General features: G+C 42.5%; 1 protein-coding gene across 1 annotated transcript; it reads left to right on the top strand.

Annotated features, from left to right (window-relative positions):
• The first annotated feature begins 18,167 nt into the window (after positions 1 to 18,167).
• On the top strand, positions 18,168 to 58,658 carry LOC147904967 (uncharacterized). Its single transcript, XM_087393072.1, has 5 exons — positions 18,168 to 18,357; positions 18,457 to 18,657; positions 21,443 to 21,642; positions 56,308 to 56,347; positions 58,596 to 58,658. The coding sequence occupies exons 1-5, from the start codon at positions 18,316 to 18,318 to the stop codon at positions 58,656 to 58,658; spliced, it is 546 nt and encodes a 181-aa protein (XP_087249198.1). The 5' UTR covers positions 18,168 to 18,315.
• Positions 58,659 to 72,089: the final 13,431 nt, after the last annotated feature.

Raw genomic sequence — 72,089 nt, 5'->3', positions numbered from 1 at the left:
CTACAAACAAAAGTAAAAATTGGTGCACAAAATCCATTGTATGTACAATGACCACAACCTAACCATCATGTTGCCCTCTTAAGTTGTGATTGGTTACAAAACCGTACTTATGCGAAGAGAAGTGGTATTTTGGTGAAGATGTCAGCAACTTATTAAACTTCTTCTTTGTGGAGAGACCATGAACAAAATATCACAATAATCCTTGTGGTTGAAAATTGATAGAGTTGAGACGTGTTTTCACTTTGTATGTGGAGTTTTAACAATAGATTGGTATTATGCTCTTGGATCCAATGTTAAAAGCATTGGGTGACTTCTTCTAAATTGGAGTTTGAATGTTTTTGGGACTTGAAGATGGAACTGCATCCATAAAAGGTCTATTGACTTCACTGAGCTAATGGCATATGACACTAATGTGAGCTGATCACATACAAGTCTAAATTGGAGTTCGAATGTTTTTGGGACTTAAAGATGGAACTGCATCCATGAGAAGTCTATTCACTTCACTGAGCTAGAGAGAAATGTGAGTTGATCACATATAAGTGTGTCTGGATAGAGATATAGTACACAAATTGGAGGATTATCCCCAAAGAGTGCTTGATACACAACAAGACAAAGCACCCACAGACGCACACATAGACGTGTTTCTTTAACTTTAAAAAAAACTTACGAGCATGTCTATTCGTGCGTCTACAGACCCGCATCTATAGGCACATCTATATAATAGAAAGACGCACCTATAGAAGTGCCTATAGATGTGCTTTTAGATGCTCTATAGAAATTTAAAAAAAAAACAGAAAGACGCGTACATAGACGTGCTACATAATTTTTTTTAAAATAAAAGCAGAATTTTGTGTGGTTGAACAAAATGCTGTGTGTATTTTGTATGCTATGTAGTTACAAGAATCCCATTTCCACATTGTACAATTCAATTCTTACGGCCAGCCGCATTTTAATTAGCACGATTGCAAGCATGTCTATAGCCGACGATTACAATTCCGAATAAAACATTACAACTCCAAAACATTTAGTTCACAAGGCATTCATTGATAGAACATTGCACAAGGAAATTGAAAGCCAAAAAAATAAAAGGAGTGTATATCAATTCATGCTCAAAAAGTGCTTGTATGTACATATATAGCACGAAGCCAAGCCACGTCCTGTGGCTTCAAGTACAAAAAATAAGAGGAGTGTATATACAAGAGAGGCACCACGCCAAGCCCATGGCTTCAAGTACAAAAAAGAGTAGCTAGCACTACTTCTACAACTAATATAAGTTCTCCGCGTCCTCGCTCCCTTCTTTGCTCCCTTCTTCCTCATCTTCTTCCTCCTGATTAGCTCTAGGGCCCTGTAAACGAGGGACAACATGTTTCAATGTATGAAAAATCAGATTTTTATATACAATATTGACATTATTTAATTACTTTTAAATACCTGGGGGGGCGCTCCAGGAGCCCAGATATACTGCTCCTCAGTAATCAACCCATCATCATAGAAGTGCCTCCATGTATCTTCTCTACGATGGTGGCAGTGGTAGGCTATCTCAACAGGAGTAGGGTACTTGCCCACGATATCAAGCTACAAGATGACACAATTTGCGGAGGGGTTAGTACAAAGAAACAACCTCCTAATAAACCACATAAACAATATAATTTGAGATCAATACTTACAAATTGGGCCTCCCATGATTCAACACCCCCTGCTCCAAAATGCACGTTTCCATATTGCTCCATTTGGATCCTTCGTGATGGTGATTCTCATAGATGACCTTATTCAATGCGTCTGCCAATGAGGCGACTAGCGAAGGACCACAAATAGGACATGCATGGTAACCCAATATAGTGAGACCTAAACAATAGATGCAATTAAGAGTTGAAGCTGGGTTTAGGGTGCCACATCGATTGCCTACTCATAATTAAAAGTTCAATGCTTACCTGAACACTCGCCATAGCCTGGGAAGTCATGCATCATCCACATCAAGACTACTTTGTAGTTGAAGTCTCGTGACGAGGGAGGCCTGCTCACATCATGCACCTCGATACCTCTCCAAAGTATCTCTAGCTCATCAATCAAAGGCTCCAAATAAACATCATGATTTTTTTACTTTATGTTTCCCTAGAATTAGAAGGGATAATATAACATGTCCTTTCTTAATCTCGCCATAGAGGGTGGAAGATTATAGTTCACCAATATCACTGGCCATACACTGTAAGAGGTGCTTTTGAGACCAAATGGGTTCACACCGTCCATACCTAATCCAAGTCTCAAGCTCCTAGGTTCTTCCTTGAAGCTTGGCCATGTGTCTTCAATATGCTTCCATGCAGGAGTATTTGTGGGAGTTCTCCACTTGCCATCAATTAATCGATGGGAGGAATGCCATGACATGAGCTCTGCAATGGATTTGCTTGAACATATGTTGGATGCGAGGGATTATGGAAAAATGTCGTAGAACCTTACGAGGCACATCCAAAGTTTTGAGATATGCTCTATATCTTGCCTCTCCACAAGTAGGACACTTTCTTGCATCCTTATGTGGTCCATGAAACAGAATGCAATCGTTGACGCATGCATGGATGCGCTTGTAATCTAATCCTTCAAGAGAGGTCACATGTTGCCTTGCCATATCTCTTGAGGTTGGTAATTTATTCTCCCTTGGAAGCATTTTACATAATAGCCTGCACATGAATACCATAAATGAGAAAAATCATTCGAGTAATTGACCCACTAGCATAATTCACCATGTTTGCAAAATAGACTTTAAAGATTACTTGAGTAATGCATTCAAATAGTGGAGTAATGCACGTAGAATAGAGAATGTGCACCCCTCAAATAGTGGAGTCAATGCTGTGGTAAAAAGACTGTCCTGCTCCATGCTATCATCCGTACCTGAGGATTGATAGACATATAAATCCCACACCATATCATCAAACACCTCCTCCTCCATGACCTCATGAGGTAACGGTAGAGGGCTACTATCACCATCACTCCATGCATCCGTAAGTCCCTCCTGAAGATCCCATCTCATATCGCCGACGCTTCGCCTCCTCACGATGAGCATAGGGCAACATATTCGGGTGTGGCACTGCATCCTGTATCAAATTAAAATGGGATCATAACTCAAACACATGAACACCCATAGGTATCTCAATCAATCTTAACTCTTTAACACTTACCATATTTACGGTCACATCCCATTCTCCATACTTTGAGATGTGATTGAGTGTAATTCTGCATGACGATACATGTTTCCTCGAAGTCAATCACATATACATTTGCCATAGCTGCCTCCACCTCACTATGGGTTGCCCCTAGTTAATTGATATGACCAATCCAATTGGTTACTCAAGTTCTATGATCTATTATCACTTTGATTTGAAGTTTTTCTACTATTTAACCTCCCACGATTGGTCAACCACTTCAGGATGCGTCAATTTTACGAGCAAAAACCTATGAGCAGGTTTATCCGAGCGTGTTTTTCAAGAGATTTTTAAAAATGTTTTTCTTTAGGAAACATGGTTTTTACACTTTTATTTTCACTAGAACTAGATCCCTTTATCATAAAAATATACAGACTAGTCACTCATTCATTTTTACACAACATAATTTTCTTATTTAGAGACATCCCTTTGTACCCCTGTTATTACCTTAAAAAAGTGTTGATTCCTTTAAGAAACATTCCTCATAATCACTCTCAATGTAATAATACTATGCATATATAATTACTTATTAACACATTTATATCATATGGCAATATCTTTTTAGTGTTTTTATAGCATATTTATGGACATGTTTCTAAAGAAGTTTAAATTAATATAAATAAGTATTAACTTGGGCTTATATATCACTCTCATAAAATACATGTAATATTTAATACTATATATGGAAGATTTTCCAAAATATAACTTCATAGATGTGCTCAAATGGGGTGTTCCGATCAATTTGAGTGGTTGAATGACTATATATTGGACATTGGATATGAAAGTTATGTCACTTTTAAAAGTGCTGTCTAAGGTAGTTTCGCCAGTGAAACTACCTTGGGAGACCAAGGCTTCAAAGGGGTTTCACTGGCGAAACTACCTGGATGGCTTGCTTCAATGAGTTTTCTTTGAAGAAACTCTTTCATGAAGATAGGTTGAGAGAGGGTTTTCAATGTCACCCCCTATTAAGTAAAAGTTGTAAGAAGGATCATAAGGGAATTTTCATAGAGAAGTCTACTCTACATGTGGGTTTCTTCAAAAGCCATCCCATTATGCTCTCACCATTCCTACAGATTCACCTAAAGATTTTTGTATAAAATAGGCATTGCTATAATACTTTGCATATTTCTAAGTGAAACTATGTTTTCTTCTGATCGATTTTTGCCATATTTATGCATAGTTGGAAGCTTTTTTTTTCCTTCGCTCGGACGCTCGGAAGATTTCGCTCAGAAAATGCTCATCCCCACTGCTCCAAATGATTAGGGTGACCCACTATATGAGCCCGAACCATCCACCCCTTAAAACCACTCCAAGATGTTTGGAACCGAATGTATCCTCCCCTAGAATCTATTTGACTCCTTGCAATTTAGGGGCCCTACAGCAAGGTCTAGAAGGATGATATCATGCAAGCACATTGTCAAGGTTACCCAGACTTCCCCTCTAATTCTTGATTGCATTCAATGACTTCAACTTAATTTCAATGACTCTAGTCCTTCATTAGCAACATGGTCCAAAAATGAAATGGTTTTCATTACCATTAGGAGTGCTAGGTGTTAGTTAGGTCAGAGTAGAAATTTAGTGACTAGTGGCCAATTTAACCTTTGGTGCCACAATGATATTGCATTTGGCAGTGGAAGTGACACATTCTCGTAGTATACAAAGCCAACATCGTCTAATAGTTCATCAAGTAGCATAGCAATCTGGGAGTCAATGTGTTAACCCTATGGTCGCCTATCATACCCTAATGAGTCCATTAACTAAGTGTATCCATTGTAGATTCTATAATGCAAGGCATCCAGATAAATAAAGATGTCTAATACTTTTTAAAGCGGTTAGCTAATTGTTGCTGATGATCAATTGTTTTAGTGGTTGTTCATATTGGAACTTGTAATACATGAGTAGACTCATCCCCAAACATCTTCCTTCGATTGTCTATGTGCATTGTACTTTCTAACTCTATCATTGCACATGACCAACTCATAGGCAACCGACTAAAGTGCACTTTCCTTCCATCATCTAAGTCTATACTATCACACAATGCAGTGGAGCTTGGCATTTCGCAAGTAAGTTTTTGCTAGTTGTGCGAGTTTTTATTGAATTTTTTCCATAGCTCATGGCATGCCATTAAAGATCGTATAGTGTAGAACTCTTACAACCACCTTGATCTCTAGCTACATGGATTGATTTAACTCAAGTATAATGTTTTTTGAATTGGAAAATTTAAGCAGAACTATGCATTTAGCATTGGGGGAAATTTAAAAAAATGTTATATGCACTTCTTGTATTCTTACATGTAGAGGACCTAATACAAAGAATCACATCTCCCACAAAACTAAAAAATACTGATGTTCAAATACTCTACTCCATTGGTACAAATTCTTTGGAATAAAACAAAACTTGAACTACGTTGCCAGAGGGGTATAAATTCCTTGGAACAAAACAAAACTTTTGATACATGCACAATTTGACTCTTTGACACCAAATATAAGCTCAAAAGGCCCCAAAACCTTGAAAATGACTGCAAACATGGGTACGTGTAGATGATACCCCATAATGCCATCTGAGAAAATAGTTTTTGGCACCTTATCATTGTAGCTTACCGGCGAGCTATTGTTTCAAGCTATTTATGCTTGGCTCAATGAATGCACAAATGCAAGGATGCTTGGCTAATGCTTGCTTGTGTTTGTAGCTTAACAATGAGCTATTGATTCAAGTTATTTATGACGAGATCTTGTCCTCTAATAGAATTAGCTCTGTGGTTTCCATTGAGTGTTTTCTATGTTTAAGAAATATATTGCATAGTTTTATTATTATTTATACTTACATGGTGATATGCATGAATTATAACTAGCCACTAGCTATAAAATTCACACATAGAAATATTTGAAAAAAACTCACAAACTTGCAAAAAAATTCTCTCTCAAAATGTCAAAACCGCAATGCAATCAATTGACACTAGAGTCTATCTCTGCAAGCTAACAATAATGATGAGGTTGACAGTATTTCTTCAGAAATTGATGTTTTGTCTTTCCCTTTTTTGTCTAAGGGGGAGTTTTAGAATATCTCTCATGGAGGGGTGTGTATTTGGTGATGGGTCCTTAAAGTGACCTGAATGGTTAATGAAAGTCTGGATGAAGTTGAGACGTTGCACATGGTGAATCCCATGCGATGTCAATTTTGGTGGACTAATGTGAAAGACCTATCTGGAGTATGAGACTTCTATAAATGAGGAAAGATGGTCATGTAGTAGGTCTTTACAACCCTATAGGGCTGGCTTGAATGGCATACCACCATCTTGGATCTATACTTTTTGGATGAAATATCATTATATCAATAGAAAAAATAGCATTATTAATGATCGATTTGAACCCTTGTTTTTAAATATTCACATTAACAAATAATATATGTATATTCAACTATTATATCAATAAAACCATGGAAAATGAAATGATACCTACTCACATTGTTTAGGAAGCACAAAAGTATCACTTCACATATCTTTGATATATAATCATATCCATATACATATATATGTATATGTATATGATTATATATCAATCAAATCATGGAACATGAAATGATGCCTACTCATATTGTTAGGGAAGCACAAAAGCATCACTTTGATTTGTTCGTATCTTTGAGGAGTCTATGCCGAAAAAGCCACAAGGCTCCTTCCTTACTGTTGCATTGGGACCACGATAGATAACCTTAAAGCATTTGACATCAAAAAAATATTAAAATTTCAAAATCCAAATTCCATTATGTCTTGTATAATAAGATTATTATCAAAAGTGCTTGCCTAGCTCGCTTGAAGAAAGTTTTCCAACACACCCCAATCACATGTGCTTCTATTATTATCAACATATTTCCAACAAAATTGTCATCCATGTGATCAAAGCACTATGTGTTTGTGTACTACAATACAACAAGAGATATGAGATTACATATGTTTACTTTTAAAAACAAAATATACAATCTCATGGGATTAAAAATATTATGAGAGTTAATGGATTGTAAGCTTACATGTAAATCACATCCATAAGAAAATTCCCATTCCTATTCAGTTACTTCTTCACCTCTAGATTCTACTTTTTAAAGGGCATCTTAACATGTCCTTTGGGAGAATGGCAAGCTCCTCTAGATATGGTTCACTCCTATGTGTCCTCCTAAATGTTCTTCTATGTGCATTTCTTTTGACTTGCTCATCCTCATATCTTTGATAACCACTTTTGTATATTCATGATATTAAGAATACAAAATGTGTTTGCTTTATGCCATAGAAACTCATTTACTTTTCTCTTGATACCTTTTCCTTGAGCAACTTCTCCAACAATATGCTCATCATGTTATCATCCCAAAGTTGTGGAATGGTAGGATCCATATGTGCAAGAAGTTCACTAATATATACTAATGACTCCTGCATCAACCAGCACTCTGCCGCCATACTTCCCTCGAGCCTTGTTCACGTACAAATACCTTTAATGTCTTCATAAATATCTCAAGAAAAAACATCCATTGACTATGTGTTATTCCTATAATAGCCACATCATCTAGTAAATGTACAAGTAATTGCATTTGAATGGTAAGCATTGATGTAGGAAACTGCTTCTTCATCAAGCACATAGTTTCAATGGAGTCTATTCCTGCCTTCTCAATGGAGTCCATAGAAATCTCCTTAGATGAGATAAATGTGGCACAATTAAAAAATACTCTTGAGAACAATCAAGATATACATATATATCTTGTAATCACAAATCAAATACATAAGGTATTTTAATAAAGTTGAGAGATATATAATCAGACTTTACAACTCCAATCATCTTATATATTGCACTTTGTCCATCCTCTGTTAAAAACCCTAGGGAAGAATAAAATATAAATATGCATTTAAAATTTACTAATAAAAGATCATTCTAATAAGAGTCATTGTAAACTAATTTGAAGATTTGAACACAATTATAAAAAAAGAGTACGTGTAAGAACTTATGCCAATCATGGACTTCAAACACTAAGCTTGTTGTCACTCGTGAATGCTCCTTTTAAAGAATGCATGTGTCTTGTCAGAGTGTAAAATGATGCAATCTCTCTTTTAACAATACTCTCTTCTTTGTTGCAAAGGATCATAGATGGAGCGGAGTGCCCTATGCTTAGGTGAGTCACCCTTGCTATGGATGGCCTTGAGGTCAAGTCGATGTTGCTTTGTTGAGCCTCTCCAATCCTCACTCACTCAGAAAAAAGAGCACTCAAGACTTGTTGTAGAGGTCGATCTTACAGCAATGGACGGAATTCTCAAACTACAATTCTCCCACAGAGATTAGCAACAATTCATGAAGGAATGAACACTCACACAATGCTCTCTTAGTCACAAATAAAAACATACCTATCTAAATCTCTCTTCCAAAACTCTCAATCTCTCTCACAAAGGAATCACTCATTAACTTCACACAAACTCTCAAAGGAGATGAACGGAAATCCTATGGATGGAAAATCTCTATCCCTCAATGGAAGTGAAAGGACACTCAATCGCTCTCGATCTCTCTCACACTCATACGAATCGCAATGCCTCAGTGGCGATGGCAAAAGGCAAGGAATCTTTGATACCATGAACAAATATGGAGAGAAAAGAGGAGAAGAGTGGATATGAGGAGAGAGGGAACAGTTAGAGAGCACACCACAAATCACTAACTATGTACTATATTAGTTAGGGCTTCTAAACCTTGTGCCTTTTTAGCACTCTATGTGTTAGAGCTACACACATATGAACTCATGATGTTGAGAGGAATCCTCAACACCATCTATTGGAAGGATGATTCTATTGAGAGGAATCCTCAACACCATCTTCCACCCTTCTATTGGAAGGATGATTCTCTCTCATACAAGTCATACCTGACTAAGAGAGTGCATAGGATATGTCCTAGCACATAGTTAGTCAGGCTAGAGTAGGAAACAAGTAGGTTGTAGAAAGAAACATCTATGTAGAGGTCACAACGGTGCTTACTGTAGCATGAAGGTTGTAGGAGGGCCTAGTAAACAGTCATAGAGTCTTAGTTTCTCTACTAATTGAGGAGAAGTGGTAACAATCCAACAAAGGGATGGAAAAATAAGAACTCATTTGTGTGTCATGTGATAGGGACAAAGGAAAGAAGAACAACACGATCGAAGAGGATAAAGAGGGCATGACACATGCAAGTGAGCTAAAATTTTGAGCTTGCCAAGCGAGAGGTTGTCTCTAAAATTTTTGCTTCTACTTTTGGACAATGAATGGGCATCCCTACTTGGTGACCCCCTGTGGAATGTGCCCTTAAATTGTCACATTTGTGGAAGAAAAGGATTCCCATTCTCTCTAACAAAGGTCCAATTGGAACAAAATTTTATCTACCCATCATATATACCCGCTACAATGTACATGTTTCCAAGAAAAGACAAGGGAGAATGGCTTATCTCAGCTTGTTTTCTGGCATAAACAAAGAAGAAGGTGGATAAGTAGCACTAAGTCTATAACATTTGAGTTGTAAACCTCTATTTTGAGATTACAAGGAGTCAAATTTTTGAAATTAGTAAAAGGAATAATGGAAGGAGAAAGAAATGCATAATAATGAACTTGTAACATTTCCCCCATTGCCATAAGAAGAGAGAAAGAACACCATGACCTCCTCCTGAAGAGGGTCCATTAGGTGAGGTGTATACACATCTTGATATGATAACCCACTGATAAAATTACCTTCCTCTTTCATACAAGAACCTTCTAATAGAGAGAGTTCTCCTTTGGAAATTAGAGGAGGAATGAGTCCACCCAAGAGCAACGTAAGGAGTTTACACCTTTAGCCCAAGATCCCACTCACATGGATTATAATCCAAATTCAATGAGAAGAGAGGAAGATAAGCTGATTAATCAAGGTTTCCAAAGAGGGAATTCAAGGAGTTGATCAGCCGTGTAGATAGAGATGCACGGTAGACTCTATCTTTATATGAGTAGATAGGTCAAGTGTTCTATTGGAGTCATTGAGCTAAATTGCAAGAACATAGAATCAAACATGAGGTAAACCTTTAAGATATGAAAAATAGAAAAAGCTAGAAAGAGAGAAATAAGTACCAAGAGTAATCAAGAGTTTGATGGTACCCAAGAGAAATTGAGGGTTTGATGGTACCCAAGAGCAATAAAGATTTCCACATTTGGAGGCCATGGTACCAAAAACAGTGTTATGTTGGCCAATCTACTTACATTCTTCAAGGAAATTACCAATTGTATCTTTGAGAGTACAATGGGAAAATACATTGTAAGGGATTGATGGTTGGACTTACCATTCAATTGTTAATCTATTTGAGTTAATTTGAAACCGAAGGCAATGTATTACTCAATGCATTGCTCTAAGATACGAAGAGGTATTCTAGCATCAAAGAGTAGTTCTAAGCTTGTCACTTGGGATTAGACCATTTGTTTATCATGGAGGAGTAGTTCTAATCTAGTCCCTTGGGACTAGACCATTTGTTTACGAAAGAAGAGTAGTCCCACGCATTGGTCACATGGGACTAGACCATTTGTTTATGAAAGAAGCGTAATTCTAAGCTGGTCACTTGGGACTGTAACATTCATTTATTTTGCAATTGCAGGATAAGTTTCATGAGGTGCATGAAAAAGATAACAGGGACAAATATATGACACTAATGAAGCTAAGCATTCTTCCCCTTCGTTTGATTATTATTTTAGGAAAGAATAATCTAGGAAACTTCCATCGACTATAATTGCATGTAGGCCCTAAACACCACCCATGATGGGATTTTAACCATGTTTAGTTATTATAGCTGAGGACAGCTAAGAAATTAAGCAAGAGGAAATGTCATGACATGAGCACCCAATATTTCCCCAAGTTGAATGCTAATCAATAGGATTAGTTAAGAGAAGAGCATGAGCTCATATGGATCTAAAATCAGACTCATGTTCAGTGAGCTACGGTTATGTTAAGCTATAGGTCATTGCCTAGGGGTTAAAAAGGGATTACAACAATTAAAGTGTAGGGAGAGGGCTCAAGGAACCTTAAAAATTCTAGTACCTAAGGTCTAAGGATTTTAACCTATGTTTTAGGAAGGAATTGAAATGGCACATCTAATGAGGTTTGGCCACTCATGTGGTGTTACCGCCAAAAAAAATTCCATTGTAAATGTAATAAGTAGAAGTGAATATATGTGTGTGGCATTAATAGAATATAATATGGAGTGGCAAGGGACCAAGGTTGAGGTGTTAGGGCATGTCCATGTGCCACCCTTCCAAGTAAGAGGACCCATAGGTGTGTTGTACATAGTCCATGGAACAAATAATATAGTATTTATTTATTTGCATGTAACAGTCATTTATTTTGCAGTTGGAAGATACGTTTGATTATTATTTTAGGAAAGAATAATCTAGGAAACTTCCATCGACTATAATTGCATGTAGCCCCCAAACACTACCCATAATGGGATTTTAACCATATTTAGTTATTAGAGCTGAGGACAGCTAAGGAATTAAGCAAGAGGAAATGTCGTGACATGAGCACCAAATATTTTCCTAAGTTGAATGTTAATCAATAGGATTAGTCAAGATAAGAGCATGGGTTCATATGGCTCTAAAATCAGAGTCATGTTCAGTGAGATACGGTTATGTTAAGCTATAGGTCATTGCCTAAGGGTTAAACAGGGATTAGAATAATTAAAGTGTAGGGAGATGGGTCAAGGAACCTTAGAAATTCTAGTACCTAAGGTCTAAGGATTAACCTATGTTTTAGGGAGAATTGAAAAGGCACATCTAATGAGGTTTGGCCACAAAAGTGGTGTTACCGCCAAAAAAATTTCCATTGTAAATGTAATAAGTAGAAGTGAATATATGTGTGTGGCATTAGTAGAATATAATATGGAGTGGCAAGGCCCCAAGGTTGAGGTGGCAAGGCATGTCCATGTGCCACCCTTCCAAGTAAGAGGACCCATAGGTTTGTTGTACATAGTCCATGGAACAAATAATATAGCATTTATTTATTTGCATGTAGTCTACCGATTGCCATGTCACTCCCACTAACTACCACGTGTCTGTTTGCTGTTTGTCATGTGTCATTCCTACCGACTGCCACGTGTTGGTTGCATCCTTATGATGTGGCATTGTTCAAGGCTTTGAGGGATTTGAACCCTTGACCTTGTTTTTAGCAAAAGGGACTAGTTACTACTAAGCTAAGTAACTTTTCATATAATAATTCGAAAAGATAGAAATATATTGTTATCTAGGGCAAGTTTAAAAGGGCTATAACTTTTAACTCAGGTGGAATTTGAACATGCTATTAAAAGGAAAAGTGTTAATCTTTCAGAGCTCTATAGGTCCGGATTGTCAAAACCAGGAAGTGCTACATGATCATTGCGACAACGATGTATCCTGCAGGCTTTGACAACCCATATCTTGTGAAGCATTCCTTAGTTTCTAGTGCTGTAAAAAGGAAAAGTGCTCAATTTTCTGAGCTCTACAAGCCTATCTGGTTAGAACATGAAATTGGGTTGATGGTGTAGTTCATTTTGAGGACAGTTAAAGTTTGAAGTGATTCATGAAGCAAGATTTAAGACGTCCCCAATGGAGACGAACTGCCCGCATGCGAGTCATATATTGTAATTATTGTGGGGCATGTGGCCACCGTGAAACAAATTATCCCAACTACATCATTTGGGTCCTTTGGCTTAAGGTCATCATTCAAAAAGTACTCCATCGACTTGCCCAGAAGAAGTTGCCATGCCAGACCGCATGTCGCTAGAAGAAATCTCCTGGAGATTGCAAGAGCTAGAGGAAGCTGAAGGTGATGTGCAGGATTTGCATCTTCTTGCCTTGGTGATGGCTCTCCTCTTCGCTCTAATGAACAATTTGATGCAACGCCGTGTACCCAGGCAATAAGCATCCTTGTATAAAATTTTCTTTCCCTTTGTTTTCAATCTCTCTCTTTTCAAGCTATGGCGGATATTCTTATGTTTTGCGGTCGGATGGATGAGAATCCAAAAGAATACCTGGTCTCTTTTAAACGTCGATGTGTGTCTTTGAACTTCCTTATAGAGGATCAATGGTTGTTGGTGCTTCCTACCTTCTTAGATGGTTTTGCAAAGGTGTGGTATGAAAAGCAGACTGATGTAGTTCGATAAAGGTGGCCACGTTTGACTGCAACACTGGTTGAGTATTTTGGCAAGAGTGAGGAGCCTGAGAATGTTCATCTATTAATAGCAACATTGAGGCAAGAAGAAAGAGAGATGATGTGTCGATATGTGGATCAAGTGGCCGGGCTCTTGGATTGCCTAGTTGCTATGCAACCAGATAACGAGGGGCTCATTGTTGGAATGACTCAAATTGTGTTGAGCCATATGGTGATTGGTGTAGCAAATGAGTTCCATCTGAAGTTGAAATTGAGGATTCCAACAACCATGGAGCATGCAAAGGTAATTGCAAAAAAGTTTAACAGGATGTCCAATGATCGAGTCATCATTCCCTCTTTCTTAAATGTCAAGGTGGTTCTACCTTGACAAAACCTCTTCTGCCGTCCTTGTCTTCTCTTCCTCCACAACAATCCTCGGTGGTTTTTTGCGACTGCAATCAAAAGTAGCACTACCACCCAGAGTATCCAAACATTCCTGAAGTGCATCTCATAGAGACTTCCAGTACAATAACCGGGGGGTCTGATCATGATGAGACTGAATATGGCAATGGTTGTGAATCACCTCTCCCTGAAAGTTGTAATGGGTTGACAGATAATGATGATGAGAAACATACTGCATTCACCCCTTCAGGTGCTCTTTCTCCTTCCTCATATATTTCTTATGACAAAGAGTTGAAAGGTCTTGATGGATTGTTTGATGATGAAGAAAGCATCGATGAGCTTGAAGTCTTGGTTTCGGGCATTGATGCGAATGAAATCCCTGTCCCTCCTTCTCCACTTGAGGTCATGAGTCCTTTGGAACCTAATGAGGTGGTCACTAATGTGTGATGATAGCCCACCAGAGTTGTTTGAAATGTTCTCTGAAGATGCTATGATAAACATCGAAGAAGAATGTAACCAATTATGGGCTGAGCTAGTTAATGATGAAGTCATTGTTCTAGACAAAGTATTGTGCACTCACCATGATGTTGAGGCCAAGAAGTTGATCAATGTGATTCATGGGATGATGTTTTCAAGGAAATGACAGATTCCCCTACATACGGGAGGGAGGATGATTTGGAGGTCTTTCCTCTTTGTCTGGGGGGAACGACCAGCTTTTGTACCTTTTGATGCAGCATCCAAGTTTTGTGGCCCTTTTGAGCAGTGAACGATTTGTAATGGATCAAGTGTGTGTGGATACGGCATCGACACCGTGCATTGTTTTTTATCGAGGTAAGAAGCCAGACTGTTGGGTCTGTTGAACCACATGGAAAGAAGGTGTTCAAAAAGCAACATCTCAAACCCTTCTTTGTGCGTGGTTGTCCCAGGCATGGGAATGCTGTGCATTCCATGCCTGGGGAGGGGAATCTGTTACCGCAAAAAAAAAAATCCATTGTAAATGTAATAAGTAGAAGTGAATATATGTGTGTGGCATTATTAGAATATAATATGGAGTGGCAAGGGCCCAAGGTTGAGGTGGCAAGGCATGTCCATGTGCCACCCTTCTAATTAAGAGCATCCATAGGTGTGTTGTACATAGTCCATGGAACAAATAATATAGTATGGTGAGATGGCATGGAATCTCCATGTGCCACCCCTCCACCTAGGCGGTCCCATGAAACATTAAGTGGTATATGGCCAAGGCCAAGGGTACATATTGTATTTAATTGGTAGAGGTGGCAAGGCATCTTAGACTTTCTCATCTATGTGGGCTAGACCCATGTGGAATAGTCCAAGGGATAATACTTTCATAAAGAAAAAGTAGATTGAGGTGGCAAGAGTCAATTGTGCCAACCCATCCATGTGAGTATTTAAATAAGAGGGAAAAATCAAGTGCATTCTGCACTAGAGATTTGGGGCTTGTAGTATGTGGAACATGCATCCCTCAATTTGTCGATTGCAAATTAAGGGTGTGCACCGCCTTCCACCCACATGGAAGATGCCCTCTCCACACCATGCATGTGGGAGGATTCATTAATGGGAGAGAGCCCCAGAGAGGAAATAAGAGAAGAGATAGGAGAAAAGAGGGGAAATAAGAAAGGGGAGAGAAGAGCAAGGAAAAGAGAGGAAATAAGAGAAGAGGAGAAGAGAGCAGAGAAGAGAGGGGAAGAGAAGAGATAGGAGAAAAGAGAGGAAATAAGAGAGGGGAGAGAAGAGGAAGGAAAAGAGAGGAAAAGAGAGGAAGAGAGAAGGAAAAGAGAGGAAAAGAGAGGAACAGAGAGGAGGAAAGAGAGAAGGAAAAGAGAGGAAATAAGAGAGGAACTAAGAAAAGAGCAGCCATCACCACACTTGGTGGTTGTTCCATGATTGTACGCTGCCACCATTCTACAAGGGAGCTATCACCATTGTGGAAATTTGCCACTACCATTTTTATGAATCAGTTACTATAACAATTGCTTCACCATTTTCATGAATTACCTACTATAGCAATTGCCTCACCATTCTAAGGGAGAATAGCTACAATCTTGGAGGATAATCATGCTTGCGAGCCAACCTGCTCTAACTGTTGCCAATCATCACCCCACTCACATAGACATGCATTGCTTTATCTTTGCTAGTTGCGATTGTAGGCCAACATTGGAATGCCACCATTGCCTATTCAGCTTAGCACGTCTTATGCATGCTAGTAGTGTTTTTTCTTTTTGAGAGCTCATCATTCTTCTCTTCATTTATCCATGCCGGAGGTCCTATACCTTTGCCACATCGTGGGAGTTTGTATTGTGATCCGCACCACAAGCACATCTTGTCTTTTTGCCCACTAGTCTTTGTCTGAAGACAAGTCTTTGCCCACTAGTCTTTGTCTGAAGACAGTCTCATGCCATGATAAGGAAATTTTCCACCCCTCTTGCACTAGTTGTGTATGTTGTTTGAGAGGGGGAGGAGCCATGGTAATACATGCTCACACTGCCTGCAGTTCAAGGATAAGCTCGATTTGCTTGTAGTTGAGTCTGACTTTTCAAGCACCCATTCTCCATAGTGTTTTCAACTTCAAAATTGCATAAATTTTTGGGTTTGGCCAATTTGAAAAATTAGCAATAATTGAAACCTTTGACAACACATTGAACTTGGTATAGCGCACAAAGCAGGGCAGCTCAATTTGGCTTTTGAAACTAGACATGAAAGACTCCAAACGTTAATTTGAGAGCCATGAGCTAAACACCCTACACAATGGCTACATTGAAATTTTTGTTCGGGAAATTCTTGCCAAATGCTTCATCGAAAATGTCATTGAAGAGCAAGAGTGTGCACACATGTGTAAAATAGCTATGCAAGGAGCAACTCTCAAATTTCTCTACATGTTTATGTGTTTTATGTCTGAGTGCGTTCTTTGCCCTTGCTTTGCATAAAATGAACAAAATTGTGTTTTGTTGCGGAGTGTCTTATGGGTTATTCTATAGACCTTGAATGTTGCATGGAGATTGAAGTTACTATCTATCCAATTGGTATCAATTCTCTTGGTGAGAATGTTCCTTAATATTATATTGGTTGATTGGGCTTCCTTTTTACACTTGTAATAGGTATTGGCTACTCAATGCATCAACATAGATTCTCAGGTTGATACCATAAGCATTTATTCATGAAACGCGTACCTTGGTTCACAAATTCAATAGAACTAGACTAGCAAAACTCACTATGGGTTAGATTTCATGAATGATCATATATATATTCATGAAATGAATGCATTGGTTCACAAACGCAATGGAATTGAATCCAGAAAGTGGGTAATTGTAGAGAATTCTAGGTGAGTAAATAGATTGTCAACAAATAGTTTGAATAGGCAGCTTGCCTGATGGTGGGCTTTTCTAAGCTTGCTTGTAATCTTGAAATTAGGCTCATTATTAGTAGCATCATCCACTTGACCTATCTCCCTTGTATTGTTGTTTCATTAATCAAGTCAGTGATCCATGCAGAACAAAAATGGATTCCCAAGCAAATAATGTCATTTTGCAAGCTATATACCATGCCTAAACTATCTTGCTCAATGGTTCTATAATTGCACTCGAATGATGATAATGTTGTTAGTGTAGTACATTGGGTAGTCCATTTGTCCTTTGGTCTACTAAAGTAGCTCCCATAAATTGAGTTTCCTTTCGAGTGAAGGCATATACTAGTTCAACAACTTGGGTAAAATCCCAAAGAAAGTGTTCACACAAGATGAAAAAATCTAATGAAAGACTTAAATTATTTGATGGTGATCCCCCTGAGTTGGTGTATCATGGCTTTGTGAGTACAAATTTGCAATAGCTTGATGAAACAACCATCCATTCCATTTTGAAGGGAGATACACACCAACACTCGAGAGAAAGGACAAGGAATGTGTGGTTACATACTAAGCACCCATGTATGGTGTGTGAAGGGCGCTTCCCCGTGCTACTGCTGGGGCTAAAAGCCTAGTAGTTGAATGCTAAGCTAGCATTGTAAAAAAAAGGTCCCCATTGAGGCTTAGATTGTGATTAATGAGGGCATGACAAGACTTTGAAGGTTGTTTCAACCAACCATAAAGAACATCGATATTTGTGGGCCAATCATTGCACTTTGGCATCGAAAAATTGGTTGGAATCCTCCAAAAATCATCAAGCTAGGTTGGTGTTGGAAACCGCCAAGAGATTTTCTGGTGATCAAGCTTTTCTCCTCCATGGGGCCTTGGCGTTGATAGAGCCCTACTTCTCTGAAGGAGATTCCAAATCATGGCTAGGTTCACTCCACCCACCATCGGCCATTCTCTTGGCCCAAGAGCCCGAGCACTAACACACAAAATTTGTGTCAAAGCAAAGAGGGACGCGCACTCCATGGCCAGGTACCTTGCCAGGACGCGCACTCCAACCGTGACACCAATCACAGGTGTGAACTACCACCTCCATGGGCAGGCAGGTGGTACACTAATGTAGCATTTGCAAGGTTCTCTTGTTTAAATACTTGGTTGAACTTAACGTGGGACAACAAAGCTCTCGAGTCGACTCGAGAGAGCAAGCGTGAACTTCGCCAGCATGCTTGGATCATTTAGACGCAGATTTCCTTCTTTGCACCAGGTAGACCAGCTGGTTTTTTACTCCTCTTTCACAACGAGCTTTCCCACAATGCAGGTTTTTGGGTCTTCACGTCGTTGAGTTGATGGGTCTATCTTGCAGAAGCTCTCCCGAGGCTACCTGACTCATCGACGAGCCCAGAAAGATGAGTGGTGGGCTGTCGATGGAGAGATTTTCAAAGCGGAGGAGTTCGATCCCAAGCGTGTGCTGGAGCCTTCGCCAAACACGCAAATGACCAATAAGAAAAGAAGGAAAGACAGAATGAAGCAATTGATGCTGACACGCCTGAAACTCAGAACCGACGTACGTTTGTCTTCCTTGTTTTTTGGATTCATATAAGTAGAGTAACTCGAAGAGTACGCCAATGCAAACTGATACTTAGCCGGAACGAATGTAATATTCTGTGTCTCTAAATACTGAGCAGAACTTTGACGATGATAACAATTTTACCGTTGTGGCACAACAAGGGACCTTAGAAGATGTGTGAGAGAGAGAGAGAGAGAGAGAGAGAGAGAGAGAGATCACTACAGAGAGAGAGAGAGAGAGAGAGAGAGAGAGAGAGAGAGATCACTAGAAACCCTGGTACATGCAACTAGGATAGTTACATATCCATCTCGCTGATATCACATAGCATACGTCTTATGATTATGTACACAATCTTATTAAAAACGTAGTCATTATATCTTGGATTTTCAGCTTTGGGTATGTTTAGGATCCCTTAGAATTATTGTAAAGTGGGAGCGTCAAAGCCCGCGCGCTCTCTCTCTCTCTCTCTCTAATTTGTTAGCACTGCCCTGCAGGCAGTGCTCTCCTTACACTTTTCTTAAAAAGTGTACTTCCTCACGTTTCACTTTCTATTCTCAGTGACATCTCTCTCTCTCTCTCTCTCTCTCTCTTTCCTCCCCCTTCCTAATTCAACTCGTCCCTCTTTCCCTCTCTGTCTCTCTCTCTTCCTCCCTTCCCAAATCAACTCGTGCCTCTAAGGGCAGTGCTCACGAGTACTTGCACTCGCTGGTTTATTTATTATAAATTTCCTCCAAATTTCTTATTTTATTTATTAATATTATTTCTAATCTAAAGTATACAAATAAAACAACAAACTAATCTAAAAATAATGATAATAATTATTTCCTCGTGTTTGCGTTGGTGTTTCATTTGTTTTCTTATATGTACGTTGGTTTATCTTTGCTCCCTTGTGTTAGCATTAGTTGTCGTATTTGTCCGCCCACTTAGGTTGTGTTAGCATTTTAATCTAATTTAAGTCTTTCTCTTTCTGTGTGTGTGTGGGTATGTGTGTGTGTGTGTGTCTGGCCAGGGTTGCAGGAAGTCTGCCAAAAAGCCAAAAATGTTTCCCAAAAGGAGAGTTAGGGAAACGAAGGCTTTTGATTTCCTGTTGAGGCTCTCTGCTTTTTTGAGACCCTCATGTAAATTTTGCTGATAATATAATCATGGATTTACCAAAAAAAAAAAAAAAGTGTGTGTGTCTGGCATTCCTATTCTTATTTTCTGCTTTGTTTCTTCCTTTTTGCTATCAAAGTTTTGGTTGTTTGGGTTGGGATTTAAAGCTGAGTGAGCACTGGGTCTACCCAAGAGATTCCAGAATGGCAGCTTATGCATGGGTACTGATGAGACGTAAGCGTGTCTTTGCTTACTAAGTTCTTTTATTTGTTATTTTTCTCATGTCCTCATAATGTTGTCTAAAGTTGCGTACAAATTCCCTTCTTTCCTTTGTTATTTCATTTTATTTGTTAAGATTGGATATATTAAAGCCTTATGGATTTATATATATAAATTCTTTGTGTGCTGATGATGTCGGTGGGGACGTCATAGTAGCTAGTCCCTGCTATGTGTGATGGAGTTTATGGTTTTCAATAGTATGAGGAATATCAGGAGATTGAAACTGCACACTGTGTTTTGTTTTTAGAGGATGAGTTGGGCATGTTCTGGGATTCGTCTAGATATATATTTTGTGGCTATCTTGGGATGGCCATAATGTTTACTCTTTAAGAAATGTAGGAGAGACAGCCTGAAGCAAGTCGAGTCTGGTGTTCTGGTGGGCATGGGATCACAGAACTTCCTGCACGACGGTGGCAGGCTCCTCATGGAAGTTCACTTTGCAAAGTGGTTCTGGCTGAATAGGAGATTGCATCAGTCTAGCACAATTTGTTGGTGCTTCTCTGTGATTTTGGTGTTGGCACCTTTTGCTTTATGGACATTTACTGGCAGGTTTAGTGTAGCTTCGAGGCTGGTTCCATCCCTCCTTGTGGTTTGCAGGGATTAGACTCAAGCAGACATGGTTTATTCCTATTATAGTTTCTTTTTTGCCTGTATGAAATTCGGTCCATTGCCTAAGGAAAAACACTTTCAAAAGTTAATTGTTATGTTTCTTGTACATCAGTTCTCCAAACTCTAATCTCGTGTCTGTCCTTGCCATTCAATATGAGAGAAGATATCCCAGGCCTTCTATCTGGTTTTGTAAAGTCATGGCATGAGAATCAAAAGACCTTAATGCTGTGTTCTTTAAAGCACGACTTGCCTTAGATGACACATATTAATGATGAAGCTTAGCAGAATCCCTAATTTCTATTTCTTTAGCGATGGGAATTAAGGTTGTTCCCCCTTGCAATGATTGGTATTTACGTTTTCTATTACCTAGGAATTTTCTTTTAACTTCAATTCCCTGGTATGAAGATGTACTTGATAAAAGGCATTTTTGCTTTGTCTCCCTCATTCGTGAATTTTCATGGGAGTAACTTACCAACAATCCTTTTGATTTTTTGCTAAATGCTACTATTTGATTTGAGTGACATCCTAAGATATAATGCAAGGTGGTTTGCTGTGAATGCTTTTATCAGACTTAGAGTTTTGTTGCACTGTATGTAGTTGCATATACTGCATGTTGTGAACCTACGTATCAAAATCGAGAGCTATTTTCACGAGGATCACTGGGTGGTCCTTTGTGAAGCTGATGTTGGATTTGAATATGCCCCCTAAGATGTAATGCAACTTGGTTTGCTGTGAAAATTATATGAGTTGTATTGAACTGTATATATTATGTAAGCTTGTTTGTTGTGGACCTGCATATCAGAATCAAGAGCCATATTGGACCTCATATATTCGAAGATATCAAATAATGAGAGATGAATGGGAGAAAATTGTCTGGGATCCAATACCTGTACCTCCACCAAAGACTCGCAACCCTTCTTTAGTACGGAAAGATGCTGAGAAATATGTCTGGCGAGACCCTCGTAGAGATTCTTATGGCTCTCAAGATCCTGGGTTTTCCAGGTTTGGCTCAATATGTTGTGGAGAAGGGGTAAAGAGTTTGAATTGCTGAAAAGTTTTGAAAAGTTTTTAAAATTTGGCTTTGTTCTCTTCAATTTTGTGATCTTGGCATGTCATCCTTAATGTATTCATTTAGTTTTCTGTTTAATGAGTATAAAAGCTATTAGATAACTGCTGCATTTCAGGAGTCAGAGGGTATCAAAGAGACATCAGATTACTGTTGTAAGCTACTCAGCGATCGTGATACTCTAATGGTTTGCAATGGTTGTGTCCAAAAATACATACGTTAAATAGACTAGCCAATCTTACAAATTGGGATAAACAAAGGGAAGGAAATAAAAAACAGAGAGAGAGAGAGAGAGGTTTTATAATGTTTGCAAAGGCCAAAGAGCCCTATGAGGCCAGGCCAGAATTACATCATGGGAAAAGACATGCTAGCACACCCCTAAGAATCTCATGTCTAATTGAAGTGAAACTGAAAGCAGAAATATAGAATTACTCCTGTCATGGTCATCCGTTAGTAATATAAGCTCCTCGCAGGCCCAACAAGGGTCCAAAATCTACTGCTGTCACCCTGCTTTTCTGTAGAAAGTAAAAAAGAGAGACTTGTTCAGGAAACAGTTCACACTACTAACATCCCAGATTCAACTCACAAATAACTCAAAATCAACAGAGTGTCCAGAACTGTAGATTTATTGAAATATTGAATCTGTGAACAAGGATCCACTGTTGTGTTCCAGCAGACTGAAGGAACTTATGGCTGCACCAGAACTCTGCTCCATGTGCCTGTAGGACCGCTTAGGTAGGCAGGATAGGCTGAAATACAATCGTAGGAGAGGCTGTGTGGGGGGACTGCACCATTTAGCACTGAATGGGGAGTGCATTTATAAAGGGAACTGTCCACCCCTGGACTGACTGACTTGGCAGTATGTGGCCGACCAACCTGGTTTCCTGGCTGACTTGAACAGCTTGCTGACCTGGCTGCTCCCCTACCTGGCCTATAAAAGGCTTCTTTGCTGGGCCTCTGTGGTCCAGATCCGGGTGTGCTCCGGGCAGCCCTAACACAAAAAGAATATCTTTCCTCCCTGGGCCTGCCCAGAATCTAGGGCATAATAGCACCTACAATAAAAACCCCGGGCAGCCTTAATGTCCTCGTAAGGGGCTCACAGGCAGGCATTGTGTCATGTGCACGGATTGTATCTGACATGTGCTTAGGCGCACAGGATTAGCTTTGATAGCCTGGAGAGGCTAGTGGCTAGGCAGGCGATTGTCAGGTTGGGTTGCAAGGGCAACGTACGAGTTAGGGTTCCAGCTATTTGGGCATAGGGGTTCAGTTTTCATTCACGCAAGTCAGAGCAGGTCTAGCTCTTCCTTGCTGGTCTGGATCCTGGATCGTGATGCGGACGTGCACCTGCTTTCTAGCGTAGCCCGGATTCTCAGCGCAGTCCTAAGGCCCTACGGGCGCCTTCAGGTGGTATGGGACGCCAGGAGGTTGTGGACTGGTTGGATGCAGATGTTTGTGCCAGCAGCCGAGCCTGTGGCTTGGGGGGATGATCGGATTCTACGGGTCCTAGACCTGTGACCATCATGGTTGGGTGGTGAGCAAGCTTGTGCCTCTCTTTGTGGTTCTGGATTTCCTGGAGCAATCGTGGTCGTGTCAGTTGGCTATCAGTCACTCGTGGATGGCGAATTTATGGAGGTGATTTAGATTCCTGTTTGGATCTCCCAGGTAAGGTGCGAATTCATGTTTTTGTACTGCTTGGCTAGAAATTGCATTGTTTCGTCAGCAGATAGGGAAGACGTGATTTCCCTAGGATTCATCTAGGTATATGCTGCTGCCGTATTAGTGGACATGCAAATTTCACCTTGTGAAGTTTTCGTCCAAGTTGTGGCTTGCTGGTATTGCGATAATTCTTTCTATCTTAAATGGTGCGTTGCCTATCAGCTAGATTTAGATTTAGATGCTCGTTTGGGAGAGACTAAAATGAAATCGTTTAGACTTCACAAGCAGTTGTAGCTTGAATGAAGAGATGTGGACTACTTTTTGATTAGCCTTCTCCTTTACTGCTAGCCTTCGTCATGGCTGAGTTTGCCCTTCACCTCCGGAGTGCCGACAGAAACTCAGGACGAAGACTTTGTATAAATGGATGCTCAAGTATGTGTGGGTGTGTGGATTTGTATGTGTGAGAGCATACTTTTATACTATGGTCTACACCCACTGTTGGGCGCTGATGACGTCAGTGGGGATGTCATAGTAGTAGTCCCTGCTATGCGTGATGGAGTTTATGGTTTTCAATCTTATGAGAGACTCTTGTGAGATTGAAACTGCACTATGTTGTGTTTTTAGAGGATGAGTTTGGGAATGTTCCTGGATTCATCTAGGTATATAAAGACGCGATTTCCATGTGAGGGAGGATGAGTTCTGGTTGGAGGTAGGATATCAATTCATGGGAGAGGAAGGAGCGAATTTGAGGAAAGATGGCATGCTTGTTTGTGATTGGAAGTCGTTTTGATTGGTAAGAGGTGCGTTTTGAGAGGGAGAAGAAGCTCAGGGTCGAGTTTTCAGTTGGAAAGCTCAGGGATGCACTTGTATGTAGGCATCGACCCTTAGAGATAGGGAAATCTTTGCTAGATTGAGGAGAGAAGGCAAAAAAGCAACTTTGCTTTTTCGCCAAGCAAACCCTAAAAGCAAGCATCTAGATTTGGCAGGTCATGCTTTTCAAAAGCTAGGGCACTAATCGGATTAAAAGCTCATGAATTCTGCATTAAAAGGGGCACCTTTATTCCGTTGGCAGCCAGCTCTTGATTCTCAACTGCTCCAGCGCCTTCTAGATCTGAATTCCAGCTTGCATTGTTCCTCCTTGCCACTTGCCACCCCTCCGCTCCTTCATCACCATCTTTCCCTTATGAATTGCCGTCTGGCTGTTGGTTTGGGAGCCGAGACAGCTCATAAGCTGGTTCGTCAACAGGGCCTCGGGATTTGCGCATTCATCTCAGCTCTGTTGCTAAGGATTCAAACAGCTTTGTGGTTGCTGAGCAGCCTGCCTTCAGTTCATGTGCCAGATAAGTCCTCCCCAATCGAAGTTTGTGCCTGTTGGAATGGTCACCTCCCCATCTGTAAGCCCCCATATGAGGAGAGCATGGGGGAGGTGGACCTAGGGATGTATAGATTGCCACATGGGCAGAGAATGGGGCTGCCACATGGGCAGCACATGAGCTGTCATGTGGACAGCACAAGAGACCTTGTGCAGGAGAGATGGCGGGGGGCATGAAGCCCTGGATATGACCTGGCAAGACGGAACTGCAGAGCAAGCGTATGGCCTGCAGCAGAGCCCTATGAAGGGCGTGATGACATCAGCAGGGTGTACGGATCCGTACGGCGCTGGAGAAGGGCCTGGCAGAGGCACAACATGGCGGGGGTTATCAGCAGCCTGGTCGGCCAGGTATAGGGCTGGCAGGGCTGGTTCCAGCCAGGCTACCATGCCTAGAAAATGGCAGGGCAGAAGGGGGCTGGACCCTGCATATATAAGAGGGCATCAGCCCTTGAAGTGAGGGCCAAAGCCCTAGTTTTGTGGGCCAGGGGCCCTGGTTATGAGAGCCCTTCTAGGGCGGTTTTGCAGCAGCCTGGTCGGCCTGATTGAGGCTGCTGGTTGGTTTTTGGGGCAGGCCTTGTGCCCTATAAAAGGAGAGGCCTTGGGCCTCATAAATCATCCCTTGGGCCTCACACTGGGGGTGAAGGAGAGTGGAAGGTGTGCTGCAGACTGAGTTCCCTAGAGGCTGGACCTTGGCTGTCTTCTAGGGCAGCAAGGTGTTGTGATCATATCATCTGGAGCAGCCTTCACTGTAAGAAATCCTAGATTTACTATATTTAGCAATGTGCTAAGGAACAGAAAGGAGACTGAAATAGCAGAGAAAAAGGAATATTTGTATTGCTTGAGTGTCTGTAGTGTCTCATCCATACAGTTGGGCCTCTCTTATATAGAGAGTGAAGAGTCACACATGAAAAGGTGTGTACTCCAAAGTGTATGTGCATGAAGAGGTGTGTACCCCTTGTGAAGGGTGTGACCCTTGATGAGAGGGTACATTACAATGGTAGTGTCGCTTCAATAGAATGTCTCTTGTGAAGGGTTGTGCCTCATAGGAAGTGTCCCGTTGAAAGGGCATACCCTTCGACAAGTGTCCATTAATCAAACCATCCATAAGTCTAAGGTATAGAGAAAGGATTACGTCACAGATCGTGACATCCCCTCCCACTCAAAATAAGACCCTGGTGGAGATAATGAATTGGTGTAGAAAATATCACAGTAAATTCTGAAAATACTGCTGTAAAATGTCAGGGTACTGCTGTAAGTCTTCATCAGATTGCCAAGTAGCGTCGGAGTTGTCCAAATCTCACCAAAGAACAAGGAATTCCGTGATAAGTCGATGTCGAGTCTCTCGCTGTCAATGGTCCAGGAATAAGGAGAACATAATCGTCTTCGATTTCTTGGACATAATCACCTGCAGGAGGAACTACTTCATTGCCTGGAATGTACGTCTTTAGCCAAGAAATATGAAATGTTGGATGAATTTTACCCCATGATGGTGGTAATTCCAATTTGTAACTTAAAGGTGAAATTTTCTTGACGATCCAGAAAGGTCCATAGTATCTCGGTCGCAACTTAGGAAACATAGACTTAACCGTCTTGTAGCGATGTGGGGCTACAAATAATAGCACCATGTAACCAGTTTCAAATTCCAGGTGACGTCTACGTTTGTTGGCGGAACGTTGATACCGCTCTTGCACTTTTCGCATATGATCCCTAACTGGGAGTAGAATGTCTTGCATTTCTTGAACCAGTTGATCAGCTAGGGCCACTCGATGGTCATGTGGTACACAGACGCGATCTTGATAATACAGAAGGTTGTCCGTATAAGAATAGGATGAGAAAATCTTATGTTCGGAAGTCGAAGGTTGATCTTTCGAAAGAACTTGTACTGCTGTGCCGAAGTCTTTATCATTTAGATACTTCCCTTTGAATGAATTCGGTACATTCACAGATAATGTAGAGATTACCATAGCTGATGCTAGAGTTACCCTGCTGAGAGCATTTGCAACTACATTGCGTAGTCCTGGAATGTACTCAATGGTCATGTGAAAGTTGGCCAGAAACTCAACCCAGCGTGCTTGTTGAGCGCTCATGACTTTCTAGAGAGGATAAGGTCATCAACATATGATGTAACGAGCAAGACAAGATCACCTTGTACACGTGTAGAGGTTGGTGTGCGATAGTGGTGAATCCTCATTGAAGAGGGCTTGTCTGAGTCTTACTAAAGGGCTATGCTGAGGGTAGGAGGCTATCCATGGCCGAGGCTGAGGCTGCTATGGCTGATCTGTCCCCTAGAAGGTAGGATCCTGTAGAGGCTATTGGGTCTGCTGCTGGAGAGGCTACTACGTTTGCTGCTGATGTAGACTGAGAGCTGCTGTGGCTGAGATCTACTGTTGATGCTGCTGAGATCTACTGTTTAGGTTACCGATGCTGAAGCTGCTGTAGGCTCTGCTGCTAGGGCTACTGATGACCTAACATGCTAATGGAGGTGGAGCAAACACTGGAGGGGCTGCTGCTGCTCCGGGGAAGGCTCAAGCTGGAGGAGGGATTCCTGGAGGGACTGCTGCTACACTGGGAGATGGAAGAATGAGGGAGTGCTTGTTTATATAGATAATAGGGCTGCTAATTGGCTGACCAATTCTGTGGCATTCCAGATGCCACTGTTACAGTAAATTCTTGTTTATGTAAAAGGGCATTATGGTACGGAAAGTTGTAACCCCTTCTTTGCTATGGAGTCTAGATGAAGAAGGGGAACTCCATAAGTTTCAGGATGTGACAGAAATTGAAGGAGTTTGAGAGAAGTTTTGTGTAGGTGATTGTGTCCTCACAGGGGTAGAGTGGTTACGAGGTTAAAAACTGAGGTGCAATGTAAATGGGAAATAGAGAAAGACTTAGTGGAACAAAGGACGGGGAAAATTCTAGAAAGGGAGGACACTGAAGGGAGGAAAAGGAGGATTGTACAGGGAGTCGAGGAGTTTTTGGTGGAAAAAGGAGAATGAAGTACAGTTTGGTCGTGATCTTCTCTCTCCTTCACCCTGGGCCCGATTGCTAATCTGTAAACATAATTATGCACTGCAAACAAAATCCTCTGTCATCATTTGGGGTGGTGAGCATGGTGTTGATGGGTCACAGGGAGGAGAGAGAGGGGAATTCATTGGAAGGTGCCTAGCATTGCTTGGGAGACTGAGCCGTCCCTTTTTTTTTTGGCAAAGAAAGGAACCTTCTATTAATGCTTGAAAAACTTCATACAAAGCAGCAGCCCCAAAGGTGCTGAGTATGGGAAAAAACCGGAGAAAAGGCTGAAAGAAAAACCGGCCTGTTCTAGAGAAACCCAGCTCATTACCTAGGGGATCTTTGGTACTGGGGGCTAACAGCTAGGTGGGGGGACTATACGACCAGCGAATCCCTCGCGGAGTGAAAATGTAAAAAACTCCTGCAGGCCAAGCCTTGCAGAATCAAGCACGCCTTGTGACAGTCGCCCTAGAGCTTGGGGTCCCACCCTCCCAGGTGGAGCGGATGGTGTAGATGATATCCTACCAGATGGCGACCAAGGTAGTCGAGGGTGGGACCGGATGCTCACCCATCACCAGACTGCAACGAGCAACCCATATGTTCCACGCAGTGATACTGGCTACTACCTCCCATATGCTGTCCTCCGGAGGAGTTTCCGGAGGAGGAAGAGGAGCTAGGCTATCAGGAGGGACCACCTCATGGAGCTCTATCCTTTGAATGCTTTGACCTTGTATCCGGTAAGCTGGGGAGATCTCATCAATCTGGAACACGTGTCCTCCCTCAGTCAATATTCATTCTCATGCTCTCACGACTCAGCTTGAACCATGGTTCCTTACATAAACAATATTCTTTTATTACAACTTTATTCGAATCGTGGACACAAGGCATCTCAATTCCCTGGAAGGTTCCATGCTATAATTAGCTGCTTTGCTAAGTCTTAACCCCTCACCATTCGTTACTGGTGTAGGTGGATTATCTGATTCATTAGAGGGGATGAGCTTTGAGGTTCATTTCGAGTCTGTGTGGGGCAGAAGAAATAGTTGCATGGGTGGTGATTGCTGGGTCTTTGTGCATGCTCAGGGTGAGCCTACAAGCCACCAAAGTGCTTGTGCCCACGAGTGGGCTTGAACACCTCAGGTTTGGAGCCTTGGTGTGATTTAACAGCAGTCTTTCTCCTCCTACCTAACCATGTTCTGTTGCAGGATGGTGCGGACGAGTTTTGCGCTGTTCAGGGTCAATTAGGACCTACTTTGCTGCCACGGGAATAGGCTGGTCCAGCATGGGGGGCCAACCAGGCCACCCCGTGGTCAGTAGACCCGACTTGGTTGGGGGACCAGGCCCCATTACCCAGTCTGTGGGTAGGGAGGGGTACGCCGACCTGGGGGTCCGCCCTTTTGACAGCCAAGTCGGCCTGTCTAGTGGACTGACTGGATGGGGGGCTGGGGCTATATATAGGCCCCTCCACCTCATTGTATTCATCACTCTCACAGTCCCATGTGGGCTGCCTGTAGCTTGCTCGTATTTGTTGTTAAATATATCCGCCAGCTTGGCAGCTTGCTCAATAGTTTGGGGCTTGTGAGACCTCACGTGGGAGGCTAGGGAGGGAGGCAAACCTTGAATAAAATGCAGCAACTTTCCCTTCTTAAATATGTCACGCACAAGAAGGGTAAATTTCCAAAATTGCTGCAAATACTCATGCATTGTGCCCGCTTGTGATAGTGCATAGAAGTCTGCTAACTACTGCTCTAGTACTAGTGGGGATACATATGTAGTGGCCATCAGCTTTGTAAACTGAGCCCACATGGTTGGCCTTTGCGGAAAGAAGAAAGAAAGAAAGTTGTATTAACGTTTGTAGAAGGCCTTATATGCCTATGAGACAAGATACACATCCAAAAAAGGAAACTGCTACATCTCCGTGGAGAGAGTGACTGCACAAGGCATCTCCTAAGAGTCCCTCGTGTACCGCTACCAAGTGTGAGCATAATCCTCTAAATGCATCTCTAAATGCATGGCGCTCCTCGTCATGTTTGGGATGGAAGCGGAAGCAATCTTCCAGCTTTGTGAGCCATTCCTCCAGCTCATTTGGAGTGCGTGTGCCACTTTTAAAATTGTGCACTATGAACTTATCCTTGACATCTTTCGCTGCCCAATTCTTGCTTTGGTCACCCCCAAATGTGCGGGCATCATGACACTTAACATTAGTTTGGTAGAAGGACAGAAAAATGTCCTATCACACTTTTATGTCCTGTTACTTAGCCACTTCCTAGAATTATTCTAAGGCATTGATAAGGTATTTTGGGGTTTTGATCATTGACCAAAATAGCTTATATGCTGAAAAACACTCGCAATTATTATTGATTGGAACTTACGCCTAAGAATTTGAGTTTTACCTAAAGTTTTAAGGTCGAGTTGTTTATCAAATTTCAAGCTGTTTTCTTAACCTTTTGATAAAATGGCCATACTTCTTGATTGGCCTTGGGGGGCTATAAAAGGCAGCCCTCTTGGCCTCACTTTAAATCTACATCAGGGCTATTCCAGGGTAGTCCCCTTAGCCAACATCATCGGATCAGCAGCAGGATTAGGTTGGGCAAAAAAGTAGCAATTGTGCTCCTCAGCCCGCGATCCCTACAGAGTTACGTACATGCGTGGTTCAGTCTGGACAGCAATAGTAGGGTCTGCATCAGAGCAGCCCTTAGTTTACAGCTCTACAACGAGGGAGTTCCATCCATGTAGTCCTCCTCCTTTCTTTTCTATAGCTAGGGATTTGTCCCTTTATAGAGTACCTAACAACCTTTGCACGTGTGAAATCACTTGCAGAGTATTCTCAAAATTTGGGGCTTTTGAGGGCTTTTGCTCTCCTTATCTTCCTTCTACTATTTGAAATCTTCTGAGGCCATTTCAACAGCTTGGAAAGCCTACATTTTGAGGTCCATACTTTGGGATAGGTGCACTTTTGCAGTCATTTTGTGGACAGCAAGTCCTAATTCTGCAGTTGCAAGCCTTGAGGCTATGGTTTTTTTGGGATTTGGTCTGCAATTTCTCTTTTGATTGCAATACATTGGGACAGATTGGAGAACATTGAGTCACATTTGCAGGACATTGAGTCAGATTTTCAGACATTGAGTCTTTTTTGCAGGCCATTGAGTCAGATTTGCATACATTGGGTCACATTTGCAAAAATTTCAGCAAAATTTGGGGCTTTTCTGCATTTGCCCTCTTTTTGGCCTATTTGCCCTCAATAAATTTGGGGCTTTTGCCAGATTTGCTATTTTTTGAAGTGAACATTGCCTGTCACAGTCACATTTGGGTCAAATTTGCATTTGCCCTTTCATTTGGGTCAGAAATTTGTAGATATTTGCTGTCATTTTTTGGACAGCTAGCTTTTTGCAGTGATAGCCTTGAGGCTTTTGGGTTTTTAGGTCTTTTTCAGGGTATCACATTTGCTATGGCTAGGAACAATCAAGATTTATTTGGAGTTCTTCGTGAAGATGATAAGTTGGATGGCATCAACTATCCGATGTGGTCTTATCTCATGAAACATATTCTTGTTGCAAAGCATTTGTGGAATATTGTTTCTGGGGCTGATCTGAGGCCAGCCAATGCTACAGTGGTTGCCTCTATAGCTGGTCCTTTTGCAGGGGGTACTCCTGATGCCTCTTCCTCTAGCACTTCTGCTACTGCTCTTCCAACTCAAGAACAGTCAAGATGGGATGCAAGAGATGCAAATGCGCATTCATGCATTGCTTTATCATGCAAGAGAATCATTATTCCACACATCCGGTCTTGCAGGACAGCAAAGGATGCTTGGGATAAATTGGCTTCTCTCTATCAGATTCGCAATGAAGCTCGTGTTGCATATTTGAGAAGGCGATTACAGGGAGGTTAGTATGAATGAAGGTGAGTCAATGGATGCATACTTGACAAAGGTTAAGGACCTCATGGAACAGCTTGCCAACATTGATGAGGTGGTGCCAAATTCACAGCTTGTTAGTACCACATTGAATGGACTACCAGATACATATCAAGGGTTTGCTACAACCCTTCGATTAGTGGCCATGGGTAATCCAGACCACTATTCTTTTGATCAGTTAGTTACTTTGCTTTTGCAGGAAGAGCAAAGTAGAGCTAATAGACAAGCCATTATTCCTGATCATACATTTGCTTCACAGCAGGCAGGAAGAGGCAAGGCTTCCAAGCCTATGGGCAAGCCAAAATCTGCGCATAGCAGCTGCAATTCCTCCCATGCATCTAAAAATACAGTAGATAAGGCAAAGAAGAAAAGATGCAACTATTGTCTCAAGCCTGGACATGACATTTCAAAATGCAGGAAGCGCATTGCTTCAAAGAAAAAGAAAGCAGGATTGACAGTTAATGCCTCTCATGCTATCGAATCCCATGAGCTAGAAGATGCTTCACATGCACATGCTCTTCAGGATGATTGGGCATGGGCTGTCCATTGCTCATTTGATCCATCCAAAGCTGATGCATTCTTTACTGCTAATGATGCTCAGTCCTGGTACTTTGATAGTGGTGCTTCCAAGCATGTCACATCTTGCAGACAGTTGTTTCATTCTTTAGCTGATGCACCTCGAGAGGGGACTGTTACATGTGCTAATAATGCTTCATATGTTGTAAAAGGAGTTGGAGATGTGCAGCTCACATCCATTTCAAGCCATCTTGTCACTCTGACAAATGTTCTTTTTGTGCCTGACATTGAAGTCAACTTGATTTCAATTTCAGCAATTGCTACTTCAGGTTTCAGAGTGATTTTTGATGGCTACAGATGTCTAGTTTATGATCTTTGTGATGACAATGCCATAGTTCTCACTGGCACTTTGCAAAAAGGGCTTTATCACCTTGATCATCATTCAGCTGCACTTTCTATTGAAGCATTGGCTATTTCAGATTCACAGCTTGCTGAAAGTCATCTTTGGCATGAGAGAATGGGCTCTTGCAAAGCTACATTCACAGCAGATGGCAAATGATTTACCTCAGAGTCACACAGTTTCCAAACATGTGTGTGAGGGTTGTCTTTTGGGTAAGATGCATCGATTTCCTTTTCAAAAGAATTGTCCAAAACTCTCAAAAAGGAAATTGCAGCTAGTATACAGTGATGCCTGTGGCCCAATGAGGACAAATGCCATTGGGGGGTATAAGTATTTCATGACTCTCATTGATGATTTCACAAGATATTGCTGGGTATATCCTTTAAAGGCCAAATTTGAAGTTTTCTTATGCTTTCAGAGATGGTTGAATATGGTTGAGAATGAATCAGGATGCAAGCTTGTCACCCTCAACAGAGATAGGGGGGGAGAGTATATGTCAAAGAAGTTTGATGCATTTCTGTCTTCACGGGGCATTATTCACTCATGCACTATTCCTTACACTCCTTAGCAGAATCCTGTTTCTAAAAGGAAAAACAGGTCCACAATGGAGATGGCCAGATGCATGCTTAAGGCCAAGTCTTTGCCCAATAAATTTTTGCTGATGCAGTAATGTGTGCCAACCATGTGCTGAATAGATCACCTACACGGGCATTGAAGACTATTACACCTTATGAAGCATGGAAAGGTAGGAAGCCTTCACTTTCACACATGAGAGTTTTTGTGTCTCTTGCATATGTTAGCTGAGACATGAGCTTGATGACAAGGCAATCAAATGCATATTTATTGGTTACAGCCAGGAGAGCAGAGGGTATCGGTTATATCAACCAAATACTGGGAAGATTATTGTCATTAGAGATGTAATCTTTGCTGAACATTCAGCTTCTCCTCTTGTGGACTGCAAAGCAAAGCAAGATGTTGACATGTTTGATGCCTTTGAATCTTGGTTACCTTTGCCATCATCAGAAGAGGATTTTGACCAGCAACATGAGCCTCCTGCAGGCCCTCCACTAAGCAATAATCAGCCACAACCTCATGCTGATTTGCAGGTTTCTCTTCCGGCACACAATGATCCCACTACTCATGATGTAGTCATTGAAGAAAGAGCTGTGAATAGACAGCAAAGGCAAGTTCCCAGATGGCTTCTTGATACATTGAGGGACAGCAAACAAGATCAGCCTTTTGCTGCCCGGACAAGATCAGGGAACAGACAGCATGGTCACTTTCTTGAGTTTGCACTCCTTGCTACAGCTTGCAATGAAGAGCCTGTGTGCCATAAAGATGCTTTTGACAGCAAAGAGTGGATGGATGCAATGAGAGCTGAGTTACAATCTATTGCCAAAAATGACAGCATAGATCGATACAAAGCTCGTCTTGTTGCAAAAGGGTATGCCCAACAACAAGGCATTGACTTTGAGGAGACATTTGCTCCCACATCCAGGATTACTACCATTAGATGTGTCATTGCCACATCAGCCCATCATCATTGGCAAGTGCACCAACTTGACATCAAGACTGCTTTTCTTCATGGGGATCTGCAGGAAGAAGTCTATGTTACACAACCTCCTGGCTTTGAGGTTGTTAATTCTGAAAATAAGGTATGCCGTCTTAGAAAAGCCCTTTATGGTTTGAAGCAGGCACCCAGGCCATGGTATGCTAAAATTCATGCACACTTACTATCCCTTGGTTTTTAGAATAGTGCCACAGAACCCACTCTTTATGTCCGTGGGAGTGGATCTAATTTTTTAGTGCTGATTTTATATGTGGATGATATGCTCATCACGGGCCCAGATACTCAGCTTTCAAGGCTGATTTGCAGCAGATTTTTGATATGTCAGACATGGGACGGCTCCATTATTATTTGGGCATTCAGTTTGCTCATGTTGAGGGGGATATCATGATGTCTCAGTCCAAGTATATTGGACAGCTCCTTGATCGTTTTCAGTTTGAGGATTGCAAGCCAATCTCTACTCCAGTGGACCTTGGCTTCAAATTCTCAGCTCATGATGGGAGCCCACCATGTGATATCACTCTTTATCAGCAGGCTGTTGGATGCCTTATTTATTTATGTCACACTAGACCTGACTTGCAATATGCAGTATCTCAGCTCAGCAGATTCATGCACATGCCCAGTTCACAGCATTGGCAGGCAGTGAAGAGAGTCTTCAGATATCTCAGAGGCACTCAGGATTTAGCCCTCTTCTATGGTGATCAGGGTTCACTTACCATGCATGCTTACACGGATAGTGACTGGGCAGGATGTTCCGACACCAAAGTGTCACATACTGGCAATTGTTTTTTGCTTGGCAATTTATATATCTCTTGGCTCAGCAAGAAGCAACCAACAGTTTCCACGTCTAGCTGTGAGGCTGAGTACAGGGCAGCTTTCACCGCTACAGTAGAGTGTGTTTGGCTTTGACAATTACTTACAGATCTTGGTATTTGCCAGACATCCTCCACTATTGTCTACACTGACAGCCAGAGTGCTTTGGCCATTGCGCGTAACCCAGTGTTTCATGCGCGTACTAAGCATATTGAAGTTCACTATCATTATGTTCGGGAGCGGTTGTCAGCAGGAGACATAGAGTTGTCCTATCTTCCCACAGAGGACAACATAGCAGATATGTTTACAAAGGCACTTCCTCGTCCCAAGTTCGAAGTCTTCCGACAGGCTTTACACTTGGTTCCCTTTGTTACATGATCTGACATCCCTTGTACATTCATAGGTGGCTATATCCTTTTGAATGAACATGTGCCACCATGACCAGAAAATGCCAGGTATTTTGAGACGTTTCTAGAGTACTTCAGCCCATCCCATGGAGGGGGGTTTGTAGGCCATCTTCTGGTGGTTCTAGTGATGCCCTATAGGCCATGGTATGTGCCTTGTAGGCATAAATGTAGGCACTTGTAGTGTTAGTGCCGTTTAGGCCACATAGGACACTTAGTCCTATGTGACACCTAGGACACTTAGTCCTAGGTCTAGGTTCAAGTACCTTGTACTTCTATTTTTCACTATCCTAGTTTTGACGGCTAAGACTCGTGCGACTCTTTGCTACTTGCACTCTCTCTCTCTTTCATTCGATCCTACAGAGCCTTTTTGCATGCATGCTTCAGCTCCAAGAGATGCGGAGGCGAAAGAAGAGCGCGATCGCGAGGCTCAACAAGCCAAGGAGCTCAAAGAGCGCATAGCTCGAGAGGCGATGGAAGAATGGGATCATCATTTTCTCATTTCTCTACTCCGCCCACAAGGAGACAAAGAAGGGGAGAGAGTTCCGCGGCCCATTGAAGCTTCATTCCTCGGGAAGCTCAATTTTACGATGGTAAGACCTAACCCCTAGCGTTGATTGCTTGGCTCAACCAGTTCGAGAGTTAGTTCTTACAAAAGACAATAAGGGGTGTATTCTCACATCGATGCACCTTACAGGCGAGGCGGTCACATGGTGGCACAAATGGTATAAGGACCAGACCTTGGGACACCTCATCATGGGTGGACAGGATCTTAGGACACGGTTCTTGCCACTACACTACCTGGATAGATTGCATAGTCAATCGTTCGAGATGCACCCTTAGTGAACCATTATGCCAACTGGTTTACACATGTGTCCATTCAATTGCATGTCCATTCATTGCAATAGGAGGAACTCGAAAAGCTAGGTAAGTTTCTTCATGGTTTGTGTACAAACTTCCAATGGTGTGTCTGAAGTTTCAGGCCACGGGATTATGAGAGTGCATACGAGCTTGCCCATACCTTTGAGCTTATGTACAAGGCTCAAGGATCCAAGTTAGCCAACATCAAGAAGTCCTAGAATTCCACCATGCTAGGAGATGGTGGGAAGAAGTTTGGAAACGGGCAGCAGAAGAAGATGTGGACTAAAGGATAGCGATTGTTATAGCGGTTTCTTGGATTCAGCAACCCGGGTGACCTATGTCAAAGCGAACATGTGCTTCTATTGTCATGTGTAGGGCCACAAGAAGCAAGATCGCCCTCGATTCAAGAAACTCCAGGTAGAAGCAACCACGTCAAGTGGTTCATCAACACTTTCAGTCCCCATGAATACAACATCAGTGGTCATTGAGGAGATTGAAGATGAGCAGCACGGGGAGCCTCACGTTTCCCCCATGTTTCAGGTTTACAGCGAGATTGGTGGGCAGAAGGTCCTCTACTTGCAGGTTTAGGGAGTTCGGAAGATATCATCTCCATCAAAGCCACCAAGCAAGCCCGGTTGACTCTCATCCCGACAAATTCCATTGCCTTGAATGGTGCATTTGTGGGACAGCAGCATGGAGGTTACTTCAGCCACTGTGAAGATCGTTAGGGTAGGCAAACAGCTGGCCGCTCAGGGTCGCACCAGCTCAGGCAGTGTATATCATCCTATGCCTTAAAAACATGGAAGCATTTCGTGTATGGACATAATTTCTCTGTTCGTATAGATCATCAAGCATTGAAATGGCTTCAGACTATGCCAACGACCCAGTGGTTTGACCGCTAGGTTCGATGGAGCTAAACTTTTCAACAGTTTAGTGGAATGACTGACAACCAACCTGGGTCAGAAGATGTCCTGGCTGATGTTCTCAGCAGACGGGGCATGGTGATCTCCATCTCTATAGTTTAGAAGTCTTCTCTTGCAGACCGATGCGCAACTGGTACCATACTGACTTAGATTTTCACGTTCATTGGTACAAGGTTTGGCTTGATAGCTAGTTCGACGATTATGTTGTAAATAGAGGATAGAATTACTCACTCGTCACACTCCTGATCGCAGCTCAAACAACACTCAAAGAGAAGGGGAGAGAAAGATAGCAAAATTCAGATATATATTCATTCACAGATGTGGGCAGAAAAAAGCTCAAAGATGAGCATATAACCAGCCACGAGATGTTGGACCAACTCCTGAGTCTACTTCTCTCCGTGCGCCCTTGCCGGTGCAAGGTAGTTCTGTGCAGGTTTGGTTGATAACTAGTTCGACGATTATGTTGTAAATAGAGGATATAATCACTCACTCGTCACACTCCTGATCACAACTCAAACAACACTCAAAGAGAAGGGAAGAGAAAGATAGCAAAACTCAGATATATATTCATCCACAGATGTGGGCAGACAAAAGCTCAAAGATGAGCATACAACCAGCCACGAGATGCTGGACCAACCCTTGAGTCTACTTCTCTCCCTGCGTGCTTGCCGGTGCAAAGCAGGTCTGTGCAGGTGATGAGAAGTGAGGGAGGAGTGGAGCTGTGGCCCTCAAAATGGCCGACTAGGCCAGTCGGTTGCAGCTAACTGCACTGACTTTTGAAGGGGCCTAAATGGCGCCCCTTGGTCGGTTTACATGTTACAACCGAAGTGGACTCGGGGTAGACAGCAAGGCAAAGGCAGGACCCGCCTTAGCTTCTTCAGCATCTATCTCTACCTGAACCTCAACCTCAGCTCCCGCTATAGTTTCAGTTTTGGTTTCAGCTCCAGCCTCAGCTCCCTCTATCTCTATCTCTACTTCGAATTCAGCCCCCGCTTCAGGCTCAGCTCTAGTTCCAGTCTCAGCTCCCTCTACATCTACTATCAGTGACATACTCATGCCCATGGCGCTGGTTGTTGTTCCCTTCCCCTCCTCTCCTATTACAGCTCTTGCACCACTTATGACCCCTACTTCGAAGGTGTCATACATAGTTCCGCATTACGCTTCACTCTCCCCTCTCCCTCTCAGTCAGCCCACGCTCCCACACCCTGTTGGGACTGCCTCATCCATTCCACTGTCATCTCCGTTCCTCACCCAGTTCACCCAGTCATCGTCCAGTTTTCGGACTCAGTCCCACACTTTCATGCCACAGTCACCACAGTTTTAGTATGGAGATGGGTGGGCTGATACACCAGACGCCCGTGAGACCTTGCTCATGGAGATACATAGTTTTCGTGAGCGTGAGATGGAGCTGACTTGCTTTGCACGGGAGCAGGTCCGCTTCTTCTGGGAGCAGGTCCGCTTCTTCTAGGAGCAGAGCCGCATCATACAGGAGCAGGCTAGGGCCATTCGGGAGCAGGCGGGTCTTATTCAGGGACTCAGACATGATATCATGTAGCTCCGACAGGAGGTTACAACCATACACATTGTCCCAGGGAGTACCCCGGTGGTCGAGGCACGGATTGCGAGCATGCAATCTGCTATTGAGGAGACTTCCAGATGGGTTGACGTGGCCAAACGGGTACCCGCAAGGGTAACCGTTTTGGCTACTCTCATTCAACAGCAGCAGAGAGCCAGTAAGGCTCTCAACATCAGAGTACGCGGGATCCCACGCACTGAGGCTACTCAGATGGTAGATGCGACTGCATTCGTGGCCGCTACTGTGGGTGTGACTGAGCACAGGTGACAGGATAGAGAGGGCATGGTAGGTGGGGAGAGATCCCAACTAAGAGCAACCCTTGGTCATACGGTTCCATGACACTCAGGCACGACTTTCAGCTCTACGACGCAGGTCAGTCCTTCGAGATCAGCCAACGATCTCTATGGATGAGGACCTCACACCTCTACAGGTTGAGGAGAGGCGCTCTTTGCTGCAGCAGTGGCATCAAGTCCGAAAGGAGAGGAAGTGGGCAGTGGTACAAGAGGGACGACTTCTTACAGGCCCCCATAGGGCACCTGCTCCCTCTCCTACATAGGGAAGCTGGGTCTATGAGACTCAGATATCCGAGATCCTGTCCCGCACCATTTGGAATTGTAATGGTACCTTATGGTGAGAACCAGGGAACTTCTCAGAATCCTATACAGGCCACGACATAGTCTTTATATAGAGACACATCAGAGTCTAGAGTGCCCTCTTTTAATAGTCAGCGAATATACATGGGAGTCTGTCTATAGAGATGAGACGAGGGGTACAGGAGGAGTTCGAGGTTCAGGTGGAGTTGCAGTCCTTTTCAGATCCACACTTCGGGGTACCATTTCAGTAGAGTAGAGAGATACACATTCCAGATTTCTTTGGATCTGGATTCAACACATGGACAGCCGGAATCTGTTTGTCGCAGTTTGCTATTTCCCCCTTGAGACCTCCCACTTTGCCAGAGATATCCAAGGTGATGATGAGACATCCCCATTTGTTGCCCTTATCAGTCCATCGTTGACTTCTCTAGCTGCGGAGAAGTCCTAGTGGGGGACTTCAACGCGAGGACAAGGACTGTCAGGTACCACTTCTTGACTTCAGAGATGATTCCACTCTACTGCCAGATATTGACCTTGAGGAGGCAGGTATGCTACGGGTTTTGGCTGACAGGCGAGGTCCATTCTCATCTTATGGGCAGGCCCTATTAGATCTCGGTAGGATACATGATCTCATTATCTATAATGGTCTTGACAGATGGCGCGCTTCAGGTGGTTTCTTGGTTCCACCCCACTCAGTGCTTACCTCACCTACCACGATATATGCTTTGATCAGGATCACTCACCTTCTTACTCTGGCCGTTTGTACATACTTCTTGCTTATATTGACTTCATACCCCTTTTAGAGGATCGTGCTACCCTTGTCACTTGCTCACTACACGAGGTTTCCATTCACGCTTTCCCCCACGCCACTCGCTCCACCCGCCCACCATCCCTTGGAACCGTACTTTGTAATAGTTGGTACGATGATGAGTGTAAGGCTTTACGCCGTCAACTCAAATTTGAAACCAAAAACAGTCTTCCGAGCGCACCAGATACACTATGCGAATACCGTAGACTGGTACGGAGGAAGAAACTAGACTTTGTTCATCAGAACGAGGAGCTACTGAACATTTTGTTTAGTAATAACTCTAAGGGCTTCTGGCAGAGATTTCTAGAAGGACGATCCCCTCCGCCACTCATTGACACTTAGATCTGGTTTGATTATGCACGCACACTTTATGACATCCCAAATCAGCCAGTCCCTAACCTCTCACACATGCCTCGTCTCACATCTTGCACCCTCTTCACTAAAGGAGGGGTAAAGTATGCCATAATGGCCGAGCGAAGGATCATGAGGGGCTATGCACTTTTTTCCATTGCATATGGGATTATTTGGGCTGTCATGGCACTTTACGAGAGAGTTTCAGGCAGAGTTCGGACAGGATTTAGGTGGACAGACGAGATCATGAGCACCATCGGGGTCAAACAAGGGTGTCCTTTGTCGCCTATCTTATTTGGCCTCTACATTGATGAGCTTGAGACAGTGATGCAGACACAGGGGGGTGCAGGTTGTTCTCTTGCGGACACGCTGATCTAGATTTTGCTCTACGTAGATGACGTGGCTCTCTTGTCTTCCTTAGCAGAGGGGCTTTAGAGACACCTAGACACACTACAGTCCTTTTATGAGTCTCATGATTTGAAGGTCAACCTGGGTAAAATCAAGGTCATGATCTTCAATAGATCTCGAGCCATCATGCGTCAGGAGCAGTTCACATTTGAGGGGTCATCTGTTGAGGTAGTTTCATCATACACTTATCTTGGGGTTATCTTCTCCGGACGCAGCTTCACTATGAGACCCGCGATGCAGGCACGCTTGAGTAGAGGGTATGCTTCATTGGCCAGACTAGAGAGGCAGTGCTTCCGCTCGCACTTTCAGGACACGCACCAAGGGGTTGCTTTTTGACTCCTTGGTTCGCCCGGCGGGGATGTACGGTAGTCCTTGTTGGGAGTCAGACTTGTCGGATATAGAGTGGGCGCGTGTGGAGCGGCTACAGGTTCTCATGTTATCACAGATGATTCGTGGTAAGTCATCCGTGCCTCACCAGATCATTCAGGCTGGGTTTGAGTCACCCCCTTTACAGCTAGATGTTGCATTTCAGGTCATCACGTATTTGTACCGAGTTAGGGAATATGGGGATTATACCTCGGGGCGTAGCAAGCTACCATGGATAGCTCTATCCTCTTATATGGCACTTGCAGCAGGAGGAGACCAGAGGTGCTGGTATGCTCGTACAGAGAGATGGTCTGAGCGATTGGGGCTCCACATGGATAGACCATCTCCCTTCGAGTATAGCATGGATGCTCCTTTTTCTCCCCTCTTATTACACGAGGTCAACCAGGTTATCCGTGAGAATCTACTACAGCTACATACATTTCGGACCTGGTTGGGATCGAGTGAACTCTCAGTGAGGCTAAGCTTCTACAGAGTCACTTCTTACACATCACAGCAGAGGGTTTCATTGACCCACCAGGATACACGCAAATTCACCTATCCCCCTCGTTGAGGATCTCTCTTAGGCAGTTCCGGGTCTCTTCACATAGACTTCGCATCGAGAGTGGCAGAGCAGAGCGACTACCCAGGGAGAGGCACATATGCACACTGTGTGACATGCAGGAGGTTGAGATAGAGGAGCATTTCATCTTTAGGTGTCCTGTGTACTATGAGATCCGAGGGTGTTTCCACTGCCTCTTCAGGGATAGTTATGGGATTTTGGCTTGTTTCCTCTCCTACCCAGACCAGCGGTGTTTGGCAGGTTTCATTCATGAGGCACTTAGACATCGTGAGAGGATACTCCGAGCACGGAGACAGGAGCAGACTTCTTCCTCGGCTGATCCCTCTCAGAGCTCTATCACGGAGTTCTTTCAGCTAGATCACATGGACTCCCATGAGACGAGGCCTCGACATGACCGTGATTCGGAGCCTGTGACCTGACAGCTCACACAGAGGGTCGACACATAGATCACACTTGGGGACATCCCCTCCTTGTTTAGAGTCGGAGCCCGACCGACGGGGGTCACAGTAGCCCTTGTCAAACGTAGAGCTATGACCAGGAGACATGCTAGGACCGCACCTTTGAGTGGTCGACAACACTCTATTGCCGACTTCATGCCTCCACTGCCTCATCCATCCTGATATCTTGCTGTTGCTGCTGATGATGATGATATTGATGACGATGCTGAGATTGATATATAGTCGACGATCGACATGACTATGCTGTACTTAGGACTTAGTACTGCCATTCTGCATTTTTGCATTTTGCACTCCTGAGTCTACTCCTTTCCCTGTGCGCTGTGGCCGACTAGGCCAGTCAGCTGCAGCCAACTGCACCGACCTATGAAGGTGCCTAAATGGCCGCTGGTCGGTTTCTGGGCCAGCCTCCTAGCCTATATAAGGCCCCATATTGGTACTGCTGCATATGCCCCCGTATGGTGCTGGTGCAATCCTCCACGCAGGGTGCTGGCGCAATCCTCCACTTAGCCAGGTACTCTCAGCCCTTTTTTCCCCTATAGTCTCCTGCCCCCTTGTCCCCTCCAATCGGGGGCTCACAAGTGGGGCAGTGACATTTCAAGCAGTATGGACATGATTTCTCTGTTTGTATAGATCATCAAGCATTGAAATGGCTTCAAACTACGCCAACCACCCAGTGGTTTGACCGCTAAGTTCGATGGAGCTATATTTTCAACAGTTTAGTGGAATGATTGATTACCGACCCGTGTCAGAAGATGTCCTAGCTGATTTCTCAGAAGACGGGGCACGACCATCTCCATCTCCGTAGTTTAGAAGCCTTCTCTTGCAGAGCGATGCGCAACTGGTACCATATTGACTTAGATATTCATGCTCATTGGTACAAGGTTTTGCTTGATAACTAGTTTGACGATTATGTCATACATTATATGTTAGAATTATTGTTATAATTTAGCAGTGACCAATGTAATGTAATAAGTAGGTTGGAGGTTTTTCCCCCTAACCACAGTTAGTTCACTAACTACGGTTAGTGAAGGATAAGGTTTTGTCACTTAGACAAAACCTATCACTCTATTCAGTTGTAACACACTCATCTATTGCAACTATCGTTTTCAGCTCTCTCTCTCTCTCTCCTGCTCCTGCTCTCACACTTTGCTCTCTCCCTATTCTCACATTTGGTATCAGAGCAGTGTTCCTTCCCGGACCTGCTCCCAGCTCCTTGCCCAAGCGCCTCCTGCAAGTCACCTGCCCAAGCCTCTGCTCCAGCCCGTACAGCTTTCGTACCATTTCGTACAGCCATCGTTGGTTGTTCCGTACGTCCGTACCAGGCCTAGCTGCCCTACGCCATCTGCATGTCGTCCGTACCTGATGCAGCGCATGTTCCGTACATTCCGTACATAGGCGCACACTCTGCATGTACATTCCGTACAGTTCGTCGTCGCCAGAATGTACAACCCTCGTACCGTACAGCGCCCGTACCGTCAGTCGTACATCTCGTCGCTCATGTACAACTGCAGCGCTTGTTCGGTACTGTTCACGTACACTGCAGGCAGTTCGTATAGCATACAAACTTTCGTACCTGCAAGCAACGTTCATACATCGTACAACGTACGGTGATCGTACTACTATGTTGTATGGCGACCGTACACTTGCCAGCTGCGCAGCTCACGTTCTGTGTCGTACACATCTCCCTGCAGCAGTCTGTACAACTAGTACGGGACTGCTTAGTTTGCAGGTGTTGTGCTGGAGAAAACTCTCTGTGCAGGTTATTTTCTTTGCAGGTACATTTTGCAGGGAGCCATTGTTTGGTAGAGCAGATTTTTGGGCAGATTTGAGCATATTCTTTGAATTGGGCATTTTGCAAAATTTGGGGCTTTTCGTGGATTTGCCCCAATTTCAACTCAATTTCACCTCAACATTTGGGGCTTTTGCAATTACACTGCAATTTTGCAGTGAAATTTGGGGCTTTTGCAGGCAGAGAGCAATTTGTGCAACATTTGGGGCTTTTAGACCATTTGCCCCTTTCTGGTTGCAATTTAAAGCCACAAATTGGGGCTTTTGTGTTGGGAAAGCAATTTTGCAGGTTTCAGTTCACACTGCCTTTCTGTGAGTGTTTTGAAGCACTTTTGGCAGGTTTTGGGAGAGATTGGCTGCTCTGGCAGATTTTTGACAGAGACATTACGGAAATTTAAGTCGCATTTTTAGCGAGTGTTTGGCTGTATTTTTTGCGATTTGTGCACTCCATTCCCAGCAAGGGAATACAGATTTGCATTTGCTGTATTTTCTTTCTCAGACATGGCCCAGCAAAATCAGAATGATTTCCAGTTCAGTGGTCTCTCACAAGAGGATAAACTGGATGGTACCAACTACTCCCTCTAGAGTTTTATGGTACGCAATATTCTGATTTCCTGTAATTTGTGGGACTATGTAAATGGGGACGAGTTCCGGCCAGCAAATGTGGCACCTAATACCCCTCCCCAACAAGGAGGAGGCAGAGGTCGTGCACAGGGTATAGCTGCAGCACAAGTCATTGGTGCACTTATACCTACGACTCCAGAGTAGAAGAGATGGGATTCACGTGATGCTTTAGCTTTGTCGTGTATTTCTCTTTCAGTGAAAAGATTCATCATTCCGCATATCCGGTCGTGTAAGACCTCAAAGGCAGCATGGGATATTTTGGAGAGCATGTATACAGCTCGGAATGATGCCATGGTGTCTTTTTTGAAAAGAGAATTGTCTCATACACATATGGAAGAGGGTGACTCCATGTCAGTGCACCTCACAAAGCTACAGGATTCACGAGAGCAACTGCTGAATATTGATGAGATCATTACTGATTTAGAGATGATTACCACTACTCTGAATTCTCTTCCTGAGTCTTATCTCAGCTTTCATACCTCGCTGAATTTGTAGTTGAGGGGGGGTGCAAATCCTCTCAATTTTCACGAGTTGATAGGACTTCTGCTGCAGGAAGAGCACACCAGGAAAAACATGGCTTCACGCGCAGGTGAACATGCCATGCTTTCAAAATTCAAGCCTAAAGTAAAGGGACAGGCAAAGACTTCAGCAAATCAGCCTTCCAGTGGTTCAGGACAGCCTTCTCAAAAGGCTAAGGGCGATGCAGGTAAACCCAAGAAGAAGGGAATATGTCATTACTGCAAAAAGGCAGGTCACTACATTGGAGAATGCAAGAAAAGGCTTGCAAAAGAAAAGAAAAACAGCTCCGGTATGGCTGTTTCAGATTCAGCTCCTCATGCATCTGACAACGAGCAAGCTACAACCAACTTTGTGGAGCACGACTATGCCTTCTTGTCTTGCATTTCAGACTCTCAGTTGCTGCTCCGGATAGTACAGCCACTTGTAATGACTCTTATGCTTTTCTGACATGCAGTTATGATTCTTCCAAGGATGCATCAGCTTTCAGTGTCAACGAGACACAAAATACATGGTATTTTGACAGCGGTGCCTCAAAGCATATCACTTCCAGGAAGTGTCTTTTCACATCTCTGCATCCACCACCCGTTGGTAAAAAGGTCACATGTGCCAACAACTCCTCCTATTCAGTGCGTGGTACAGGAGAAGTTGAACTTACAGCCATTGATGGCTCAACATTCAAAATTTCTGATGTCTTGTATGTGCCTGGTATCACAAAAAATCTACTTTCAGTGTCCACTCTTAACAGAGCTGGATTTCAGGTCATTTTTAAAGATGACAAGTGTGCAGTCCATGATAGAGAGCATGACTATGCCTTGAGATTGTCTGGCACTTTTCAGTGTCCACTCTTAACAGAGCTGGATTGCAGGTCATTTTTGAAGATGACAAGTGTGCAGTCCATGATAGAGAGCATGACTATGCCTTGAGATTGTCTGGCACTTTGTTACGTGGTATTTTTTCAGCTTGACATGTATGAGAAAAGTCCAGCACATGCTCTTGCAGTTTCCACTCCTACTACTGCTATGAAGAATGCGGAGTTATGGCATGCCAGATATGGACACATGCATTATGGTAGCTTGATGACGCTTCAAAAACATGCCATGGTTGATGCATTGCCTCCTCTTGAAACACCTCCTCCACATGCCTGTGAAGGGTGCATTCTTGGTAAAATGCACAGATCTCCTTTTAAGAAGGATGGATCAGTAAAAGCTGTTCGAAAATTACAGCTTATCCATAGTGATGTCTGTGGTCCCATGAGGACTCCATCATTGGGTGGTCTTCTTTACTTTGTCACTTTTATAGATGACTACTCCAACTACACTTTGGTTTATGGGCTGAAACGCAAATTAGAAGTGTTAATGGTTTTCAAACACTTTGCAGCCATGGTTGAGAATAAATCCAGACTCAAGATACAGACATTATGCATAGATAGAGGAGGGGAGTATTTGTCTGTAGATTTTGATGCTTTTTTGAAAGACAAGGGCATAGTACATCAGCTTACAATGAGGCTAACTCCTCAGGAAAATGGCAATTAAATGCATTTTTGTTGGGTACAGTGCAAAGAGCAAGGGCTACTGTCTCTACAATCTTGTCACACGAAAGATTATTGTCAGTAGAGATGTTATATTTTCAGAAAATTCAGCTCACACTCAAGCTGAATTTGATTTACCTTCTTCTTCCGATGATGTCTTTGAGGGGTTACTACCCATTGCCTTGGGTTCCCCAGCTGATATATCTGATGCAAATCAGAATTTTCAGATACCTCCACATGCTCCGATTCAGCCACAGGATGACTTACTACCTCCACAAGCAGTGGAAGAGGTTGTTCAACAAGAAATTACAGATATACATGCAGTAAAAACAGTCTCAAATTGGCTGTTACAAACTCTCAGGGAGAGTAAAATTGATGCTCCATTACCTGGCAGAACTCCTAGTGCAGTAAGGCATGGGGGAGGTGCTCTTTCAGTTGAATCAGCTTATGCAGGTACTCTTCTTGATGAAGAGGGACTTGAGACTTTTGAAGAGGCACATGATAATGTGCATTGGATGAATGCCATGCACGATGAGTTGCAGTCCATTCAGAAAAATCAGACATGGGAAGTTGTCGATTTGCCACCAGGTAAACATGCCTTAGGTACACGGTGGGTTTTCAAAGTTAAAAGAAAGCCAGATGGCACCATTGATAGGTACAAGGCAAGGTTGGTCGCAAAAGGATATGCTCAGAAAAAGGGCATATACTATGAGGAGACTTTTGCTCCTACATCCAGAGTGAGAGATAAGGTTTTGTCCTAGTGACAAAACCTTAGTAGTCACTAACCATAGTTAGTGGACTAACTGCGGTTAGGGGGAAAAACCTCTTAAAGAGGGAAAAGTGCCCCTAACTAGCTTATTAAATTAAATTGGTCAGCAGTGGGACCCCCCGCACCCGGCGCTTATGGTGTTGACACGTGGCATTGGTGGCATCGGCCACGTTTTCCTACAGTGCCCAAGGGCCTTGGAACTATTGCTGAGTCTTGGGCTACGCTAGGAAGTAGGTGGCATCGACGACCCAATCCAGGATCCAGACCGGCAAGGAAGAACTAGTTGAAAGTGTAGTCCTAGGCCTCCCAAGGCTTCCTAGGTAATCTTATGTGTCTAAAGCACACGTCATATATGGTCCATGCACATGACATGCTCCCCCTCCTCTAAGAACTCACTTGTGTGTTCATAAGAAAGTACGAAAACTCTCTTTGAAGGTTATTGAATATAGAATTCTCCTCAACATGATCCTTTCACTTAATCATGTATTCTATGATTGTCCTATTTTTGACTTGACATTCACAAAATCCAAGAAAATTTTCAGGTTCATGTGGTACAAGGCTCCTATAAGTTCTTGACGAGTTACCAATTGATCCTCAGCACCTAGTATTTCTTTAGTCTCTTGACATGAAAAACTGGATGAACTCTTACATTAGGAGGCAATTCTAGTTCATATGCAACTTGTCCAATTCTCCTTCTAATCCAAAGTATCTAGAGGATAATTTTTTAACCCTATCAGTACTGGGGCTCTTAGATTCCTTTGGAACTCATAAAAATACTATCGTTCCTTAACAAAGACTCTTAGATTCCTTTGGAACTCGTAAAAATACCATCGTTCATTGAGAAAACTCTCACAGGGAACGATGTCAATTATAATTAAATTTGTCCCGATCTTGGGCACTTCTAATAGACTCCTTTGCAAATTGCAACATCTCTTGCATATCTTGCAAAAATGATCTTGCACCATCGTCCTTGATTCCCTTGAATTCACGACTTAGGTTGAAATTCGTACATAAGCATAAAAGGGCTAAAACCTGTACTTGAATGCTTTGCACTATTATTAATCATTGGTAAATATTTTCCCCATGAAGGTACTTCAAGAGGGGATTCTTGTGCTCTCTTAGATCTTAGACTTTTTTAATCTTCCATAGGATTAGAGGTTGATATATATTATAAACGTGAACAACCTGAATGTAGTTGTTTACACATTATAAAAATGCCTCACATTGACTCAAAACATTTTTGATTTGGCAAAATATGGAGTCATTTCTTCCCAATTACATAGATTTCCCCGCCTTTGTACAACTAAGGAGTCTTTCATCACTCAATTTAGTGATTTGATCACTTTACTAATACACAAGAGGTATAATCCAAGAAAAATAATGAAAAAAGTACGCACAATCTTAGATATGAAGTCTTTTATCTATGGTGTATCGGCCTTAGGCATGTTTAGAATGATTGAACAGCTGAAAACAAAAAGCAGGGGAGCTGAATAGCCCGTTTTTCTTTTAGTTTGAAAATAGAGTGTGATTGAGTATTCATGTGCTTTCGAAGTTAGGACTGTAGTTTTGCATTTTTGTAGGAAGCGGTACATAAGTGTAAGGGGTTCTTTTATTTTTTCATGTTTTAAAAGAGAGAGAGAGAGAGAGAGAGAGAGAGTTTATTCCTGTTTTTTGGAAGATTTTGTTTCTTGATTTGCTTGGTTATTTTTGCTTAGTCACCTTCTTCCTTTATTCTTTATTTTCTCTTTTGTTTATTTGACGTATTTTAGTAAGTGCCGGGTTTGCCCAAGAGACTCCACGGGTTTTTAGAAACCCAGTATAGCTGCTTATGCTTGGGCACTAATGACGACATAAGTGTTTCTTTGCTTGCTAAGTATGTCTTCCTTTCATTTTTCAGAAAGTTTTTGTTTCCTCTTTTTTCTTCTCTTTCGTTTTCTCTTTTTATTTTCTGTGTAGATTTTTGGACTTTAGAACAACAAAAAATCTAAATTTGTATGATTGGACATATTCTAGTCTTACAAAGGTATATAATATATTTTTCCCATGAAGGCTGCCTCTTGGAAACATATGCATGAAGCATATCTTTGAAAGCTTGGTTTACCACTTCTGTCTGGCCATCAGTCTATGTATGTTTAGAGGAACTCAAAACTAAGAGTGGTATCTCACTTGTCAAAGATAAGTGTCCAGAAATCACTCGTACACTTGGAATCTCTATCATTGACTATGTCGGTAGGCAAACCATACAAGCAAAATAACTTGTCAACAAACTACTGAGCCAATCGATTTGTTGGAACAGTTGAGCTAGTAGGTAAAAATCTAGCCATCTTTGTTAAACGATGTACTGTAACCCATATGGCATCATGAACCTTGTGCGTTCTTGGCAAACCCGTGATAAGATCCATGTAAATGCTTTCCCATTTATTGCTAAGAGTTTGCAACGACTGTAATAAGCCTATGCTCCTTAGGAGGTCAGCCTTGGTCACGTGCAGACAACTATGGGGACTGGCCTTGATGTGTTGCATATGGCTTCCCGGGCTCTGTTGTCAATTTGAAAATTTATACAGATAGTTTCTCCAACTTTAAGAGCATACATCACAACATAAAGTTCCTTTTCTAGTGTTGACCAACACAATAGAGTGTCATCTAACTTTTTATTTTCAAAAGCAACTGGTCTACCATCTTGGAATAATGAGGCTCCAACTGCATAATCACTCGCATTGGTATCCAAAACATAAGGTCGGGTAGGATCGGGCAATGCTAGAACGTGTGCTTCCTTGAGATAGAAACTTTCATCGTGTCAAAAGCCTTGCTCAATTCCAAGTGATAGGTTGATTGGACTGATGTCCACGATCTTTTAATATGTTGGTTAAGGAAATTGTGGTTTTAGAATAATCACGTATTGATTTCCTTAATAAGCTTGCTCAAATAATCTCAGAATAAGTTGTTCATCATTTGTTGAAAGGTTGCGAGAGAATACTTATTCTTCATTGTCACTTTATTCAATTGTTTATAATCAGCACACACATTCTCCACGTATTATCTTTTTTTATTTCTTAAAAAGATAGGAGCACCCTAGGGTGATCTACTTGGGCGTATGTAACCCATCTTCAGGTAGTTCTGAAGTTGCCTCGCCAACTCATCCTCCTCTAACTGGCTCAGGTGGAATACTTATAGGCTGAGTGCTAGGGACTAAGTCTATGCGATGATCTATTGTCCTTTCTAGAGGTAAACCTTGTGACAGTTTAGCTGGAAGTACATCAAATAACTTCTTTATTTCTGGTGTTGAAACACACTTACATCATTCTTGTCTTTAACAAAAACAACAATGAAGAAAGAATTAGGACATATTGTAGCACATCATATGAAGTTGGTACAATATATTTCACAGTTGCATTGGAGATACCTTGGAGGGATGAATATAAAGAATCTCAACAAAGCGGTGGGATTCATCTTTGTCCCACGTGTCTAAAGTCTTTGAATTTCTGTAGATAATTCTTAAAACTGAGATTCTTCTTGGCCATGTCGAGGGCTTTAAACTTGCCCACAATTTCTTAATCTTCTTCCTCCTTGAGGAATTCTTTCTTGAAGGTATCTTCAGATTGAGCCCGTGTGGTAAGGTTTGGCCGTAATGCCTTCCACCAAAGGAGTGCTTTGCCTGACAAATATCCTACTGCAAGCTGAATTCTTTTGTCATCAACATAGGGGTGAAATTGGAAGTTTACCTGCCACTTATGTAGCCAAGTACCCACCACCTCCTTGGTGCTAGCCTTCTATTCTCTGGAATACGGATCCGGAGTGATGTTTGGGCCCATAGCAGAAGCCATATAGCATCTTCACAAGTAAGAGCTTGGACGGTCTTCGTCATGAACGTGATGGAACATTGTATGCATTGATATGTTAAACCAGTTGTGAATGATTTGGGCCCATAATAGGAGCCATAGCATCTACTTGAGTAAGAGCTTGGATGGTATTCGTCACGAACGTGATGGAATAGTGTAAGTGTCGATCTGTTGAACCAGCTGTGAATGATTCAAGGTGACCGCATCAAATCTCACGTCCAAAGTGGTCAAGAAGTCCTTGAGAGCGTCCTTTGTGATTAGATCATTGTATAAACCTTGATTATCACCTCTATATAGGTCCATACCATGATCCACACCCTGAATTTCACCTTGGGATGAGTGATTCTGATCAGTCATCGGATTATCTTGCAAATCGTCTAACCTTGAAGAGTTCAGGTAGAGAGAAATCTGAGTTTGGCTGCTTTGGAGCAGCGAAATTTGATTTCGAGGCTAGAAAGTTGTCCGAAATGCAAGGCAAACTGTTGTGGCGCAAGTCAGGATCTTGGAACTTGGTAGGCGAAATTTGAAATTGGACTTTCAAGCTGCCATAAGAGGGAAAACTGCAAATTGCAAGTGTATAGCAGGAGAAGGATGTCTAGAACAGCAAATCTGGCTCACCTAGATATGAAACAATGAAGGCAAAGGCTGGAAATCTGTTGAAATCCACCTAGGATGCACCTTCTCTGAATCACAATAGTTGTAGGAGAGTCTCTTGTGGATGGAGATGCTGTGCTAAGAGCATACACTGATGTAGAAGTGATGGCCAAGGCTAGCTGCTTTTAGAAAGCACAGCTTTTCTCAAAAGCCATTGCTTTTCCCCCTTTTGGAAAGCACAGGCTTTAGAATGCTTTTCCCAAAAAGCTATAAAAATTGTTTCTTTTTCCTCATGTACTCTCATGGCAAAAAAAGCAGGGATTAGCTGTGATTCAGCCTGCTCCCTATTTTGCACCCATGTCCTAGATTGTGATCTCTCTCTTCCCAAGAAACAATCCACGATCATCTCAGCATCCAGCTTTTAGATGACAGGCTAATTGTAACGGGTCTCCAATGTGTACAGAACTCACATAAGTTCTTTTTGGAGAATAATTTCACCAATCCTTTTTTCCAACGGACTGGCATCTGTTGTGTGTCCCATGCAAGATTAACCAATAGCATTGCAGGTGAAATGGCATCCCAATATTGTAGATAAAATTCCAACGTAAGACCATCCCACTGATAGAAATGGACCAACAAAGGGTGCGCACAGTGGAAGACTGATAGAATAGCTCAGGAGCTCACACAGTGGAGTGGAATCACAAACTTCTTAAACTTATGTGCATCAAATAGATGTGCATAAGTACTGGGTTTGCCCAAGAGACTCCGCGGGTCTTTAGAAACCCAGTATAGCTGCTTATGCTTGGGCACTGATGACGACATAAGTGTTGCTTTGCTTGCTAAGTATGTCTTCCTTTTGCTTTTCATAAAAGTTTTTGTTTACCTCTTTTTTCTTCTCTTTCATTTTCTCTTTTATTTTCTTTGTAGATTTTTGATCTTTAGAACAACAAAAATTCTAAATTTGTATGATTGGACTTATTCTTGGACTTATTCTAGTCTTACAAAGGTATATCAAATAGATGTTCAGACTCATCAATAGACAATGAATCAGCCAGATATACAGCCAGATATAGAAGCTACCAAAAGAATATATATTTCCGTCCAAAGCTATGGACTCAATACAAAGGAGAGATATATATTTCCGTCCAAAGCTATGGACACAATACAAAAGAGTGTGGTCCTTTGATCTTACCACAATGGACTTCTACTATCTCCCGGATATCTCTAGACTTGAGCCCGCGTGCCTCCACCTTGAGCGTATGTAGACTCTCCATCCTTTGACCTCAGCTCCTTGCTGCCCTAGAAGACAGCCAAGTCTCAGCCTGACACTTGAGCTAAATCTGCAGCAACACTAGTACTCCTTCAGCTTCTGGATGTAGGCCCCCAAGGATGGTGCTTTGCTGCTCCTTTCTGCTCTGCTGGAAGCTGCACTGCTGAGTAATGTTGTGAGGCTCAAGTGCTCCGTTATAGGACCCAAGGCCTGGTCAAAATAGCCGGCCAGTCAGGCTGCTTCTGGCCGACCCAAGCAGGCCGACCAGGCCCTGACCTGATCTGCTCCATAAATGCCCGTGAGGGCCTCACATTACTAGGGCACTTTCATGCATGGCCTGGCCTAGTACCCAGCCTTTAAATAGGCCTGGTTGGCTGTCCATTCCCAGCCCAACCAGCCCACTAATCAGGCGACTTGTCTGCTGGTTTGTCCTGCCAACTTGCGCCATTTCTAGGCCCTGTTGCAGGTTGTGTACCTGCCCACAGACCCCGTCAAACAGATCGTGACGTTGGCGCCTATGCTCCTGGTTAACCCTGCCATCTGGTGATGCTCCAAATCTGCCTCTGCCAGGCCAGATCCAGTCTGAACATCCATAGCCAACTTTCCATCCATGAGCTCCATTTGTTGCAGCACTTTCCTTCACTCTTTGATTCCTGCCCACATGGCAGACATAACCCTGTCCATGTGTTAGTCTCTAAAGACCCAGGTCCACCCCCCCATGCTCTCCTCATATTGGGGCTTACAGATGGAGAGGTGACCTTTCCAACACCCAACCGGAACTCTTCCATTTGCCACAATTACGAATGGCATCTTTCAACTCTCTCTTCGTGAAGGGAAGTTCAAGCTGGATAGCCTGTTTTGGAGATAGAATTGGACTGACATAATGAAGGAGTTCCTTTTCCGGCTGAAATCACATCTTGTGATGGAGAATCAGCCTGCCCAAAATGTCGAGCAAAATGAGAAACACAAGCCTCAGCAAGTTGTGCTCTGAAATCCAAGTACCATCCAAATTTTTAACCCAGCATATTGGCAGATCGCCTCTTATAATGGTGAATTTTGAAAAAATCCTTCAAGGAGCAGCCCTTACGTGTGAAGGCACCTTGCCTTGCCTTGGTTTTTTCTATGTTCATTGCATCGAAGGAAGTGTGTAGCCTTGTAGTGGGAGATAGACTATCCTCACTCTCTTTCCTGCTCAATACTAACTACAACTGCAAGATGATGCACTCAATACACAAAGTGAGTTGTGGATGTGAGTGAGAGAATCAGAGGAAGAGAATGTAGTGAACCTCCGAAGAGGAAATAGATACAATTGAATAATGAATGCCCAAAGGGTTGAATACAACTGTATGAAGGGGCTGAAACCCTCACTACAAAACTGGAAGACTAGACTACCGAGAGGAGGTGAATCCTCACTAGATCCTTGAAGAGGCTAAGGCTACCGTGCTGGTCTGCTGCGGGGAGGCCTGACTCTGCTACTCTGAAGGCTTGAAGGCCTGAGGAGTGGCACAACCCTTGTACATTATATGTCAAGCACTACAACATATTTACAGCTGTACAAGTGTACAAAAGTGTAACACCCAAGAGAGAGATTAAGATTGCATATCTACCTTATTTGAGGGCCAGGCAATAATAGAGCAGCTTCATCTTCTGGGAAGAGAGTGTGGCTCGCAGTGACTGCCGCCCAAGTAATACTTATGCCTGAATTTACAGCCGGAGTGTGTCCATTTGAAGAAGCACCCGTCCAAGTACTAGTTGCCTCCTAGCCGAGACAATTTTCCTCGGGGTTTGCCAACCTTCATTCGAGGATTTGTCCCTTGCTTTTGCTTGAGCTACATGGGGCATTTGGGAATTGCAATTTTGAGGTAGGGGCAACCTTACCCTTGCCTTAATCCTGAGCAAGATGAACATGCTTATTTGTTTTATGTTTAATCCCACAAGGCCCAGGGCATCCTTAGTTTGCATAGAGGCAGGCATAGCATGAGGAGGGATCTTATGTAGAGCCAAAGGGCATTGTGAAGCCATGTGACCGAATTCCCTGCATTCAAAGAAGGCTCCTGCAAAAAGACCCCATTTAAGAATGTTTAGGAGGGGGAGTGAGACTTGAAACTGAGAGGTGCTCATGAAAATGGGGTCTCCTCTTTCTTGTGACAGGCTCCTTCCTTTAGGGCTGAGGCATTTCACAAGAGTTGCTGATGGGGCTAAGATACCATGCTAGTATTTCAAGGGCTGAAGGATGCACATGTACAAGCAGATAACGCAGTAAATCTGAGCCTGCAAACTTTAAACAAAACAGAGGGATAGAGCAGCAGAGGTACTTCAAAAGATACTTAGTTTATAGTCACCATAAGAGTGGCATAACTGCTTCAGGATGAAGCAATCCAGCAGAGTGCTGGGCAAAAAATAGTCTGGAAGGACTGATGAAAACTGAGGTATGTATGCAAATGAAGTCTCCAAATATCTGCTCCTGTGTGCCTTCAAGGGCGGGCTGCAGTGGGATGCAGAAAGTGTGGTAGGAGCCTTAAGTATATAGGACAATCCTGCTGTAGAACTGGCCGACCAGTTCACTACCTAGGTCTGTCTCAGCACACTGGGTCTGGCCTAGTTTCTGCCGACCAGACCAGGCCAACCTGATCTGGTATTTGAGATGACTTGCAAACTGGTTGACTGCCAGATCTGCCAACCTGATAGAGTCCGAAATCTGCCTATAATGCGACCTTGCTGGGGCCAGATCTCCTCTCTTGACAGCTTTGCAAACTGCAGCCCTAATCTGCTGCCAACTGTTTGGTGCAGTTCTGCCTACCCTTCCTTGCCTACATATCCACTGCTTTGAACTCCTCATACAGGTGGGTCAGTGACCTTTCCAAAGCTTTGATATTTTTATGTGGGGGGGCATCGAAACGAAACACAGTGCCCCCATCCCACCCCAACCTTTGAAAAAAAAGTAAAAGAGAAAAAGGGGGAAAAACTAGTTTGGAAAGTTAAAATGAGGGCGCTCTTAGTCTCTCTTTTGAATTGTGATAGTATTAATTGTGTGCAGGTGGGATGGGTATTTTATAATAGTCTATGGGTGTTGATCATGTTCTTCTTGTGAATGCAATGCAGGATGGACAAGCCACGTTCAGCCTCATATGTTGACAACAAGGTATGTACATTTGGTTCTTTTTTTACAGAGAAAAGAATTTTTTTATTAATGGTTTGGAAAAACCCCGGTGCTTTCAGCATCCATGAGGAACTGAAAAAACCAGTAAATACAAAAGAGAGGCTGTTAGAAGAATGTAGATTCAGTTCTACGAGGCACTATGGTGGATCCGGAGGGAATCACACTTTTGTAAACTTGTATATATACGTGTGTGTGTGTGTGTGGTGTCAACAAAGGCTGCTTTCTGCTCATTTTTGTTGATTTCTTTGTTCCATATTTCCCCTTGTTTATTGTACGCTGCGTATAGTTGGCAACAGCCATTTTTTGTAGGGGCTTCAATGCAATCAGGTTGTAGCACAACCTTACGGCAAGTAGCAACTTTTAGTAGTGACCAGATTGATCGCAGTCCACAATGCACAGACTTTACAGCTTCTCAGCTATCCAAACACTCGCGGGTTTGCGGTAGACCGCACATGCAATCAGCTCCAAATATTAGTGGCTCCTCAACATGATTGCGTAGTGCTTTGCTGTTGTATAGCCACTTCTTGTGGCCAAAGGATAGCGACAGAAAGCTAAAATTTTCACCCAGCAGTTCACTGTGCTGTTTGCTTTCTTTAGGGCCAGCTATCAGTGGTTCGAACAACGAACACGATAGGTGGGAGATGGGGGGGTCAATACGCAGAGCTCTCTGCAGAGATGGCAGCAGGAGAATTGGTCGACGTCCCAAAAGAGAGCTGTAGATGCTTGTGATTGGTAGGCTTGTAGTTGAAGTAGAGCTGCGTCCTGCAGTAGATTTGCTTAGAAAAGAGAGGGCAGAAAGAGTAGTTGTTTGCAGCTAAGAGAGGGTGATTTGGTGAAAGATAGGCCCAGTTGTGGGCGTGGAAAGGAGGCTGAAGTAGATGGTGGATGGGTGCAAAGTGTGCGAAAAGTGATGCCATGCATGGGCTGCACGAGGGGGCTAGGCTGCATGAAAAGGTGTGGCATGCAAGCCACATACTTTCCCCTCCTTTTAGAACTTTCTTAAAAGGGTTGGTGTCCTAGAAATGTACTTTTAGAAAATACCTTTCTAACTCAAAAATTTTCTTTGCAAAAAGTAAAGGAAAGATCCAAATCTTTAGTGGGCCAGCTCTGTACACTTGATCTAGACCTCTTCCATGCTAATTCTGGTCACAACCATAGGTTATTCCTAACCCTGGGTTAGACCACACTCTAACCTTAGATCTAATCGTAGATCCCAAGTTAGGGGCTTAGCACATGGGAAGAAATAGGATGGGAATGGGAAAAGGTGGTCCCGAGTGGTCCCATGCATATTTCTATCCTATTCCCATCCCACCATGTGCTAACAAAAAAAGAACTAGGGATGGGTTTAGGGGGAAGAGGACACATGGCATCATTTCATGTGTTTAAGAGGTGGGGACCTTGTGGGGACAAGGACACATGTCATCCTTCCATGTTTTTGAATCCCTAAAAAAGGGGAACCCATTCTGGTTGCCAAGGTCTAGAGGCCATGGTCCAGGATCGGATAAAAAGTGGCTACTCCCATTCTAAATCCATCCTAGACCACTTGGTGTAGGATGGGAGTAATGATGACAAAAATATAACCATCCTAAACCCATGCTAGCCCCATCCATGTGCTAAGGCTCTTAGTCATGCCTAGGTTTTGGTAAGCCTATACCCTCATTAGTCCAATCATGGACGTAAAATTTGGTATTGGGACTTGATTTCGACACATTTCTCAAGTTGTTGGTGAGAGCTTCTGAAAGGGAGCAGATGGAGTTTATATGTCTTTGGGTCATTGAAGGGTCATAGTGTGACAATGAGAGGGGGTGTTGGAAAATAGGGTCCATTTTCCCACCATAGTAGGAGAGCACCAAGACATGGTAGTAGGTACCAATGTAGGAATGGGGGGCATGAGAGTCTACTGTGTGTGCATCAGGTTTTTTATTCCACATGGGCAGATCTTAGTGGAGGGATATTTTTACAAGGCGCCGGTTATCTTCTACAAATCTTGCACGCATGGTTATTCACCATGTATGCTATCTTCAGTATAACTTCTGTCACCTTCAGCGTGACCACATTATTTAAAGTGCTAGCATGACACCTTCAGTGTGTCCGTGACACCTTCAATGTGCGCCGTGTCTGCGTGACCTCTAGTGTATATGTGTGGATGTTCATCTAAATAATGGCTATTTGAAGTTCTAAGTTTATTGAGTATTAAGTAATTTAATTGGAAATTGCGATTTTGCGTAAGCTCGACTTTGACAAGTATCAGAGCCAGGTTTTCTTTGGAGTTGAAGAGCTTGATAATACTTAGAACATAGCCTTAGGTCAGCTTAGGAATTTCTGTGTAAGTGTTTGTAAGACTGGCGTGAGAGTCAATGTTTACCCCAAGCTTCAACATGGTGAATACTAGGAGGATCAATGGAAAAAAAACAAAAAAAGTAACCTTGGCGGCCAAGAAGATTGTACCCAAAGATTGAGAAGCATGTTGATTAGATGTGACGAGTTCACGCGGAGGAGGAGACTCCTGTGATGCTAGGGACCGGAAGAAAGCCAGTTACAGACGAGATGGCACCTGATATCTTTTAGTTTTGATTCTTTCAAAGCTGAGATAGAGTCAGATTTGAAGAAAAAGTTTTCAGCCATGAATAATGCACTTCAAGACTCATGGGAGAAATTAGTCCGAGAGAAGGGGGGAAAGAAGTAACCAAGGAGAAGCCAATGGCTAAGAATGTGGATGGAAAAGGACTTATCGATCATTTTAAGAGGAAGGATGCATTGCACACAAAATACAATAACCATTTAACACTTAGTCCAAATTATATATTTGTGACATTTCATACTACTTGATTTCTAAGTAGTATAGACTATCAATTGCATTTTATGATTCTAATAGTCAAGAAGCATATATGTGGATTCTAATAGTCAAGAATGATTTTTATGATTCTAATAGTCAAGAAGCATACATGTGGATACTTTCTTCATATAGAAGCAGCTTCGACCTCCTGCACTCCCTTCTTTGCCCACTACTATTTCCTCCATAATGAAGGGAAGAGGGGGATGAGGACAGGAGACTAGGCGGGAGACCCTTCGATCCAAATCTGCATACGCGTGGAGATGGGGAAGGGGAACGGTGACAAGGCGAAAACACAAAAGCAACTCAGTCTGAAGAACTTCAACAAACGCAGCAACTAGAGCGGTTTGATAGTGGACAGCATCGCGGCCCAGAAGAAAGGGGCCCACCCAAAGCCCATGCTGCTCACCACATCCTCGACCTCTATGGTTACCACCACTATTTCACCACCATCATCTGCCTCATCATCTACGCCACCTCTCTCCTCCCCCTCTCCTGCATCATCATCATAGGTCTCGGGTGTTTACAAGAAGATGTTAGAAATGCTATATTCAAGATCAGTGGTATTGTGCGGCATGCTTACTATCAAATCGCATTGATTGCATTTTCGTCAATTTAAGCTGAATAATCTGTAGACTGATTATGAATATATCTTACATGGGCATGTGAAATAGGTGGATATCTCAAAAAGAGATCTCCATATCGAGCATCGAGAAGGCTAGGGTGGACTCCATTGAAGCCGTATGCTTGCTTGAGAAGCACTTTCCATCGAGCATTATGACAACTCAAGTGCACTTGCTTGTGCACATAGTTGATGAGGTGGTCATTGTAGGTACCGTTTATAGTCGGTGGATGTTTTTTCTCGAGCGATTTATGAAAACTTGAAGGGATTTGCAAGGCAAAGAGCACGACCAGAAGCAAGCATGGCAGAGGGATGGCTTGTGCAAGAGTCATTAGTATATATCATCGAGTTTCTTGCATCCATGGATCATGATATGCCACAGGCTTGGCATAACAAAGATGATGATCGCATCGTTGGCAAGGTTCCCCAAGGAAAAGGGATTGAAAGAAAGATGAGCGAAGAGCAAATGGAAAAATGCAATAAGTTTTGTATCCTCAATAAGCAAGGAGATGCAGAAGTGGATTGAGAGATATGAAGTAGTCAAAGCAGAAAGAATAGTTACAAGGAAGAGATTCAGAGTAATTTACAGGCGATCGCAACTATATCCACGGGATCTTGCCCTTCTCCCCACTCACATGTCATTTGATTGGCTACAACTGGCTCTACGAAAAGCCAAATGCGATGGAGAGACAGTAAACGAGCACAAGCAAGAGTTATCATCTGGATGTATGATGCATGTAAGTTTCTTACCTCTTGACTTAATTAAGTAATTATTTGTGGCAATATACGCTATAAAATAGATGCACATCTTCATTGTTTTAATGATACTCTTTTGCAGTACAAAAAGTACAGTGCATTATGGTCATATGGACAACATTTTTGCATGGAACGCATCGATTCAAAGAGTCACGTATGATTATGGACTCATGGCTAACTTCACACAAGATAGCCGAGCAAGTGCTTCGGATACCAATGTTCTCTCCTCACAGTTGGATTATTGTGGGACCATATGCGAAATCTATGAAATTGATTTCAGACAATTTAGTATTTTCATTCTTGATGTAAAATGGTTTAGAACTATTTACAATGGTCCCCATGTGATAGTGAGAAAAGACAGTAGCGGTTTCTTTGCAATAGACTCCACCAAACTTTGGACCGATGAAAGTGATACTTTTGTTCTTCCCGAGCATTGTGAGCAAGTGCATACTAATGATTTAATTAATCGAAGCTTTCATTTTTAAAGATCCATTCATACATGTACTTAAGCATACATGTACTTAAGCATAATTTCATACATGTACTTAAGCATAATTTCATATATATAATTTATGGCATTTGGCACCCATCTTCAATATAGGTGGTTTTTCATCCGGATCGTTCTGATCTAAGATGGTGGTACATGATCCAAGTTGCACCACGAAGTAAGCAAAATTTTGAAGATAGGGATGTGGATATGGAGATGCCACTACCAATGTTGGATCTAATTGATCTAGACAGATCTAGCGAAGAAGATGAAGATCACAATATGAGCCAAGAGGAAGATACGCATAATGACATCGTACAGGTGGAAGATGGAGATCACGATATTGAGGAAGAAGATGACGATCATCAAGAATCACCATAGTTTATTGAAGAGGATGATCAAGTCTTAGGTGAATGTACGATGCTAGAGTACGATGATGATATAGGAGATCAACTCGGTATAGAGTAAGAGATAGACTTGTTTGGCATGTTAGACTTGTCTCATTGATTGTTTGAAGCCGTTGATGTAAATGATCTTCATTGATTTTTTTCATCTTAAACTTGGACATGAATATATGAGCTTCAAACTTGATGTACATGCTCTTGTACTTTTATTCTCTCAAAGGATCAAACATGTATGAAAAGGAAAAAAAAATTGTTATTAGGAAAAACTATCTTTAAAGATCGGTATGGGAAAGAACACTCTCTATAAAATGTGACTATGGGAAACTGTCTTATTGTCGCTATATAACGACCATTCACAGGTCTAGTAAGTGTCTTTATATAGCGACTCTCTTTAACGGTCGCTATGTAGCGACACTTATCTAAAGTCACTATATAGCGACACTTAACTAATCCCGCTTTGATTATCAATGATTAGCACCTCGCATGTGCTAAACGTTGGTGCTTAAGCATCGGAATAGGGCCCGTGTGTAGTAGTGATATTTATCCAAGGGCAGATATTCCAAGGAACACAGTGTTGAAGTGGATAGAGACTTCACCATTGTGATGGCCTGGAATCCTTGCCCTTCCTACTGCTGACAAACATGCTTCCCTTTGACTTCCCTAAAAATAAGCATATTTTTCAAACCTTTTAGCTTTATGCTTATGCATAAAGATTTAAGATAAGATACGGTGCATATCCTTTAAAGCTTTAAGCTTTCTTTTTGGAAAAGCATGAAAAAGTTATCACTTGTTTCTCTTAATATTCTTAACTAGAATCGCTTCCTCCCTTGCTATCCTAATCGAAAGAGAGAAATCAAAAGACACTCTCGATTAAGATAGCAAGGTAGGAAGTGAGTCCATTCAAGAATATGAAGAGAAAAAAGTGATGATATAACTTTTTATTGCTTCGCCTCCATTTTCTTCTATTTTCTCCCTTGAAGCTTTATTACCAGTTTGAAGCATATGCTTCAAAGATTTATGCATATGCTTTAACGCTTTAAGCTTTAAGCATATGCTTCTTCCCTTTAAAGATTAATTTTACTAAATTCTAAAGTTTAAATAAAATCTTTTCAAAAGTTTAAATAAACACTCCCATTTTGTTTTGTGAAGGATGCCGAGCGGAGGATAAGTGGTAAGAAGAGACCCTCCTCCAATAGTACTACCCCAGGTAGTAGTATGGGGATGGCTTGCAAATTACTCGCAATGCTACATCCCAATACTAGGGAAACACTCTTGCGTGATTGGGACGAGCAGTGTCGGGTCCACTCGCCTCCATAGAGATCTCCCAAGGCACCATCGAAGGTAGACCTAGGGAGAGAGAGAGCCATTGTCAACGTAGACGATGGGGCTTTGGTAAAGGTAGTGCCACTAGGGGGAGTCAAGCTGGCTCCCAAACTTCCACCACCTTCCCCTATGAGGTTAACAGGGAGTATGAAATAATAATGGATTCTAGAGGTACCCGGACTATAAACCAAATGCAATGGCTTGTCTCCTCCGAATTCAACAAGGTGGTGATGCATTTTTGCAAGCAGCCACAAAAGAAAGAGGATTATATCCTTAATACATTAAAGGAGAAGCTACCTATGCCATCTGAGGACATTGAGTTTGATAATCATTGACTGTTGAATAAAATGGCCGAGGCGTTGGTCACAAAAAGATCAAATCCGTAGGAAGGATCCCAAGGCACCACCAAAAGTAGACCTAGGGAGAGAGAGAACCATCATTGATGTAGATGATCAGGAGTTGGTACAAGTAGTGCTGTTGGGGGAGTCAAGTTGACTCCCAAACTTCCACCACCCTCCCCTATGAGGCTAATAAGTAGGATGAAATGAAAATGGATTCGAGAGGTACCCGGGTTATAAATTGAATGCACAAGCTTCAAATCCTCCAAATGCAACAGGGTGGTGATGGATTTTTGGAAGCAGCCACAAAAGAAAAAGAATTATATCCTTAATACATTAAAGGTTGAGTTCCCTATGCCATCTAAGGACCTTGAGTTCAACAATCGTTGCATGCTGAATAAAATAGCCCAAATGATGACAATTTCAAATCTGAATAACATTGACTCCTTTTCACAGACTAGCCACAACAATCAACCACATAGAATATCAAACTCCATAATTATCATCAAGATAAGAAAGCTTCCTCTTATGTCTTCTTAGAATCTTACTATGATGAGATTTCAGTTTGCATGCTAACCAATAGCCTGCACATAATCTATTATATCCTTTTTTCACACAAGCCTACAATATTACACATCTCCTCTTGACTCCTCCATGAATCCCATGATAATATCTCCCACATTGAGATCAGTCAAGGATAGCCCCAGACCTCTGTCATCAAGTGAACCATCTGCCTCGTATGCTCAAAAATTGCCACCCTGTTTGCTCCTTTGAAAATCCACCACCTTCGACCTAAGACAGATAGCCACTTTTGATATGCCTTGCTGGGTGAGTTGCCTCTTTACCTTGCTTAGTTACAATAGCAGCCCACTAGCAATGTTGTCTTCTACCCACGAGTTCCCATCGAAATCATTTAAGTATGAGGTGATCCAAGCTTCCACTTTCAGTAGTCATCCTAGCTATTATCTTCTGATTGCAAGCTAAACAACATCCATGATATACAATACCCGGCTGAGATGCAACTTCAACCCACAAAGGTAGCCATAGCACTCAATATGCAAGGCACCACACAGCCTGCATACGCAGTTGAGCGACCTCCATCGAGCACTTTAACAACGAGCTCTTACCTTCGATGCTAGTGATGCTCCAACATGCCAAAAGTTGACTCAATTGCCAACCTCTACGAGCAATAACGGACGCTCCATCAACAACAAGACTGATTGGCAACACGAAGATGAACCTTGTGAGTTGATGGAATCTTTCACAGATTTCATCTGAATCTAAATCAATGCTAGAGCATCAAATAATATTATTTCAAACTGTTGTAGATTTTGGGGAATCTCACGTCACCAAGGGTGGATAGTTGATCGACATGTGGTAGCTTTCTATCCATACTTGAGGATAACTCTATCTACACATGTGGCACCATAGCACATTACCACATAATATCACATGCCACGTCTGTGTTATTTGCCATGTGGTAGCTTATCCCAACATGTGGTAACCTTGCCGCATCACCCACAGTGGTCATGCCATCAGGCTTGTCTTGCCACATCATTAGTGGCCTTGCTTGTGCCATGTTTTTAGTCCTATCTGTCACCTCAACACAATGCCATGTCACAAGTCCAACTCATTAACTCGCGGGGTTCACTATGTATAAAACCTATGTATCATGTGCTTTCAAGGCCTATTTATAAAACCCAGGTTATCTGTGAAATTTTCCTAAAATCTTTTTTTTGAAAACTTCTGTAAGTGAAAGTGTAAAACAAAATGAGATTAAATATATCCTTATTTTGAACTCATGTGATACTCACATACATTATTGAGTGAACCCCTCAAGCTCATCAATGCCACATCATCACAATGGCAGCATCAATAGTCAAAGTCAAATTGCCATGTCATCATTGAGAAATCATCAAATTTCCATGCTACCATGTAGGCATCACTACCACGTGGCACAATCCCTTAGTAGGATTAATTTCTCCTTTACAAGCACACTTGGCATCCTCCATGTGCACAGGCCTGCAACATCACATAGTGCCCTATAGGCATAGCCCTTGCCAGGCATAGTTTTGCATGTGAATCTGATTGCCACATCATCATTTTGAACCTTTTCGCCCCTCCACCTAAATCAACCCATCTCTGTTGACCCAGGAAGAATTTGAGGGTGCTCCAAAAAGAAAAAATGCTCTACAGGTTCATCACATCATGCACAAATTTTGGCTCATGTATCACACACTTTTTAGCCTCGTCATCAAATTCATTTCTTGCATGCACTTAATCCTCTACATCGATGCATCTGACCCATGACTTAAAAAGAACAAAAGAAAATGAAGTATTTGTTGTTTCCCAGGTGTTTTACATTGCTCCACACTTTGTCTAGATGTAGATCAAAGTAGATTAGATAATCCATATAGGAGAGAACTCAAAAGTAACCAATCAAAGCCATGCCCTAAAATTCCCAAATAGTTCCTAGTCCCTATGCTCACATGTAGTTTCACATCATCACATGTACTGAAACCCAATCTTCCACACTTCAATGAGTAGAATTTATAGTTTTGAGAGGCATTGGCTAATTGATTAGTGGGCAAATTGGACATTATTTGATTTTGCAGTCATATGCCTTCATTGTAAAGTCTTACCGGGCTATTTTTATTGCATTGTGCATGCTATTTTTCAGCCTTATAAAGCCACTTGTCTATTACCGACATCATATTCCATAGAATCCTTATAATAGATTGGAATTTATTACAGTTCTATATTGACTGACATTTCAAGTTGCAATTGATTTGGAAAGTGTTTTTCACATGCACTTTGAGTACGATCTTGCACCATGTGAATGGCTAGCAACATCAATTTGAAGGCATCTACTAAGTTAGACAACTCAAATTATGGCTCATGGAAATATCAAATGGAGACCATTCTTGTACTTTAATACAAATGGGAGTATGTCAATGGGTCTACACATAGACCATCTAGCAATCTAGCAGCAACTTTCACCATTGTTGCAACACAAGCAGAAGGTCTACACCTCTATCAACGATGTCCACACCTGTAGTAGATCCTACCATTGCCTAAGCACAAGAAGAATGGGATAAGAAATACAAATATGCATATGCTTTGATTAAACAAAATGTGCAAGATGTCATGCTAGGATAGCTCATCATAGTCGGAAGACATCAAAAGAAGCATGGGATATGCTAGCAACACTTTATGAGTTTCAGAACACATCCAAGATTCTCACATTGACAAACTAGATCAACCAGAGTTTTCGCAACAACGGCAAACAATGAAACTGATCATGCTTACATTTAAAAAAATAAGGCTTACAATAATCCACTCGTAGCACTTGGAGAAACTATGAATCTTGCAAAAATGGTTCAAGTCATCTTGAATGGACTAGGAGAGGGATATGAGAATCTAGTCTAGGGTGTTGCCGTTCAACAATAAATTCCAACATTAGAAGAGCTATAGTCAGTGTTACTTGGTGAAGAACTCGAGATTCAGGCCATTCAAGCATGCAAAGGTCATTCAAAGGATCAAGTATTTATAGCTTTAGACAGAGATAAAGTCAGAGGTAGAGCATCTCAGCAAAGTGGTCATCATCATCAACAAAATCAGCATCAACAGCATTAACATTCATAGAAGCATCACATCATCATCCAAGAGGACATCATTATCCAATAGAGTAAGATTTTAAGGAAGAGGGAATGCATCGAGGTCAATCCAGCACCAATCAAGGGAAGAGGAAATAATCATGGTGGGCATTCAAGTCATAGTCATTATGCTAATGGAAACTTATAATAAGTATCTTTCAAGTGAGGATATGCAGAATACTGATGCAATGTATGTTGAGATATCGAGCTCCACTCGCGATATGCCAGGGTGACTGTTGTACATTTATGTCACCGACCTGTTAGCTGGAGATGCGGTTGGTACACCGCCCACGAATAATAGCTGGATGACAGCTATACTTATCTACTCTAGTTTGTGGCTCAGTTAGTATGCCACCTTAGTTAGTTGAGTTTGGTTTGAGACCCACATATAGGGTTCTTCTATTTCTTTGTACTAGAGTTCTTTTGGCTTACACAACTAAGAAGAGGAAAACTGTTTTTCAGCCTCCACCTTCGTGTGTATTCCCCCATTGTGCATGTGAGAAAGCCTCAAGTGAGACTCCTTCCCTCTCTCCCACAATCTTCACATGGTATCAGAGCCTTGTTCGTAGTAAGGAGCTCAAGAAAGCAAGCCAAGTTCGTGGTGTCCTGGTAAGAGGACCAGTGTTGCTTTCTTATTTCGAGTTTGGGAGCAAATCTCTGCAGGTAGCACAGCCAGAAGTGCAGGAGTGGACTGTTTCAGATTGAGACGCCCTTTTGATTTGAGGCCATTTCGGGGCCCGTTTTGAAGGCGGAAGTTCTTCGCAGGCACTCAGAAAAAGGCCATATTTTTTGCTGTGCGACCATTGCGCGGCTAGTCGGTGGAAAGGTGCCACAGAAATTGCATCGTATGCCTGTGTGCAGAGATATTGGGAGTTGCAGATTCATGCCTATTGCCTGTTGATGCAAAATCGTCACTAGGAAGTGACTGTGTGGTGAAATACCACTCTCGTCGGTTTTGCAGATCTGCCCGTGTGAGGCAAAAGCTGTGTTTTTTGCAGTGACAGAATATTTTGCAGTGTTCTGTAATGGCATCTGATTCTCTTTCACAGATTGTCACTGAAAAGCTTGACAAGAACAACTTTCAGGCATGGAAGTTTAGAATGACGAATTTCTTGATGGGAAAAGGCTATTGGGAATTCATTACAGAAAATGAAGAAGAACCTATTCTTCCTAATGTTCCCAGTCAACAGGAAGTGCAGGCATTCAAAGGATGGTATGAGAGAGCCAGGAAAGTTATGTACTGGCTGTCTATTAGTATTTCGGACTCCATGATTGTGCATATTCAGGATGCAAATACGCCAAAGGAGGCATGGGATACTTTGGCAAAAATGTATAGCACAAATACGCAAGCCAAGAAAATGCAACTCAAACAGGAGTTGCACAATGTGCAGAGAGAAAATTTGAGCATAAATGACTACCACATGAAAGTGAAGAAAATTGCAGATGCACTTGCTTCCATTGGGTCGCCAGTGGATGATGATGATTTGGTTTCTGTGACCTTGAATGGTCTAGGAAAGGATTATGCACAGTTCCGGACATCCATTGCTGTCCGTGAAAACTTTCCTGATTTTGAGGAGTTGATTGCTCTTCTAATTTCTGAAGAGCAGAGAAATGGGGGTGCATCTTCTTCAGCAGGAACTTCAAAAGAAACTGTCTTCTACTCAAATGCTGGCAGAGGTAGAGGCAGAGGTAGAGGAGGCCGATCTGCAGGCCGTGGTAGAAATCAGAATATGCAGCAAACGCAAGAAAACCAGTCCTATGCAAGAGGACGTGGTAACTCTAGAGGCAGGGGGAGCCAAAGAGACCGTGGTGGATGGCAGAGAAGCCAAAATGCAAACAGCAATGTTGAATGCTACTATTGTGGCAAAATGGGTCATATGGCTAAAGACTGCTATAAAAAGCAGAATGACATTATGAGTGGAAAATTGCAGCAAGGCAATTATGCATCCTCTAGTAGACAGGGCGATGAGAGAAATGAGCATTTGTTTATGGTGCAGCATATGACAAATTCTGTAACAAGTGCAGAAGAAAGCAATGATGTGTGGTATGTTGACTCGGGTGCGTCAAACCATATGACAGGTCACGCTGAATGGATGCAGGATGCAAGAAAAATGGAAAAACCAGGATTTGTGGAGACTGGTGATGATATTGCACATCCTATTGTGCAGATTGGCAAAATTCCTTTGTCTATGCAGGATGGGAAAAAGAAATACTTGTCTGATGTATTTCATGTCCCGAACATCACCAAGAACCTGGTTTCTGTTGGTCAAATGGTTGAGCAGGGCTTGCAGGTTAGATTTAATCCTCATGGATGCTTTGTTGAGGATATGAAAAATAACGGTCGCTTGATAGCAAAAGGAAAGAAGGACAGGATGTTTACGTTGGATGCAGACATGCCTGAATTGAGTGCAGCAATGTTTGCACATGGGACCGGTGTAGTTGCAGATATTGATATCTGACACAAACGCATTGGTCATGTTAATATACAGCGACTAAAATCAATGCAAGCTCAAAATATTGTTGCAGGATTGCCTAAATTCAAGGTTGCAGAAATGCACAAGGTTTGTGAAGCCTGTCAATTTGGGAAACAGGCAAGGAAACCTTTTCCTAGGCATGTTCAAGAGAGTAAAAAGCCATTGGAATTAATCCATTCTGATGTGTGGACTATAAAAGCTGCATCTATTGGAGGCTGTCACTATTTTGTCACATTTATTGATGACTTCAGCAGAAAACTGTGGGTGTATTTTATGAAAAAGAAAAGTGAAGTGTTTGGGCACTTCAAAGCTTTCAAAGCTATGGTTGAAAAAGAAACAGGCCTGCAAATAAAATGCCTAAGGTCAGATGGAGGGGGAGAGTACCTCTCAAATGAGTTTGCAAGGTTCTTGCAGGAGCATGGTATAAAGCAGCAATATTCATGCAGTCATACCCCACAGCAAAATGGAATTGCAGAAAGAAAAAACAGGCATATTGGAGAGGTATCTCAGGCTATGCTAAATGAAAAAGATCTATCAGATTATTATTGGGCTGAAGCAGTTGCTACAGCAGTCTATATAATGAACAGAACTCCCACTGCAGCAATACATGGCATGACGCCAGAGGAGATGTATACTGGTAGGAAACCAGATATTTCTCATTTGAAGATTTTTGGTTGCATTGCTTATGTTCATGTGCCAGATGAGTTGAGGTCCAAGTTGGATCCAAAAGTTGAGAAGTGCGTCTTTATTGGTTATTCTCTGCAGCAGAAAGGGTATAGATGCTATAACCCTTCTACACGTAAGTTCACAGTGAGCAGAGATGTTTTTGATGAGATGAGCAGCTGGTATAAACCAGTAAATGTGATGATTGATGTAGATGCACAAAATAGTAATGCTGCACAGAATGCACAGCAGCAATCACAAAATATCAGTGGACCTGGAGTGTCCTCTACCAGTGGCTCACATACTTCGCCATGGACAGGCAGATTGAGATCAGGAGAATCCCCTCAAAGCAATGCAGATAGTGGTACGCAGGTATCACAAAAAGGAAAAGAGAAGGTAGATCAGCCCATGTTTGATGTGAATGCAGGTCACTCTTATGTGGATGGTGAATCCAGTGGCTCAGAACAGAGCATTGATGATGAGTTGGGTATTCCTTCTGTTGTTACACTTAGAGTAAGGAAGACCAGGGATGTTTTGAGAGCACCTGGAAGTGAGTCTATTTTGCGCAGGTCTACCAGGGTTAGGTAACCTGTGGATAGGCTGAAATATGATGGATTTACAGCCATTCACTATGCCTATATGGTCAAAGTGATACAGGAACCAGAACCCACTTCTTTTGAGCAAGCCATGGGAAATGAAAAATGGGAGAAAGCCATGGATGAAGAAATGGATGCCTTGGATGCTAATGCTACATGGGAATTGGTGCCTTTGCCTAAAGGCAAGAATGCAATTGGCTGTAAGTGGGTTTATAAGATCAAGCACAATGCAGATGGTTCTGTGAATAGATACAAGGCAAGATTAGTTGTCAAGGGGTATGCACAGACATATGGCATTGATTATGAAGAAACTTTCAGCCCGGTTGCAAGGATGGCAACCGTAAGAGCAGCCATTGCTATGGTTGCATCAAAGGGATGGTCTTTACATCAGATGGATGTAAAGAATACCTTCTTGCATGGTGATTTGCAAAAAGAGGTCTTTATGGAGCAGCCAGCAGGTTATGTTCATGCTATTCATCCTGAGTTTGTTTGCAGGTTGAAGAAAGCCTTGTATGGCTTGAAGCAAGCACCTAGAGCATGGTCTGACAAGATAGGACAGTATCTTGTCACTATTGGCTTTCAGACTTCCAAGGTAGATTTCTCACTCTATGTGAGAAAAACAAAGAAAGGGATTATGCTGCTGGTCATTTATGTTGATGATTTGATCATCACAGGTGATAGTGATGAAGATATCCTTCATGTGAAAATGCTATTGAGGCAGAAGTTTGAGATGAAGGATTTGGGAGAGCTGCGTTATTTCTTGGGCATTGAGATGATTAGATCACTAAGTGGGATACAACTCTTGCAGAGGCAGTGTGGATTGGACATGCTGTCCAAATATGGGATGACAGGCTGTAAGCCTATTTCAGTTTCTTTGGAGCAGAATGTGAAGCTGAGCACAAATGCAGGTGAGCTTCTGGAAGACCCTACTATGTACAGACGCATAGTAGGAAGTTTGATTTACATGACTATTACCAGGTTTGAGCTATGCTGTTGGGTTGGTAAGTCAGTTTATGCAGGCTCCAAGGAAACCGCATTTGGATGCGGCTAGACGCATACTCAGGTATGTGAAGTCCACATTGCAGTATGGACTATTTTATGAGGCTGGGGTTCAGATACAGTTACATGGATACACTGATGCTGATTGGGCTGGTAGCATTTCTGATAGACGATCTACCAGTGGATATGTGTTCTCTTTTGGGAGTGCTGCAGTCACTTGGAGCAGCAAGAAACAGCCTACAGTTGCCTTGTCGAGCACAGAGGCTGAGTACAGGGGTGCAGCAATGGCTGCATGTGAGGTAGCTTGGTTGCATAAGCTACTCTATGATATGCATCAGTCTACAGATGGGCCAGTTGTCATTTATTGTGACAACATGAGTAGTATACATTTCTCAAAGAACCCAGTCTTTCATGCCATAACAAAGCACATTGAGGTGCATTATCACTATGTGCGGGAGAAGGTTTTACTAGGTCTCATTGATCTAGTTTATGTCAGCACAGAGGATCAGGTAGCTGACATCTTCACGAAAGCATTGGGCGCAGAGAAGCTGCGCAAGTTCAGAGACCTGCTTG

The sequence above is a fragment of the Dipteris shenzhenensis genome, chromosome 2 (genome assembly GCF_047967505.1).
Source record: "Dipteris shenzhenensis isolate YYH24624 ecotype China chromosome 2, Dip_SZ_1.0, whole genome shotgun sequence".
In the NCBI taxonomy this organism is placed as follows: Eukaryota; Viridiplantae; Streptophyta; class Polypodiopsida; order Gleicheniales; family Dipteridaceae; genus Dipteris; species Dipteris shenzhenensis.
This window is presented reverse-complemented; position numbering and strand designations above follow the sequence as displayed.

What these genes read in the sequence shown, in the direction of transcription:
- LOC147904967 (XM_087393072.1), top strand. Translation starts at nt 18,316, where the DNA reads ATGCTTGGATCATTTAGACGCAGATTTCCTTCTTTGCACCAG. An exon ending in GCCTGAAACTCAGAACCGAC is followed by an intron (nt 18,658 to 21,442) that starts GTACGTTTGTCT and finishes CCTGCATATCAG; the next exon opens with AATCAAGAGCCATATTGGAC. An exon ending in CCTCATATGTTGACAACAAG is followed by an intron (nt 56,348 to 58,595) that starts GTATGTACATTT and finishes ATTTTGCGTAAG; the next exon opens with CTCGACTTTGACAAGTATCA.